Source organism: Strix uralensis, chromosome 3, assembly GCF_047716275.1.
Source record: "Strix uralensis isolate ZFMK-TIS-50842 chromosome 3, bStrUra1, whole genome shotgun sequence".
NCBI lineage: Eukaryota > Metazoa > Chordata > Aves > Strigiformes > Strigidae > Strix > Strix uralensis.
The window spans coordinates 130,485,705-130,557,793 of record NC_133974.1 but is presented as its reverse complement, the minus strand read 5'-3'; the positions used below and the strand labels follow the sequence as shown (position 1 = coordinate 130,557,793).

Here is a 72,089-nt window from a genome sequence, read left to right as displayed (position 1 = left end):
GAAAATGATTCATCCTCCCCACAGGGTTTTGACTTGCCTCCGCACGTTTCGCAACGCTGCCTGGCTTTATAACGGCGTGGTTGCACGCGGTGACTCCTAGCAGATTTCTCAGCTCGCTTGCGAGCGAGGAGGCGGCGGCGGTATATCCTTCTAACGATGATTTTCCTCTTGCAGCACTTCTTCTTGCTGGCCATAGACTTATTACTCGCGATGACCCTTTCCTGCCTCTTTTACGCCTTTATATGCCTTTCCATCGCATTTTTGACCTGCTTCATTATCATCTTCTCCTTTGGCATTGTGGAGAGGAACGTTGATGTGAAAGGGAGAGCAATTGTAATTCTCGTGTCCAACAGCTCCATTGGGAGGATGTTTGCAAGGAACCTGGATAAAGCAGGTTTTAGGGTGTCTGCTGCACACTGGCCTCCTCGAGAGGAGGGGACAGCTACGGAAGAAGAGTGCTCTTCAAGCATGGAGGTAGCCCAGCTCCACATGACTGAAGATGAGTATCAGAAGACAATGAAAACCTTCATAGAAAGCCACTTATCCCTGAAAGGTAATTTTTAGGGTAAACTTGTGGATTGTGCCTACAGTAGAAATCAAAATGCACAAGACTGTGAGATTGTTGTAGTTCATCAGCAAGTGATGGTGGAGTCACCATCCCTGGATGTGTTTAAGGGTCATTTGGATGAGATGTTGGGGGATATGGTGTAGGGGACAACTTTGTAGAGTAGGGCTGATGGTTGGACTCAATGATCCCAAGGGTCTTTTCCAACCTGAATGATTCTGTAATTCTGTGAGGGAGGCAAGAATGCTTTAGGAAATGGGTTATAACACTCTAACCGCATTTTGTTGTGCAAAACAAAAATTTTGCTTTTTCCAGGGGAAAGAGCCCGCTCTGGTGGCTGTGAAAGGCCCCAGTAGACCCCAATCCCTGGAGGAAGGCAAGGTAGGCCAAGGAATGAGGGGGAGAAGGTCCCACCAAGGCAGAGGGCTGGACTCACCCCGGGCAGAAAACACAAGGATGAACAAGGGGGAGCAGAGACTCAGACAGCGACCTGAGATGAAGGAATGTATCTGATTTTTAACCTCTTCTGGATTAAAAAACCTGAGGTCCTTCTTGGCTTCTTGCCTGCTGTGGGATTCATAAGAAACAGTCAGGTCAGAGCTTTGGCTGGCAGGTTGGGACTGTCTCTCTGAACCACGCTGCCATCATTTCTGCAGGATTCAGGACTGAGAGGAACCTGCAGAGCTCACCTGGGACAGCATGAGCAAGTGTCCTACCGAGGGGATGGCTGTAAGCGCTCCTGCTGGGGAATCTCCCCGGTTCTTTCTAGGTGCGAGATGAAGGGTGCCGGTGGGCAGGCTGGCTTACGCCCTAGCTGAATTAGCTTTGTTATCCAGGGGTCTCTGTCCTCGCAGCCATAGTTTTACACCTCTTGGGAGGGACAGAAAATTGGGCCTCAGCCATCAGGGCTGCAGCCTCACTGCCCACAGGGCTATGGGGTTACAAGAGAAGAGGCCAACCCTCTCCTCCACTGTGAACCTAAGGCATGTATGAGCAGCGAAGCTCTCTCACTGCTTCCCCCTACTGCCTCCTCCCTTCTCCAGCTTCCCCATCCCTCTCCTCCTTGCTTTTCTCTCGTGGTTTCTCTGAGGCTCCCTTTGAGGTCTCCCCAGGGCAGCCTCTCTGCTTGCTCACACTGAGCTGAGATCTCCGAGAGCATCCACATCCCACCATGACTAATAGAGACCCTTCACGTTGCTGCCCAGCACTGAAAGTTTTCTTTGTGCTCCCAGGCTCTGCAGAGGAAGGACATTTTGGAAGTCAGAGCATGCACCACGAAGCCTCCCCTACTGCAGACACTCTTCAGGGAGAGGGTAGGGAACCCTAGCCAATACCTGCTCCTAGCTGCAGCTATTCAGGACCCAATGGCACAGGTTATCTCACACTGAATTCCTCCTCAGAAGCATCCAGCAGTCCAGAAGTGCCTGCGGCCAGATCCTGTGGGACTCTGCGTGGCCCAGGATGCATCCACCCATTCATTAACAGCCTGCAGGCTCCAGGATTGGATGCCCTGCACACCAACAGAGGGTTTCAGACCAAGCGCTCAGCTGCCTGCGTAAGCATTTAGGCTAATTTACACCAGTAAAATTATTCTGGCAAAATCTGCCTGCATGGACAGGGTCTAAAAGCTCACAAAGCTGAGTATCAGCATACTCCTGCTCTGGAAATGAACAATGGAGACTTTATTAACCAGTAATACTCCATGGGAGCTAGTGATTTCCATGGGCCTGTGCCGTTCTAATAAAATGAGGATCTGGCCCAGTGGTATCTGTCTTTTTTGCTTTTGAATACTTTGATCACTGTGATAGTTAAGGGCTTTTGCAGGTCTTTTTTTTTTTTTTTTTTTTTTTTTCTGACAGTGTACTCTACTGTAGGATCTGTGAGGTTTAACATTTAGGATCTCCTGCATAGTATTCACATCCCAGATGGGGATGTCAAAATGTATTTCCCAAGCGCTGACCCAGTTGCATGACAGATCAAAGCACTGTCTCGGCCCGGGGGGAGGGGGGAGAAAAAGAAAAAGAAAAAAAAGAAACCTCACAGTTTTCTCAGATTTCTTTGTTAACAATTTCAAGTGAGTTCTGGTATTTATTCTGCAAGATTTGCTGTAATATTTTTGGCATGGGTTGGGTGAACATGAACACCCGCCACCAGCTGACTGATAATAAAACAATTTAAACCAAATCAAAAGATGACATTGGTAGATGCCCACATGCAACATGCAGTTTAGTCAGCAGGATCTGGATAAGGAGAGGAGAAGAGAGTTTGTGCTGTAGGGACACGACATGGCAGAACCATTAGACAACTTTCTCCATTTAAAAATTTCTCTTACGTGCTTATGTGTATGGAGTTTTTGGTTTCTAAAGAAAGGAACTTCTGCGTAAGTTTTTATGAATTTTTTTTAAATAACTTGTCCCCACAGGAAATTTTTACCATTATATCTTTGCTAGTGTAAATAAAAAGACACTTGTCTGATACAAATACAGCTTTTGAAATGCATCCTAAATGCCTTTCAAAGTAACACAGTGGAGAACCACCTAGCCACAGTTCCTTCTAGAATTAAAAGACTGGTGACAACTAAAATAGTAATTTTTTATTCTAGTAGAGGCCCAGAGACCCAAATTTTCAGGTAAGCTAACACCTTTATTTTGTGGTGGCAGTACCAATGAATAAGGTGCTATTAGGTCTAAAAGATTGTAACACGAAGATAAAGAGAAATGCAAGTCAGCCCCTTCCAAATTCATAATATGTTTTGCGATAGCTTAACTTGGTTCATAAAAAGTCTTGGGTTCTCCTGGCTTTTAGATTTTGGTGCCTTTAGATCAAATGTTTAAGAGGTCAAAGAGATGGGGTGGGGGGAGGGGGGAAGAGGAGAGAAGGGGTCATAGTTGCTCACCTCCATTAGCTGAGCTTCTACTATCAAATACTGCAGGAGCTCTTGGCATTGTGTCCAAGTGCTCTGGGATCGAGCTGATTAAGAAATTGCTGCGCTGTGTTGCTCTTTGGGCACATTGCCTGGAAATGCTGGCAATGGCTCCATGATTTTCAGGATTGACTGCAGGGAGGGTGGGGCAGGGCAAAGAGGAAAAATTGTGGAGATGGGCAAGACCTGACAGACAGCAACCTGACCTGACTCAGGAAGAGTTCAGACAACCAGAGTGGTGGTCTCATTAATTGCTGTAGCCTCCGCTGCCACAGTACCTTATGCTTCCCCTAATGACACACATGAGCACAGCAGACATGGGGCTAAGTAAAATCAGCATTTACTGCGCCATGCCCCAAGACTGGCTGCCTCTGGCTTTGACAAGAAGAGCAAGCCCCAAAAAGCTGTCAAGTGACCCTGCCCTTCCAGCCTGCAGAGCGCAGCTCCCCAGATTAAACTGCCAGGACAAGACAAGATGGAGAAACCACTGCTTCACATTTAGTCTCAGCCTTCCTTATGGTTTAGAGATTATTCAATCTGTGTTTTTTTCTTTAGCTGCACCCAAAACACTTCCAGTGTCTTCAGAGATCCTGCCTTCTCCTTTTGATGTCTTTAATATCCCTCAGGTCTTTCTGCACTACAGGCTGAGCTCTGCCAACCTTCCTAACATCTGTGGGTCTGTAGATCACCACTGAAGTGCACAAAGCAGCCACGATGGCAGAACACTTGGGGGACCTGCCACCCTTCCTTCCTACCCTTACTACAAGGACCAAAGTTGGTTTCCCATTACCCTGTCATGCTTCTCCACTCTTTCTCTTCCACTCTTTGCAGTATTTGCCGCACCTTGATTACTGGGTTCAGTTTTGGGCCCCTCACTACAAAAAGGTCATTGAATAACTCAAGCGTGTCCAGAGAAGGGCAACGAAGCTGGTGCAGGGTCTGGAGCACAGGTCTGATGGGGAGCGGCTGAGGGAACTGGGGGGGTTTAGTCTGGAGAAGAGGAGGCTGAGGGGAGACCTCATCGCCCTCTACAACTACCTGAAAGGAGGGTGCAGAGAGGGGGGATGAGTCTCTTGAACCAAGGAACAAGCGATAGGACAAGAGGGAATGGCCTCAAGTTGCACCAGGGAAGGTTTAGACTGGCTCTTAGGAAGTATTTCTTTCCAGAGGGGGTTGTTGGACGTTGGAATGGGCTGCCCAGGGCAGTGGTGGAATCCCCATCCCTGGAGGGGTTGAAGAGTCGGGTTGACGCAGCACTGAGGGATCTGGTGGAGTTGAGAACAGTCAGTGTGAGGTTAATGGTTGAACTGGATGATCTTCAAGGTCTCTTCCAACCTAGATGATTCAGTGATTCTGTGATATTTCATACTGTGCTACCAACCATCACTCATTCCAGTTGTTTCTGCCTACCTTCTCTTTCCTTGTTTTATTTCCGTTCCTCTGTAATGCCTCAGGTTTCTGCAGGGGAGATGATGCTCGACGTGAGCAATGCCTGTGGCTGCAGAGCACAGCCCCCCTCTGTTCATTCAGATCTCTGCTATGACAAAGTTGCTTGCAAGAGTTCTGCTGATTTTCATAGGGTCAAGATTTCATTTCTTGTACCTGAAATGTACCAGCAGTGGCAAGTACAGCTAATCCTGGGCAAGGAAGGGTGTCCACAGCTGAAGCTGCTTGCTCAAGGCTGTGTCCCGAGATGCTGGCAGAACTATACAGGGTGCTGAAGTATCAAGGCTTCCAGCAGCCCCATGGCTTCTTGGACAGTCTCCACCTCTTCTAAAGGTCAAGCTAGTTTTGCAGTTCTGTTCTGCAGTAGGTAGCAGGGGTAGATGCTCTCCTGATACTTTCACTTGCCTGTCCTTCAGCACCCACCTACTTTGGTTAGTCTTACAGTTTAGTCCATGGAGGCACTCTCATGACAGATCCGGAAAGCAAGACCCTATGGCGGGCCTGAACAGGAGACAGAGAGACATTTGAACCATTCCCTCATGCTGTGGACACACTGTGGAAATTCTTTTGCTTCCTAAGGATGTCAGTGTGGTTGATCAAATTATTTTATTAGCAGGCAACCCTTCCTCACTTTTCTATGCTGCACTTCCCTGAAGATAAAAGGCTAGGCCATACAGTCATTCCTAAATTCAAGACAGAGGGAAAGTTCAGTTTTCTTTTGCAACAGTACAGCTTAGTGCATGGCACAAGCAAGGAAAAGTCACAACAACTTGCCATGACCACTCACTTCAGAGATGGATTGAGCAGATATGATCATCACTGACTGAAGTAAGCTACCAGGGAGTAGGAATTATGAATGAATAAAGCAAACGAAATCATACTCATGCAATTTTAAAGAATACTGCATTATTTAACTTCACTCAGCTACAACAACTGCAGGCCACCTTGGATAAATCAGGCCATTTTCCAGGCTGCAAATGGCCATGCTTGGAGTTATGAGTCAAATGATTAATTTCTGTAGCTATGCTTTTGTGCCTTTAATATGGGCTTACCCAGGAGTCTTTGAAAACAGGTTTGCAACTATATTGCCTTCCTATCTCTTAGGGATTTATCAAAGCTAGAGAAGCACTCTGACACAGCAGCCATCAGGGCTATGAAACCACCCAGACAAAGAAAACTGATCTTGTTCTGAAACTATAGGTTGAGAGGAGTTATTTATTTTAGGATGAAGGGAAGCTTCCCATTCAAAACTTCTTTTTAAAATAAGAATCTATGCATCATCTACAGTCAATGTGCTTTTTTCTTTTCCCAAAAGAAGCTATGCATCAACACCTCTGGACATTTTATGGGAGGCCAGTTTTCACTTCCCTGAAGCGCTTTTGTAATTCTCTTGTTTCAACAGACAACTTCTCTGCCAGGAGCCAAGCCCCCTGGACATACACATAGCAACACATGATTAAAGAGTTACACAACCCAGAAAAGCTGCAGCGACACTTCTCCTCCTCTGTCCCCATCCCTCACTTGTCACCAGTGGGCAGAGCCCGGTCGGGTTCAAAGCCTCCATTCCCCACATCACATTGCTGCTGCCAACACTCTTGCCTGCTGCTGCCGGTCCGAGGGGGAAGGCTGCATGCTGGAAGGGGCTGGCACTTCAGATCCTGTGCAGAGTCCTCAGGACTCCGTGGGATCGTGGTTTTTAATCCTGGCAGGGATCAGTCCTGTCAGCACATGTCTTATGAGGAGCAGCTGAGGGAACTGGGGGGGTTTAGTCTGGAGAAGAGGAGGCTGAGGGGAGACCTCATCGCCCTCTACAACTACCTGAAAGGAGGGTGCAGAGAACTGGGGATGAGTCTCTTGAACCAAGGAACAAGCGATAGGACAAGAGGGAATGGCCTCAAGCTGCACCAGGGCAGGGTTAGACTGGGTCTTAGGAAGCATTTCTTTCCAGAAGGGGTTGTTGGGCGTTGGAATGGGCTGCCCAGGGCAGGGGGGGAGTCCCCATCCCTGGAGGGGTTGAAGAGTCGGGTTGACCCAGCGCTGAGGGATCTGGTGGAGTTGAGAACGGTCAGTGTGAGGTTAATGGTTGGGCTGGAGGATATTCAAGGTCTTTTTCCAACCGAGATGGTTCTGTGATTCTGTCAGACAGCCTGACCTGTATTTTATAGGCCAGAGAACTTCATCAAGATTTCAAAAGAACAAACCAGGCAGCCAGCCGTGTGGAAATACGTGGGCAGGGAAAGTGGGAGCTGAGCTGTGAACAGCGAGTTCGGTTTGTTGTAAAATGCAGCAGGCACCCGTGAGCCCGGCCATGCACATCAGCGCTTTGTTTATCTGTTTGTTGCTGGCTGGAGGATTTCTGTTTGTAAACCAAGATCTTTAAGCAATAATTAAAAATGCACGTTGGTCTGCTGTATATTAAAATGCGGGTTATTTTATTTGCATGCATTCAGAACATGTTGTCATGCTCCCCACTAATACCAGCCATGCGTATAATATTATGAAAAGAGAAGGAGGTGAAAGAGCCATATGCTGCCATGATCTTTCTTCCAAATCTTATGTTTGCAGACAACATCAACAGAAATGGATCATTCCTCAAAAAGAAACCAAACAAAGCCCAGGTAGTTGGATAGTTATGTTATACTGGCTCCTAAATTCTGCCAGAAGCCTTCTTTAGCATCCTAAAGATACACACTCCTCAAACTGCCCTTGCTTAGCTCATATGAATTTTACTCACATAGTGTAAGTTTATCTTACAACAAATCCCAGACAAGAGTTTCATTTCCAAGCTTCATCAATCATTAAACCACACAAGACTGAAAAGTATTTTTAGAGATCACCAGAAAGATATTTATATTTATGACGTGCCATTCTTCAAACAAACGATCAACTCATTTTCATGCAATTGCACTGGTAGGATTAGAGATGCAAGGTAAAATAAAAACAAAAGTATCTGGGAAACTATTTGTCACTCATGCATGATGATAAACTAATCTCTGATTCTCTAAGTCATTGGAAATATTCACAGGCGTAACATAACCTTTACACTAATTTAAAAATGTCCCAAACAAGAACTTAACTTTGTACCAATTTAGAAACACTGTCTTTCATTAACCGGAGTTGGACAGCTTCCGACCAGACAAATATTTTTGAAAAATACTAGGATTAGAGCTCCAAGAGTTTATCCCTTCAAAATAATGCAGTTTGTCAGAAAGAGTGTTTGGAGCATGCATATACCTGTATTTTCTTCCTCCATCCCTCACCTAAAGCCTTCAGGAAAATTTTCCAGAGGTCAGCTTTGACAGGGAAAGGGAACCAAGTGAAAGAAAAGGATTCTGCAACTCTGGCTTCCCATATTACAGTGTTTGGAGACAGAAACCTTCTGAGCAGTTCTAAGGCATATGCTTAGAGACTTATTTTAAATTATGTAGTAAGACTGAACATGCACAAAAACTGAATACTTCTGTATATGATAATTGCTTCCTTGATACATACAAATAAATTACCTATTTTATTACAGAACCTCTGAGTAGATTTAAAATAATCTACTCTCTTGAAATTTCCCATCCCACTGACAGTTTCCCCAACACGTATTATGCTGCAAACTCTCAGGTAACACAGAACAATTGCTGTGGCCTTTTCAGTAGGAAAAGGTGGCCAGGAACAAACTCTTCTACAAAGTTCTCCTTGCTGCAGGACAGAGGACTTGGCCAGGCCCGTGGTCAGCTCAGCCCCAGGAGCTTCACTTCGGCACTAAATTGTTCCTGTGCTTCCCTGGGGAGGCTCTGGGGGGAAATAACCAGCTGGTACAGCCTGTGGTATCAAAGGTCTTAAAAAAAAAAAAAATCCCAGCACAGAGACAAATTTCACCCCATAGTAAATCTACTTAGTAATATTGTCTTCCAAAAAATTGCACCAGTTTAGACCAGGCAACAGTCTGCCACCAGAGGTTTAAAAATCAACCTGTTTTTCATGTGTATTGAATGATAAATGCGTGTGATGAAAACCTCTTAGACCTGATGCTTTGTTATAGTTAGTCAAATGATTTGTTATGAAGATATTGTCCAAAAAACAGAGGCTACCTTCTGTTCTTGGGTGGTTGTCCCTAGTTTCTGGGACTATATTTATTATTCTTAAATATTCACTGCTCTGGTTTGGTCAAATAGTTTGAAACCTGTCTGGTATGAAATTATCCTGCCAAACAGGTGTGCCAGGTAGCATTCATTTCTAACCCCAGGCTAGATGGAGTTAACTTTTTAAAACAACAGACTGATAAATAACAAATACTTATTTTCAATAATGAATAGTAATTGTATTTCCTCTTGCAAAATGTTTGTCATCAGGGAACCATTCCCAGTAGTTAAAACAGACATTGATGCCTGCATGTCTAACTGGCACTACACCTAACTGCTTTCCCCATTTCCCCATAGGCTTTTCCCTATAGGTCTCAGCACTGTTATTTAAGTTCCATTCTGCCTTGTCCAAAGGTGGAAACACAGCATCCACCGCACAAGCCCATTTAAGCCTTAGAGCTGTGCCAAAATACAACAGCCCAGAAAGTTTTGATTTTTCTGGCCCATGCAAATCTGTTTTGTATTTGAACTGCTGTTTTACTGTAAAAGCCCAAGTGCCTGTCCTCCATTAGAGCCTTTCCCCACTCGCATTTTAAGTGGTCATCATTAAATTAATTGAGATGTCATCAATATAAAGCTAAAACTCCTTTCAGGTTACTTGCCTTCCACTCCTTCCCTCTGGCCACCTTTGCAGTTTCATATTTACATGTATTAAAAATAGATTTTCTCTCTTTTCTTTCTACCCGAGACTTGCACAGAATCAGGAAAGCTTTTAGTCCTCATCAGAGATTCGAATTTCCATTGTGCTTTCAATTTATGGAACTTGATTTTCCAATGATTAAACAGACTGATGGAAAATTCCCAAGCAGTCCCAATAACCACACATACAGCGTTCACTAATTTATCAGGTAGCAAACTGTAAAGGGAGGGACTGTGCCCTTCTTAGCCATCCATTCAAGAACAGCAGACTTCAGTGTTATTTATAAGGTCTAGAAAATAAAGATACAGGCAGAAATATGAGAATAAGTTACAGCCTTTAAAAAAAAAGTCTGGAAGACAACAGAAGCGAAGTCCCCAAATGTTTGGATGCCAGAAAGAGAACTGGCAAGAGGAATGCTACTGCCATCCATTTGCTCTCTGCATCTCTCCTTAGACGTCTCTAGCAGATATTTTTTATTCATGCCAGCAGCACCAGGGCACAGGTCATGCCTGTCTGTGTCAATCCTGTGGATTCACGCTGTCTGATGCAAACCAGGGCAATGCATTGACTCTGCAACTAAAACATGGGAGCAGGTAAAAGACGACTTTACGTCTCATCGCCGTTTTCCTGAGAAGCAGAGAGGATGGGGGACAAGGCAAGTCTTTCTGCCCACTCCCAGAGGGACGTGCCACAGACCATGATTAGCCTGAGTGTAGTTACAATGCATGTATTGGCACTGCACTTTATTAATCAGATACGACAAATGAGAAATACGATAAATATCTGATATACGAGAATGACATAAGGAGTTAAACCGTGTGACAGACAGTTGGGTCCAGGATTGCTGTGAATCAGAGGTTCAGTCCAAGTCACTTTTCTCTGGGCCACCATTACAGGTATGCACAGACAGATAACAGGAGCTGAGCATCACCCATGGTGCCTTTTGTTACAGCTTTCAGATCTCTTTGCAGCTTTCAGCAAACGTGGCACAGAGAAGGACAATTCTTGGCCACAAAAATTCACACAGAGCTTTCCTTGGACTCTCACTATGACACAAAGGAGATACTTTCCTTAATACCTTATTCTGTTTCTTTCCCTAAAGCAAAGCAGGTCTCTTCTTTCCTTGAGTCACTGTCTCCTCAACCAGCAGCCACCCTTTCCCCTCTCCCTCACATGCACTGTCTGGAGGCAACTTGGAGCAGCCACCAGGTTTAAAGGAAATATGGTCCCTTAAATAGACACCTCATTTTAATGGGTCAGACCCCTCTGGCACCCTGTTTTGGAGCTAGGTAGGCAATCATATAAAAACCCCCTCTCAAGGATTATTCACTGCACCACAGACAAACAGGCCCCAGTTCCAGTTCATTTGCCCTACAGAGCAGAAAACTTTTAAACCAGAATTTGTCCCTGTATGGCATTTGGATGCAATGGCTTACCATTACGAAAGGAGTAAGTGCCTTAAAGAGAACAAGTCCCAGCCAGTGATGGTTTCTAATAAATGCCATTTGATTTTTCCTCAAGAGTATTTCTTGGAAAATACTTTGCTTGCTTTGCTTCTAAGAAAAGTAATTTGCTAATGTTTGCCTGATCATAAAATTGATTTGACCTTCTGCAGATAGTCTGACATCATGGCATGTTGCTGAGCCTTTTGAAGTGCATTAGGTTGTTCGTAGAGCAGGGCTTTCTCCTGTTTATTCTATATGGCCTCTGACAGAAACATTTCCACAGGTTTTGTAAAAATAACCTCAAGCAATTGATTAAAAAAAAAAAGATTTAAAATTCTAATGGTCTATGTAATAAATTTCAACGGGCACAGGGAGGAACGAGCCTTTCGACCAGCTCTTCTTCTAATGCTCTTAAGTCTTGCAAACTATGGCCTCCCTCCTCCCCAGTGTGGATGGCTGCTATAGAGCTCATTACATTCAGGTTTTTAATTAGAATTAGTTGCAGGTGGCAATACTTCATCTGTACCTGTTATGCCTTTGGAGAAACATCATGCTGTAATTCAAGAATGAGCTGTACCAGTTAACTCGTACCCTGTTAATTTGGCAGGCATGTACGGGCTGATGAAGAAGCCATCAATCCTGATATGGGAAGAAGAGGAACCACACACACAGAGGTTACCTGAGAGAAAAACCTCTTATAAATGGAAGAACGTTTTCAAGGCTCCAGGTAGGAACTACTTGTAGCAGTCAAGTACTATTGAATATATAGCATTTCTCTGACAACATCTAGATGAGGGGGGAAATGTCTTTAAAATGTTTAGCAAGTAAGGTTTTTTTTTCCTTAACATGGTTTTTAAAAGTTCAAAAACAAAGTCCTTGTTCATGGCCACTCCTCACCAGGGTTGGTCATCAACAGCTTAAAATACGTGTTCAAAGGTGTTAGCTAATATTCTGGAAAACTCTTGCTCTCCCAGGCTGGACTTGTAATTAAGACTACCTGGGTAGTACAGAGCCAACATGTGCAGAATCAGCTCTGCAAAGCCCCCACCGTCCCAGGGACCACCTGAGCTCCCTCCTCCTGGCATGGCTCTCATCAACAAAATACGATTCAGTAGCTGGCAGCGCTGAGCCTTTGTCAGATGGCAGAAATTCTCTTCCTGGTTAGCTCTTCACACAGAAGCTACTGCTGCCTTAGAATTCACTGAAAGAGGTTTGTTGTCAGGCCTAGCTGTTGATAGGAAGGAAGACTGGCTGATCAAGAATAACCTGATAATTAAAGCGTGACTTTATTTATTTACATGTCATGTTCATTTATAGTCACTTATTTACATTATAAATTTGTTTGCCTTGCAAACAATATGATTTAGTTGCATGCTAAGTCTTCTCTGCAAGACTTGTCACCATTTGAAGGTGCTCCTCAGGCTTGTAAGAGCCTCGACAGAGACAGCAGGCTCTGGCCTCGGGGAGGTAACGACTGGCTGAAGAGTCCCAATACACTTTCTTTTCTTAGTAGAGAGAAGAATGACAAAAAAAAAAAAAAGCTGTAAGAGCAGGCAGCTAAGCTCCCCTTCATGAAATAGCAGAAAAAGGAGGTATTTCTGCTTCTTTCCTGGGTAATATGTATTAGATGTGGAGTGTATCACAAAAGTAGATGGGTAAATAACCAATAAACTTGCCACCTAACTCCCTGAATCACCAGTTTTACTATTACTCTCCAGAAGCCCCTGCTCCAGATCCCAGCCAGCCAGCACTGGGGGGATCCAGCGCTCATGGCCACCCTGCTAACCACCCGCTGGCTGCTGGTTACCATTATTTAGTTCGCGTTTGAGGGGTGCAGTCCTCACTGGCACAGTGTGGGGGGAGCTCAGCTTGTGAGCAGGTCCCTTCCCCACCCAAGCCCTCCTCCTGCTGTCCCCACAGCCCCTCGGCAAAGGGCACTGGGGCTGGAGAGGGACAGGGGAGCAGTGTCTCTGGGTTGTTTGCTCTGAGAAGCCAAAGCCCATAAAAGCTCTGCTGAAGATTGGTTTTGTGTTTTTTTGGACAGATTAATGTTCTCTTTTGCTATTGAATTAGAGGTTGAAACAGAGGCACTTTTCTGTTTGCAGCCCTCTGCGTTGCAGTCCTCTTTTGCCCACTGAACTGTGTCCTGACTTCCCTGAAGAAGAGAAGCCTGCAGCTCCTTGTGCCTCTGCTGAAGTCCAAAAACTGAGAGGGGGGACAGCATGCTCACAGCTGAGTTACATGCACATGACAGAGCTAACCAGCATCTCCTGCAACATCAGCTCTTAGCTCTGCTGAGACAAGGAAAGGTGACCCAGAGGGCAGGAAGATGCCTGGAGAGGCCTGGGAAAGCAGCCTGGGAGCAGCCTCCCGCCCCCTCCAGCACTCTGACACCTGAAGGACAGTGCTTTTTTCACACCAGTGTGGCCCTGAGGAGGCCAGCCCAGGGCACAGCCACATGTAACCAGCTGCCTGAGGGGTGAAAACAAACCAAATTTGGCTTGTGTTCCCTTAACTGGTAAATGCTGTCCTGTTCTATTCTAAACAGCTGTAATACCACAGCTGTCAGCACTGGTGGATCACTGAATCACAGAATCATCTAGGTTGGAAAAGACCTTGAAGATCACCTAGTCCAACCATTAACCTAACATTGACCATTCTCAACTCCACCAGATCCCTGATGTTCACATATATAGCGATCTCACATCATATCAAGTGATGTGACCCAAATGTGCATTAAATAACTAACATAAATACTGACACAAAACCTTTTGTGGTGTCTGTCATTGGCTTCCAGAGGTGGGTGTTTACCCAGAGCTCAGTTGTGCCCTGCAAGCCACCAAAACCACTGGAAGAACAAAGGGACAGGCTCTCCCAGCAAGAGGGCACATGTGGTGCTTTAGAGCCTGCTGCTATACGAGCAATTTTTCCTTTGAGCTCTGCAGCCAGAGGTGCAGCCAATTTAGATGAGTAGCAAACACAAAACCAGTCAGCTCAGTCTCCAACACTGAGGCAGAGCGTTCGCTGCTCTCCAGCATCTTGCTGGAATTTAAGAAGCACTGTAGTTGCTTTTAAAGGGCAAAACCAAAAATATCCTGTAGCTTGTTCATTGCTGGATCATCTCTCCCCCATTCCTGTATTCTCACTGTTGCAGTCTGTGATTGCTCTTGAATTAAGTTTACTCCAGCACGTGGCTAGCAGAACAACTGAAAAGGCATATTCCCCAACGTCCCTGCTTGAGACAAAGTACTCAGAGCCTGCTGTGATTCACTGATCCAGACTTTAGGACTGGGGAGGGGGCGAAAGGAGTAGGACAGCAAATGAGATGGATCTCCAGGGATCCACACTGGTTGGTCTAATGTTTTATTGCTAAAGGGGAGAGGGTCCCTGGCTCTCCATCGAACACTACCTTCAGGTGTCTAGTTCTCAGGAGCATCTTTGCTTTGACCTTTCTGATGTTCGGATCAGGGCCATAAAGCATGCTGCAGATGCTGTCTTGAACATATAGGTGGATATAGTCTGTTCCCCCCACTGCAATGCGTTCACCAGTGGCTGCTGTAGCAGCAGAATCACAGCATCATCCAGGTTGGAAAAGACCTTGAAGATCATCCAGTCCATTAACCTCACACTGACCGTTCTCAACTCCACCAGATCCCTCAGCGCTGGGTCAACCCGACTCTTCAACCCCTCCAGGGATGGGGACTCCACCCCCGCCCTGGGTAGCCCATTCCAACGCCCAACAACCCCTTCTGGAAAGAAATACTTCCTAAGAGCCAGTCTAAACCTTCCCTGGTGCAGCTTGAGGCCATTCCCTCTTGTCCTATTGCTTGTTACTTGGTTCAAGAGGCTCATCCCCAGCTCTCTGCACCCTCCTTTCAGGGAGTTGTAGAGGGCGATGAGGTCTCCCCTCAGCCTCCTCTTCTCCAGACTAAACCCCCCAGTTCCCTCAGCCGCTCCCCATCAGACCTGTGCTCCAGACCCTGTACCAGCTTCGTTGCCCTTCTCTGGACACGCTCGAGTCATTCAATGGCCTTTTTGTAGTGAGGGGCCCAAAACTGAACCCAGTCATCGAGGTGCGGCCTCACCAGTGCCGAGTACAGGGGTAAGATCCCTTCCCTGTCCCTGCTGGCCACGCTATTGCTGATACAAGCCAGGATGCCATTGGCCTTCTTGGCCACCTGGGCACACTGCTGGCTCCTGTTCAGCCGGCTGTCAATCAACCCCCCCAGGTCCCTCTCTGACTGGCAGCTCTCCAGCCACTCCTCCCCAAGCCTGTAGCGCTGCTGGGGGTTGTTGTGGCCCAAGTGCAGAACCCGGCATTTGGCCTTACTGAAACTCCTCCAGCAGTGATACAGTGCAGGTGTGATGAGGGAGGGAATGCAGTAAAATGACAGTATGAATGAAGTCAGCTGAAACAATTGAACAGCACTGAAAAGCTAAAAGTCTCCCGATGTCTTTCAGTTGGGAAGGAAACCCACCGAGCGCTGCACGTTAATACTGTCATGCCACAATGAAAAGATGCTACAGGAGGAGCATAGCTGGGTTCGGAAGTGACAACCTCCTGGCAGGGTAGGATTATAGTGGTGACTCAATCACAGGACAATGAAAGACTGCGGATGAAGACAGAAAGCACCTCCTGAACCATGAGACAGGTCTCCAGCTCCCTTGCAAGTCCAATCTGTAAGGAAGAGAACACTGAGACACTGAAATTTTGGGTTGTACAGTACAATGCTGTACTGTACACACTCAGATATGCACAGAGGAAAAAAAAAACATCCGAGGTGAAATGAAATAGAGGAAGAACTCTGCTGGGAAGAAAAATGCTAGGGCTTGCTTTTCATTATCTAAAACCACAACTCAGAACTGTCCGACTGACGATAAGAGATGTCACCCAACCAGGGAGCTGGACCCAGAGAGGAGAAGGAAAGCTTTCAAAACAGCTTCTGTAAGACATTAAACCAGCTTAATATCAAGCCAGACTGAAAACAAACATTTTAAATCCAGAACATCAAAGCACTGGGAGAGAACATGCTAAAGCAGAAAATCCCTGAATGAAAAGCTTGGGGTTTTAGTCCTTACATATTTGGCGAGTAACCAGTTATATGAATAATGCCAAATCCATATATTCTGCAGAATGTCCCAGGAAAGGTTTTCTATAGCCAGAACTCCATTCTGAGCAAGATTGTCAACTCCCTCAGTGCATAATCCCATTCTGTGCACATAACCTTGTGCAATTTCAGCTAATAACCATTATTTTCTCCTCCGGACTATTGCAGGAGACTTGTGTGGGCTGCCACACGACTATTGCTTTTTGCCCAAAGTGACCTTCACTCAAAGGATGATGCCTGCTTGTATACACAGCAGTATTCATGGTCTGAAATGAGAGACATTATGTGGGCAAAGCTCCTGAAGACTTCAGTGGAAGTTTTGCTTGCCTGAGGACTTGGGGATGGCCTACATGTGTTTATAAAGCTTTCCTGTTCATTGGGATACAGAGAAATACTGCATACAGGCATAAAATGATAACTGTGAGGCAATACCACCACGAGATAAATTATAATATAGCTGCACTTAAAAGGGTGTTTAACACAAATTAGCTATATCAAACTAACACTGAAGTTATAGACTGCTGAAGCTGACTAAGGGATCTGAATGCCCAGTTGCTTTTAATCTGAGTGGGAACAAGGGAATTGAATTCCTTAAATAGTCTTGAATGTTTCATCACTAATGCATAATGAATAAAGTTAAAGTAACTTGCTCTTAAAACCTAAAAACCTAGCCAAAAGATTTTGCCAACATCTTCTGGGACATATTCCCCCAACCATACTGCCATTAAAATTAGAGATTCTCAGAGATCCCTGAAAATATTCCAAGTTTTGATGAAAATTTTCAGAAAAAACAGTTCCAACAAATGTTTTTCAATAGATTGATTTGATCCATTTAATAAAAATGTAAGTAGGCTATAAGTCTAATTAAAGAAAACAAATTTTAGCACCAAACCCTCTGTCCTACAACTCAGAACAGAAAAAACTGATCATACAAGATCTGTTCTTTCTCCCCGACCCCAACTGCATACTTCCATTTTTTTAACCTTTTTAAGAAGGTACAGAATTGGACTTCAAATATAACAGTTTTGCATGGGCAGCACTGTAAAATTATTTCCTGAAAGAACCAAAATGTTGGTGGTGATGGAGAAACAGAGGGAAGCTAGTTACGTGAACACATCTTTTCACCATTTGAAAATGTGTTAATAACGAATCGACGAGCCAATACTCTTCCTTCCTGGATGTCTGTATGCCTGCCAGAAGATACTAAGACAGCATCCCCTGGGTTAAATATTCTTCAGCATTGTTATTCTCTTACTAGCAGTCTCTCTCCATTTTATGGGGCACTTTTCTCCAGATTTTCTCTCCTAAGTGGAGGTTAGCCACACACACAACTCTGCTGAAGTCAGGGCCCAGTGTGCAGGTACTGTTCACCTCCACAGTGAATGCTGGGAGCTGTTTCAGACAGCTAAGGCCCCGAGGTGAGAAATTTCCCCATATATATATTCTAGGAAAAACATTCAGGGGAGGAGGAAGAGGGAGGAGGGGGCAGGAAAGCAATATAATAATGGTTACTGTAATGGGATTTGCTATTCTTGTTAATAGTTTAATCTATATAAACATTTACTGAGCCCTCTTATGTGCTTTTCACAATCAAGTCACTTTATATTTAGCTTAACACTCATAAGCCACAGTTAGCATCATCTGCATCTCCGCCAGCCACTTCTGCAACAACAGCAGCCAGGACTGGGATTTCCCACACCTAAAAACCCAGCCATGCACAAGTGACCTCCTCAGCCACACACCATAGTGCTGGACACACCAAACACACGCTATGGACATGACGGGTCTCAGGATCTGTGGGACTTGCTCTATATGAGGAAGTTCATCACGTAGAAGGCACCGCTTGCATCAGACTCATAAATGGAGCCACGTGTTCTTCTCACCTGCACCAGAGATGACCCAACACTTCTAAAGCTTTGCAGATCACACACAGTTGAATCCTGTGCTTCTCATACAGTTTTTCCATGAAGGAATGACCAATTAGCAGTCCCTGTTTTGAGAGTTCATCGATGAGATACTGAAGATATGAAAAAAAGATACAAAAGCACACATGTACAGAGGGACAAGACACGACTGGTGGCAGGGTGTGACAGCACCAGTCCCACAGGGGCCACCGTGATGAGGTGGGTGGTGCCACAGTGGCTTTGCTGGTTTTGCCCTAGAGCAGTTGAATTTGCTATTTCATACCATGGCATTTATGATATATTATTGGTATCATACCACAGAACATACCATATGTTCTAAGGAGCCACAGGCCTTGCTTACAATCCTTATTCTTTAGCTTGATTTTAGGCAGAGAGAGAGAAAGATTGCCTTAAGTTTTGCTTTCATCTCTCTAAATAGATAGTGCTAAAAGCATGTAAAAACATCCTATTGGTGTATCAGTATAAAGCTAATTTAAAAGGCTTATAACTGGCTTTGAAATAAGCTGAGAGAATCTCCAAATTGACAAGTGCAAGGAGGGGGAGAAAAAAAAGAAAATCTACTAAAGGCAGCTTTCCCTGCGAAATGGCCCTCCCCATTGCGGATCTCGAGGGGAAGGGGGGCACTTTCGCCATCCAAAAGCCTGTCCCCACGACCTCGTGACAGAGGAAGTTGTGCCATTCATAGATGCTGGTTCGTGTCGCTGTAGCAGGGAATGCCACAGGCAGCATCTGTCCAAGGAGCCCAGATATCATGTTCCAGAACACAGGAACTCTGAAATGTGTGGTCTCAAGATTAGTTTGCTATAATGCATCTAATTTATTTTGGCATTTCCTAGGGACAAAAAAAAAAACCAAAACATCTACAGGCAATGCTGTTGCATTAGCTCTGAGAAACGTGAAAAAATACAACTGAAAGAAACATGTCTTTTGGGTAGGTGGGTTTTGGGGGGGCTTTTTTTTTTTTTTTTTTTTAATAAGAAACAACCCACAATTTTCCATTGTGCCACTTGGATGCACTTTGGACTGTAGAGTATCACAGGTCAATTCACGCCCAAGGCAAAGCCTGAAATACCGTTTCCCGTTGGAGCTTCAAGCTCACCACCACACAAACACATTCAAACAGACCCAAATACTGATAACACAGCAATACAGAAAAAGTGATATTCTTCTAACTGGAATTTGAATAAGAACAATCCTATCCTGCCTAGGGCCACACCAGAGCAACAAACCTCAAACGCTGATCAAAACCTTAAATATCCCACCGCTGTGGCTGAATCTTTGTGTTCGGAGTAGGGCTGTCCAACTCCTTTGCCTCTTGCCAGTTGATGCAAGAACCTACCCCCTTTATAGAGGGCACAGTTAAACTGATAGGAGCCCCACAGTGTGCCACAGGGAAAAGAGACATCTCCAGTGTCCTTGGGACCCATTTATGTGCCAGACAAGCTTTGGGTAATTCTGGTGACTTATCTCACATTATTTAACTCTAACATCTCCATCAAGGCTTACATACAGACCTCAACCTTTTCAAGAGTCTGGCTGAGTTTGGATTTTGGAAACTGAGGTCAAGCCCGTCAGGTGTGGGTTATTCCATCAATTAGTTAGTTCTCCTAATAAGGAGAATTCAAGGGAACTGATCTCTCTGGAATTTGTCCATAAAGTGAGTCCAGAAGCTGAGCAAAAGTCAGTTACTCTCGTTCTTCCGTATATGTAGTACTCCTCTTTTTGAATGCAAGGACGCATTTTCTTAGTTAAAAGACTAATAAGGGCTCTATGATAAATAAATAAAGGAATGAAGCAAGAAGAAGCTGACTTAAAATGTCCTGGTAGATTTTAATATCTCTTTTCTTAAAAATAAACAAGTGACTAGCTGAGGAGAAGTCTCGATTCCTGCAGGCAACAGTAACAGAGCTTTCAAAGAAAAGACAATCACAATGATTACAGTATCACCTGTGAAATGAAACACCACGTGCCGGTTTCCTACTTGCACATTTAATGGAGCTGTTATGTGCAGACAGCTGTAAGGAAGAAATTACCTTCGAGTAAAAATAAAAGGGGAGCTTGAGGATCCAGAAATTAACTACAGGAAAAAAAAAAAAAAAAAAAAGATGCAAAACATTAAGCAGACACTGTGAAGAAGTGTGGATGAAAGGAAGAAAAGCCCAAATGCTAGCAAAAATAATAGCATTCCGTGGACCATTAAATGCTGAAAATATCTGTATAGTCATCTTGTCTGCAGTATATAGTATATAAGGTTGACATCTGCTGTTTGGAGAGCTGTAAGAAGCCTGCTCCTCATGACTTCCCTCTACCTGCCTCTGAAACCACCAACATTTAGGGGCTGAGGCAAAGTGGGATGAAATCAACACCTTTTAGCTAGCATACTAATTAACAAGTGAGTTTCAATTTAGATATTGTGATTTATTAGTTGCTTTGCACACTCTCCTACCCTGCTCCTCTCTGTGCTTACACATTTAATACTTCTCAGTGAGGAAGTGGAAAACCTTTGGACATCTATAGCTGTGATGCTGAGAGGACAAGATTCCCTTTCCATCAATATCAGATTATTTCACTGATTTAAATTAATCTGGATTTATGCTGGTAGATTAGTATAAATTAACCCTAGCAGAACCAGATGTCTAGAAGGGATTTCCAGAGGTCATTTAGTCTGTCCATCCACCCGTGCAAGGAAGACTTGCAGAGGTCTAGCTTATTTCCAAAGTGTCAGAGACTCGCTTGTCCCAGGGAATCTGCTCCAGTCCTTCACACTCCCTTAGTATCAGATTAATTACTAAAAATAAAGTGCCCTAATTGTTCCTTGAAGTAGTTTAGCCCACAGCTTCTTAACTGCCAGGGTAAGGAAGACTAAATCATTCCCCTTTTCCTTCGCAGCTGCTGACAATGTTTTGGAAGAAATTTAGTCTCCCCCTCAGTCTCCCTCTCCTGAGGATGAAACCCCCTCAATCTTTCCTGGCAGATCAAGTCTTCTAGACCTTTGATCAGTCTTACTGCTTTCCTTTTCATACTCAGCCATTGTCCAGCTCAGTCTTGAAGTACACTGGCCAAAAGTGAGTGCTGTGCTCCTGCTTGCTGGCACAGAGCTGACTGCAAGGATTATGGCACTTGCCATAGTGGCAACGGTCCTGCTCATACAGCTGATGTGCCTTTTCTGCAACAGCGTGGCATTGTTTATTCACGATCCACTTGTGAGCCATCAAAATCTTTCATCCTTATTGATAAATCAACTACACACGTAGTGGTTGTTCCCCAGCATGTTGTAACTATATAATAACCTAGATTAAGAGTTTATTGCAGCACATAACTCTATATTCAGCAGAGGCACAATGCACCGTCCCAGCTGAATCTCAAGCTGGTTTTGTGTTTTTACCACAACTGTAGCTTGCAAAGATCATACTGAAATCTAACCCTGCCCAGCGTGCTCACAGCCTCTTCCAACACGGTGTCAGCGGCAAATTTAAATTGCATCCCCTCTCTTCCATCAGCCAGATCACATATGGAAATGAAAGACATGCACATGGAACAGCCCCCTCAAGAACCTCCCTCAAAAACGTCCTTCTATCTGTTTTCCAACCAGTTTTGCACCCAGGTATTTTTCAACCATGCCATCCTTATAAAAGTGCATGTGAAGCAGCTCCAAAATTCAAACCAATCTCAGGGTGTTGCCCTATTATAGTGGGAAATTAGACTGGTTTAAATCTCTTGCATCTCAAAAAAGTCTACGCTGCCTGATATTCATCCCCTCATTTTCTTCTAGGTGCTCACAGATATTTTGTTTGGTTATTTGTTCCAGTGCTTTTCCAGGAACTGAAGCTAAGCTGACAGGTCTATAATTCTAGACCTGCTTGTTAGCACCACTTTTATACCCATGAGCTGAAACCTGCACACAGTACTCCTGGGCTCTGCTCCAACAGACCACTTTAGCACATATTTAATTGCAAGAGTGAGAGACGTCTGTGGCTGTAGAGGGGATGAGTCACATGCTTAATGTTACTCATGTGTTTGGATGTTCTTCTAGTTCCTAAGAATGGATACATGAAGAAAAAAACCCACCAAACTCAAGCAAAACAAAGATGTGTTTTTATACAATGCTTATGACTTTAAGAATGCAAATACCAAAAAATATTAAACATTGATCTCCATGGATGAGTGAGAAGCAGGAATCATTCTGTTACCCTGTGATCATCTCCACTGTGATGACTTTTTTTGCAATTGTGCTGCTTTATTACCTAGTTTTGTTACATCTTTCTCAACTTTCCCTTGTCTTAATACCTGTTACATTATGCTTCCAGCAAGTTTTCCAGCCTTATTAGTCCTTTCTTCTAGAGAATAAATGAATTGATTAGATGTCACGTAGCCTTTCATGAACTCTTATTGACACCTCTCATAGCAGCATTCTGTGCATTTCAAGTGTACCTTTATGCTTCTGAAAGACAGAGTACTGACCACTCTGGAGAGCTAGACTAATCTCACTCCTAGGTCAGCTCTGCCCTGATCAGTTCAAGCCAACAAAGCTATTAAACCCCACACTCCATCTCCCAACTTTAGGATTACCTGTAGCAATATCTCAGGAGCAAGCAGCATATTGAAAATGGTCAAACACATGATGGGATCAGCACACAATGGTGGGGCTCAACAGGAGTCCTCTGCTGCTCTCCATCCTCTCCTTCAACTTCAGAAAGCCTTTGCTGATCTCCAAATCAGGCATTTAGCTTCAACACAGCCCTGGATCTGACTGATGCTGCTTTATCAAATGAACTGTTTACACCTGTTGAGTTGCCTGTGGGCTTGAGTCTCCACAGGGATAGTCACTCAACTCTACTCCATGGCAATGCCAGTCCAGTGGCTAATTGCCATGTGGACAGAGCCACCTGGATAACCAGGTGCTGAGGCCCTGCCCCTAACTCCCCTCTATGCTTCATTCCGCTCAGTTTCCTGTTTCTACCACTGCTTGTTGCTTGCGTCTGAGCCCAGGATGTACGTGGCCATCCAGGCTTTCTTCCATACCTCTTCTAGCTAATTCACAGAATCCCAGAATCATCTCGGTTGGAAAAGACCTTGAAGATCATCCAGTCCAACCATTAACCTCACACTGACCGTTCTCAACTCCACCAGATCCCTCAGCGCTGGGTCAACCCGACTCTTCAACCCCTCCAGGGATGGGGACTCCCCCCCTGCCCTGGGCAGCCCATTCCAACGCCCAACAACTCCTTCTGGAAAGAAATACTTCCTAAGAGCCAGTCTAACTCTGCCCTGGCGCAGCTTGAGGCCATTCCCTCTTGTCCTGTCACTTGTTCCTTGGCTCAAGAGACTCATCCCCAGCTCTCTGCACCCACCTTTCAGGTAGTTGTAGAGGGCGATGAGGTCTCCCCTCAGCCTCCTCTTCTCCAGACTAAACCCCCCCAGTTCCCTCAGCCGCTCCCCATCAGACCTGTGCTCCAGACCCTGCACCAGCTTCGTTGCCCTTCTCTGGACACACTCGAGTTATTCAATGACCTTTTTGTAGTGAGGGGCCCAAAACTGAACCCAGTAATTGAGGTGCGGCCTATTCCTTCATTCCCTCCACACAAATCATTTCCCCAGATCAGCAGAGACCTCAGAGAACACTGCTTATCCCAGACTAAATTTATCTTATGCATACAGAACTGGGGAGGAATTCCAGCTAGCAGAGCTCTCTTGCAAGCTAATTATTCTTCAAAGAAGTTTTAGGCAGTCCCAGGGAGCATCTAACTATTGATTTTCTACTCTGTATAATTTCCCTGTAAAATGTAATCATTCTCTTCCTGTCTCGCTCTGTCACTTGTCTCTCAGAACAACCTGGGAACAATAAAAGAATGGAATAGAGGGCACCAAGAGGGGCACTGTCAAAAAAAAAAAAAAAAAAAAAAAAGTCTGTGTACAAGCAGAGTTTGTAAAAGTAAAACCAAGAAATGTATATAGACCTTGTTTAATATTCATCAGCCAGTGTACTGCATAACTGAAACCCAAATGTAACTGTTACGAAAATTCAAGCTAGAAGGAAATCAAATGGAGACAGCATTCTAAGGACTCTGGTATTTCAGAGTTTCTCATTTCTGGGTTTCTAGCATAAATGTACCACAGAGGGAAACGTTACTGAATATATTGGTTGCTTACAAATGGCTACATTTGTATATAAATTCACCTCTTAAAAAAAAAAAAAGAGAAAATAAGTTGGCAATAAGAGACTCCAAGGAACTCCTAGTATAAATCTTATTGCTAACACATTATTTTATGGAACAACAAAATAAAATTGGAATTGAGACCAGCAAATTTAAAAACCCCATTGTGCAATATGAAGCTGGTTTTTTTTTTTTCTTTGGCTTCCGGCACAGCAAAGCGCTCGATGCATGATTAACTTCCTGAACATTAGGAATGCCTTTTGACTTCAAAAAGTTAGCACCTTTAAATTTACTTGCATTCTGAATACTGAGTATTTAAGATGCTGACTTCTATGCTGGTGCTTGATTTCTCTGTTTGCTATAAAATCCAGCCTACTTAAGGACACCGTCGAATAATTCTTTGACTCTGCCTAGTTAAACTGCCCTGTGAGGGATGGGAAGTCTCTAGAGGGGCAAGAACCACTTTTATTATAGCAAGGAAGATAAGGGCTTGTTAGAAGAGAACAGGGAGAGCAGGTTGGGCATAGAGCGGTACCACTTCGCCCATATCCGTGCTGACAAAACTCTGTGATGTAACTTAAAGCCACACCCTGAGTGCTTTTAATCAGGAGAGGGCTCCACAAAGCCAGTTAGTTCAAGAAGCTGCATCTGGGTCTCTGTTGACCTCTGCCAAGTCTCTGCTCTTCCCTTGTAGTACAGGCACTACAGCGTAAAGAACTGATTTTGACTTCTTCCATGCCTAAGATTAAAACCCTGCGGGACTAGGGACAAATGTTGGTTCTGAGGCTGTACTGCCCAAACTTGAGCCTATTTTAATCAGGTTTTGCCAGCCCCTTTCCCTTGGATGTCAAATGACAGTTCAGAAGGGGAAGAGAAATGCTTTGGAAAGTAGAATACACAATTACAGTCCATAGTGGGTTTTTTTCCTAATTTTCTTCAAAGACTTTCAAGTCCTTCCTATATCCCTTAGGAAAATAAATTCTTTTCAGAAGCTATTTAATGAAAGGAAAGAAAAAAACCCAAACTATTATTGACTCAAAGAAAAAAGTAGCTGAGCAAATTTAGGTAAAGTGTGTCCTGCTGCTGCTGCTGCCAGGCAAAGTTGGTGCTCAGCAGACAGCTTCTTTTGTGTGTCAACACTTAGCTATGCATCCTGGCATTCATTATTTAACAGCCTCCATGTGACATATAGCTTTCAGAAACACGATATTCTTTAACAACCCAGATAAGAACTCAGCTTTGAAATGGCTTAGATTCTTACTGATCTGAAAGGACGACTGTGTGGAGATCCCCATGCACTGTCAGAGCAATGCCCTGGACTCTGCTAGAAAAGAAGCTGGTTTCGGAGGTTTCATCACAGAATTGAGCCATTCTGTGGCATGTTGTCTGAACTGGAGTCAAATTCCTGTTCCCTATCCTTCTGGCACCCTTGGAAATCTGCCAAAAATAAAAAACAAATGCCAAAGGAAGGGAGTGGCCGAAATCCACATGCAAAGTTTATCATTAAAACCTTAAATCGGAACTTCCAAATCCAAGTGCTTCAAGTTATGCTCTGAGCTCCCCATGAGGAGCATTAAAAATGACCCAGTTTAGAGTGGCTCTGAGCAGCTGGAGTCCTGTCAGGAGGCCTTGAACATTCACTGCGCTGAGCCAAAGCATCTCCCTTTCATTCAGGGGCCCATTCAGAAAGTGGGCATTTGCACGATGGTAAGAAAAAAGCAGAAGGACCTAAGTCCTTTAGGATTTAAAATACATCTATTTTCACTTTCCCAGCATGAAGAGCACTTTCTTCTACACCTTCGGGCACCTGCATGCCAAGAGATGAGGGCAAGATGCACAGATGCTGCAAGCCAAAGGAGAAGATAAGCTGGGAAGGATCCAAGCTTCACCCAGGAGCAGAATGACATTTCAGAACATTATGCTTGGGAGGGTGCCAGTCCAAATGATCTCCTACGCGCTGCCTAGGCTGGAAAACTGAGCCCCCATATTTCTGTAATAGAGCAGTTACAATTTCTTACCAGTGATGCAACCATTAGAGGAGGCAAAGATCCTGAGTCAAAGAAACTGCTCAGCTGAGGGGTATGGGTAAACGCACAGCTTCTGAAAAATGGGTCCTGCATTTTCTCATAAAAGTAGGACTATATGAGAAGGCAGGGGAAAGGGGTTTGAAACTGCCCTGAAGAATAACATTTACATCCTGTTATCTACAAAGACCTGGTCCTGCCAACCATGTACTCCCCCGCTGAGCCCAGAAACAGGCCTTACAGGCTGTCTCACTTACTGAAGGGCCAAGAAGGTAACCCCGTGCAGTTGCTCAGAGACGGCATGCTTGACAGCATTTCTGGCATTCAGCTGGGGACTGAACTACATCAGAGAAGCCAAGTCATTTTTTCTGAGGGCTTTTACATTCCAGACCTATCGATTAATTCCTTCTGCATAATGGAAGTGAGGTTTGGGACCAGGTGCAGGTGGGTGAGTAGTAGCTGCTCTCTCTTGAATCCTTCTCTGTGGGGCTCAAATTGCATCAGTGGGCTTAGCAGCAAATTTCAGTATCTCCGTTTCTTCTATTAAAAGCCTCTCCACTGTCTACAATACCTCTTCTTCTCTTGCACCCCTCCAGCTCTACCATGGAGTTGACTTTTGACTTCTTTTTAAAAAAAATGCAAACCTTCCCGTATTTCCATCCTCTGGGCTTTTCGTTTTTTTGGGAGGGGAAGGTATTAAGCTTGTCCTGCACATGGGGCAACTCAGAATTGTAAGGAAGGAAATCAGGCTTCTCTGTCACACTTGGTCTCTGATTTGCCCTGTGCCCTTAGGCCACTTCTCCTCTACTTCCTTACCCATCCTTGTGCCCTCATTACCAGCTGGCACACTGCTAAGGAGAGGCAAATGATACTCAATATAAAACTGTAAAGTTTAATTTCCATAGAGTTATTTGTAGTAGGAATTGGTGTCGAAACTCCTCCAGTTCAGACAAACTGGCAAATTATGTGTCACATTCTGGGCTGTCCTTGAAGAAACGAGCACAAGGGCAAAAGGACCTTAAACCACCAGCCCTCTGATTTATGCCCTTAGGTAGTGAGGGATGACAGTAAAATTATCCACACCTTCACCTGTAGCAGCATTAATTCCTTAGGACAGCATTTTGCAGTCTGGCAGACCTGGGTGCTTATCCAGCAGACTGATGGCTGTGGCTGGTCATCACCTAAAAACACAATCTGTCCTTCATGTGAATGTTACTTCAGAAAGATGGAGCCATCTGGGGTTATTGAGTTGCCAGCCTCACCCAGGTCTTTGTCCAGGATGAATGAACACATGTCCTTCTGAAGTCTGTAAGTTGATGGCACCAAGGAGCAGAGAAGAGAGATGCTGCTTTATGCTAAATCAGAGAAAGAGCAGCACCCTCCTGTGCTCCTGTACATTTATTGCACTGCAAACTCAGAGCTCTTTTACTGCTAATCAGCACAAAGTATTTTTTGGCCATCTGCCTCCTAGGTCTCTTTCACTGCACCCCCCTCCACACTCAGTGTTTTCAGGGATGTAACTTTCCCGTCACCCCTCTAAAACATCCCAGCTTGTCTGATTTCTCTGTGGCATTTCCGTGCTTGTCAGCGTGTCCCGCCCGCTTCCCACCCCTCAGACCCCGTGGGGCAGGTGAGAGCTGGCACATCTGCACGGCATTATCCGAACATTAAATCTTGTGCAGCGTGTGCTGACCTGGGGCTGCAGAGCAGAGGCCGCTTTTGGCTGCAGAGGGAAGGTGGCACATGTACGGGATAATCCTCTTTCCCTCAAGTCTCATTTTTCTACTGCACAGGCTGCCATCTCGTGGGCATTGTCTGGCACATGCATTTTCCTGGAAATAACTCCCAAGTGCAAATAACACGGTGCTGTCAATATTCTGCTCTGCTGATCTAAGCAAACCGCAAAGCTTCAGGTCCCTCGCTTTGGAAGATTATAGAGGGGCAGAGATGATGTTCAGCTAGTAACACGGTTGGTGGGATCGATTTTCCATAAAAATAACAGCTTCAACAGGCAAATCTATAGGTGCCGGTGTGGAACGCTAAAGTCAGAAACAGCAAGCTCAGTGTACTTCTTATACAAAAGCTAAAAACCCGCTATGTCACCATATAAGCTCCAGGCTACTGCTGTTCTGTCATTGCGTTGACACAGTATAATCGGGCATCCAAAAGTAACGGAAATCTTTGCATTGACTTCAGAAAGTTTTGGCTCCAGTTCAGATGTGAGACAATCAGAGCCAGCTTAAAAACTGCTAATGGACCTTGGTGCTTTTCATGAGAGCACCCTGTCCTCACAGGGGTAAGCTACTCTCTCAGAAAGGAGGGAAGGTCCTGGTATTTTCTTACTGATCTTTTAGGATAGAGCAACTTAAGTCAGATTTCACATTTCTACCTCTTGCATTGTGAGAATTTGCAGTCAAATCAATGTAAATGTGTCCTCTGCTTTTTCAGGCACTTATTATACGATATTAATCAAAATTCTGAGTGGGATATTTAGGGCTTGGGTAAAATTCTTTTATAATTTTGCTAACGCTTATGCTGGATCAATTTATCACCATTGAACTGATTCTTTATCTACTCTGACACCACTGGAACTTCCCAACAGTCCAGCAGTGTTAGGGCTTTGCATCACATGGAGATGCTCGGAAAGAGACGCTGTGTTCAGATACATGCTCTTTCTCAAACTGAATTAACTTTTAATCAGAGAGAAATCCTAATCTCATAATGTTGTGCCTCTTTTTCAGTAACCCTCAGGTTCAAAACAGTTTATTTGATGAATCTTATTATGTCCGCACTGCGTGACTAAGGTGAAAATATGTGCTAGAGGAAACCACTTTGATTTTAGCACTTTCTAGCTCTGGTCACCAGGAAGAAAAGGAAACTTGATCTCCCCTCATCCTTATCCTCCACCTCCACTTGAAACTCTCAATTTGCTATGCTGCAGTAACCTTTCCATGATAGAAATGGGTATTAGTCTGTGTGGAGAAGCAGTCTAAGCATTTTTACTCCTTTTGGGTCATTTTGCAGTAGCATTTCCAGGTCAAAGTCATCCAAATTTGTCTTGCAAGTTAGAAATGGAACAAACCAGTGTTTAATGTTTTGTTTGTTTCTGGAATGTAATAACTGGAAGGTATAGGGTGTCTTTCCACTTTCCATACTGTCCATGCACAAGGATACACCAGCTGAACCATGACATATCTGTCGCTGAGTCAGAGATGTTCCAGTTTAAAGAGGATCAGTCACTTCAGGTTAGAGGAAAAGGCAGATTTTCCTGCTTCTAAGAGAATTTCCCTCCCATCTCCCTTTGTTTGTTTGCTACTACTCCAATACTATCAGAAAGCACTTAATCCTAGGGACTCAATGAAATAACTTCTGACAAATGGAAGACATCATCTCTGGAATAGACTGGGCACTGTACGCAGGACAAATGATTGAAAATATTTCACGGTAGAGATATTCCTGCCTTGCCCTTTAAAAGGAAGCCATCTCCCTTTTATGACACACTGAGCGATACACGTGGCATCCTAAATCTGTTTTGTCAACTGAGTTCAGGGTTTTTAAAAATATGCAATAAGATTTTAATACAGCTCATCACATTATACAGAACCAGACATCCTGCTTAGTCTTCAAAGACTTGATATTCCCCATGCACAGCCCACATGCAACTGCTCCTGTCTAATTACATGCAACAACAGCCTTCAGTTGGCTCCTTTCCTTTGATACCACAGCAGAGCTTTCACTGGCTGAGTCCTGAACTAGGACGCACAGCTTGCCAGCTCTAAAAACTGCAAGCATTTCTGTTCAGAATGTCTCTGGCCGTCTAACTGCACCAAAAATACACTATTTTAATTTTCTTCCTGGAAAGCTAGTTTTCCCAGTTGTGAAATGCTTGCCTGCAAGAAGCAGATCCCATTTCAGCTTTTTGGATAGTTGCAGTAAGCAGTGTCTAATGTTCTAATGCATGTTACCATCAGAAGGCAGGAATGTATTTTGCTAAGCTTCTATCCAGATGGGCTGGTCAAAGTGAGTTTCGTGTTTCTTTCTGTTAGATAAGCATCATTTTCACTGTACCAGTATCAAAAAGTCACAGCTAAGGTCAGCAGCATGCTATGGTATTCACTGTACAATAGCAAGAGGCAAGCTCAATGGTCTGGGGTCTGAGCCGACAAGACACAATGGATGGCAAAGAGTCATGTTCATGGTGAGTTGTGGGCAACACAGCCAGCTCCTGTGGGTCAGAAATCCTGATCCTGCACCCTGGAAACCATGAAGCTGGCTTCAAAAGTGTAAGAATGTTAAACAAAATAGGGCTCCTAGGTTTGCTTGGTTATTAGGAGCTTTTAGGAGGCACTCTGTCACATTCTCAGCATTTTTCTGAAGCTTTGGAAAAGAGACACCTCGCACCAAAAGTGACTCCTGTAAAACCAAGGATGGCTCTGCAGTTACCTGAAAAGACATCCGTTTCATCTTTCCTTCAGAAAATAAAAATAATAATGACTTCCACATGATGCTGGAGAGTTGCAGCTGTAAGAAAGACATCAAATATCATTACTCTTCCTACCCACCACTGAGAGTGGGTACCACTGAGCATGACAGATGGTAAATCTTTAGACAGCTCCAGTTTGCAATAAGACTGCTAAGAGGGGTGCAGGGATGCGGGGCTGAGAGAACAGGAACAAGAGAGTGGGTAAAATAAACAGAGGTGAGTAGACATAAGAAGAGGCAAAAAGATAAGAAGGAGATCAAGGGCAGAGAAAAGTTACACTGTCTCCTCCCCTCCCTTGTATCTTGATTTCTACCAGAGTTATGCTGGACAAAGATCTGTGCTTAAATGTCCTGTAGCAAGCTCTGCTCCTCACAGCCACTGACCCTCTCCTCAGGAACTAGGTAAAAAGCAGATATTCCTCCCCTGAAGTCAAGCTGGAAGTCCTGAGTGCACCGGAGGAGGACAGTCCATCCCAGTTCTCCTTTATCATGGTCTTTTCTGGCCATTGCCTGAGAACAAACCGGCAGTCCTTTAGAAATGCACTCTGTTTTGAGGGTAGGGACAACGTGGCAACACTTCCCTGCTCAACAAAAAGGTTACAGCACCATTTTTTCCAATTTGCTTTGGAGCAATAACTAATAGAGTTAGTAAGATCTGAGCAGTACTTTTTTCTAAGAGGACCCTAATCTTAAATACCTTAAATCCGTAGTTTGGCACTTCTGGAAATGACCTGATTTTCCAAAGTGTGGAAGAACTGCAGCCACTGTGGTCCTCAGGAATGCAGCATATCTGCTTATCTAATCACCTAAGAAGAGATTGTGATGCCTCTGAAAATCCTGTTCTTCAGTTTTTAACCGTAGCAACTTGTTATTTCACACTGAGAAACTTATTGGGTGACCTAGAGGAAAACCTTAAGCGTAAGCTTCACAGGTTGCCGTTCCCAGAAAGGCTCTCAGGAGGAGTGGAAGATGCCTGAGAATGTTCTAGGTGCAGACTTGTCCAGAGCCTCATCGGTACCAACCTCTAAGCATCTTACATTTCCTCATCTACTTCCTCAAAATCCAGACCTTCGCTTAAATTTGCTACAGGTAAACCACAACTGTCTTGAATTACGTAAGAGGTAGAACACATTAAGATAGAGATAAAAATGTGGTGAGTTTTTAATTAAAATGAGTTCTAAAGATGAAAAGGGGATTTCAGAAACTAGACAAAACAGTCATAAATTCAATATGAATATTAACACGTATGCATGTGTATGGGTGTGTGTATAGACATATGTATATATTTGAGTTAGGAACAGAATAATATAAATCAGATGAAGGTCATTCCAACAAATAGAGAAATTCTACTGGAAATACTCTGCACTGTAGACCTAAGTGGCCTCATTTACTGGACTAGGTGGTCATGAAGTTGTTTCTAACTGTGAAGGATACAGTTCTAATCCATAACTTTCAGCCTAAATTATTCTGTTGCTCTGACAACATACTGCTCCTGTTCTCAGATGGGAGCATGCCACATTTGTGTGCCACATTTTTAATATCTTTTGAAGTTTATTTGGAACAGAGACAGAGGTTAGTTGGGTCACCTTTTATTCTACGGGAGAATGGTTTTGTCACTGCCTGTGATCTTTGTGCTGTTAACGGGACACGAAAGCTGAGAGAGTAGAGACTGGCAGACGTGGAGGAGAGGTGGGTAGGAGGCATGGAGGAGGTGAATCTGGAATCCCTCCCTATCTTTTTATGCTGGAGGGAACCAGACAGGGAAGCTGGCTGGAGGACAGGCTGTTATCAACTCTTATGATTTTGAGGGTTGCATAATATTTTTTAAATGCAAAGACAAAGCTTTGTGACTCATGTAGTTGCAGGAGATGGAGTGATCTTTTGAAGGCTATAAAAGGGCAGCATCTCCCAGTGCGATGGAGCGTGCTCAAACAAATCTTACTGAGGATGAGTGTCTGGATATCCTCTTTTGGGTTTAACCATTCCACTTCCTACTGTGTCTCCCAGCAGCAAAGCATAACCTCCTTTTCCAAGACACCTGATGCTTTAAATCCTATTACACAATGCCTACAGGAGACCTGAGTAGTGCAGAAGAGAGAGCACTGACCAACTGAAAGCTAAAGTAAATCTAGACAGATGGGCAGATGACAAAAGGCACGAGTGCCTGGGCCTATGGAAAAGAGATTTAAACAATAACTATTCCCTTTCTCCTTAGAATGTCATTCAGAACACTCTGTGGGTGCAAAGGGATCCCCACGCAAACACGAAACACAGCTGACTGCAGGGACCAGGGCCATTTCTGGAGACGCATGGACATCAGGGCGCCATCAGTTCTGAAACCCCTCTCCCACAACCAGGTACAGGGCCTGTTTAAGACAAACTACTACATGTGAACAAGGCTGACTGTGGAGCTACAGTGATGCAAATTCAGCAAATATTTATGACTGTGCATGTTAAGTCCTGCTGCTTCCTCCGCTGCTGTGTATGTCAGTGAATGACTCCAGCCCCTTTGTATTTTTCACAAGCCAATTTTAAATCGCAATTAATAAAGGCATCTGGTTCTTTCAACCATTTCATTTTACTCAGAGGAGACAGACATGACATACTATCCCTTCCAGCAGCTGCTTGGAGAGTTTCTCGGACGAAAGAATGAGCAGAGAAAACACTGCCTAATCAAATTTCTCCCACAATCTTAGCTCGCAGGGATCTTTGTTCAGCAGTGTAAAACTGTCCTTTTAGCCTACAAGAAACAGACCTTTTTCTCCACCAAGGAGTGTTTATAGGCACCCTTGATATAACATAGCAGATGCAGACCGGGGCCATAAGGAACCCACATCAATTCGATGCTGTAACCTTACATACAACAACTATAACATAATAACGTGGCTGTGTTAGAAAGCGCAATTTCACGGCTCTGGAAACACTCATGATGCTTTCATTTCATACCCTGTGGCCAGTCTGTAGTGATGGGGTGTGTGAAACCCAGGTGAGCGGAGAGCTTAAACTCTCCATACTACCTTCAGCACTGGGTTTTGGCACAACCCAGCTCCCTTTTGACCTCCCAGATCCAGCCGATGGGCCACCGCATGATGCTTTACAGCCTGCGCTGACCTTTTCCAAACAAGCCACGAGAAGCACGGTGGGGAAGAGGTCCCCCCTCCCTGGTGGGGAGAGACCCGTACCAAGCCCCGGGCTTCACCGGGATGCCAGCACTCCTTCCCACTGCTGCTCGGAGGGGCCGGGGACCAGTCAAAGCTGGGCCCCAGACCCCCGTCAGCCTGCGGTGTTATCTGAAAGGCAGATGCGTGCCCGGCGTGCAATAAACCAATTTTAGCACGCTCAGGAGAGATTGTATTTATTCAGGCCTGGGCGCTTGGTGGACTTCTCCACAAATCAAGCACACCATCAGCAGGTCTGCGTGCTCCTTTTATACACAAAAATCAGACGTTAGTGCTTTTCCAAACATGCCTGTCAGATCCTGATCGGTTAGTGATTAACATACAACACAGCTTACATAATGCTTCTACTACTGCACATGCTCAGGGGAAGGGGCTTAACCTGGGCAGGGGTCTTTTTGACCTGGGGGGATGTTTTTTAGTATTATAATGAAGGCAGTTCACTTTCAGTTAGTTTAATTGCCAAGAAAAGGAATCCAACAGCCACTTTGCCAGGTTGTCAGATAACTCATCCTCAACACAATCCCCAACATTCTCTTTACGGTCCAGGGCGTTCTCCTTATTTCTAGGGCTTGGAGAGCAAAGCTTGTTCTTGATGAACTTAGCGCTCACAGTCTTGCTCGACCAAGCCTCAAAACCCCGTAATTGTCCCCATAATTGTCCCCAGAGGTGCGGTACCTATAGGTACTAGCACAATTTCTAGCCATGGCTACTAGCCCATGTGAGCTATACCCTATCCGCGGGGCCAGGGCGGTGCCTGCGGCTGCCGCTACCGGGGCGGGGATGGCGGGCAGGGCGCTGCCTGCCCGCCTGCCTGCCCGCCTGCCCGCCCGCCTGCCTGCCTGCGGCCCACAGGGCGCGGCGGCGGCGCGGGCAGCATGTGGCCCGCGGCCCCTCTCCTCCTCCTCCTCCTCCGCCTCTTGCTGCTGCTGCTGCTGCGGCCGTGGCGGCGCGGGGCGGTGCCGCTGGAGCCGGCCGCCCGGGCCGTGCTCATCACCGGCTGCGACAGCGGCTTCGGGCAGCTGCTGGCGCTCCGCCTCCACCGCCTCGGCTTCACCGTGTTTGCCGGCTGCCTCTGCCCCGGCGGTGAGGGGGCGCGGCGGCTGCAGCGGGAGGCCGCGGCCGGCCCCGGCCCCGGCCCCGGCCCAGGCCCAAGCCCCGGCCCCGGCCCCGGCCCCGGCCGCCTGCGCGTCCTGCGGCTCGATGTCACCCGCGCCCGCGACGTGCTGGCCGCCAAGGAGCTGGTGCTCAGCCACCTGCCCGACCGAGGTGAGCTGAGCTGAGGCGAGCGCGGCGCGGCGGGGCGGCCCGTGGGACCGGCGGCGGCCGCGGGGGTGCGAGCCCCGCGCTGGGCTACCGGCCGTTCGCGGCCCCCGCCGGCCGGAGCGCCGGGGGCACCCGCTTGCCTCTCCCCCGCGCCGGCGGGGCTGGGCCGGCAGGACCGGCGGACACGGAGCCCCGAAAACGGTCCCTCGGCTCGGCGGGGAGCTGCCCGAGAGGCTGTCACGGCGATAGAGTGCACTTCGCGTTTGCTAGTAGCCATGGCTAGTAATTGTGCTAGTACCTATAGGTACCGCACCTCTGGGGACAATTATGGGGACCGTTACGGGGTTTTGAGGCTTGGTCAGCAAAACTGTGAGCGCTAAGAAGTTCATCAAGAACAAGCTTTGCTCTCCAAGCCCTAGAAATAAGGAGAACGCCCTGGACCGTAAAGAGAATGTTGGGGATTGTGTTGAGGATGAGTTATCCGACAACCTGGCAAAGTGACTGTTGGATTCCTTTTCTTGGCAATTAAACTAATTGAAAGTGAACTGCCTTCATTATAATACTAAAAAACACCCCCCCAGGTCAAAAAGACCCCTGCCCAGGTTAAGCCCCTTCCCCTGAGCATGTGCAGTAGTAGAAGCATTATGTAAGCTGTGTTGTATGTTAATCACTAACCGATCAGGATCTGACAGGCATGTTTGGAAAAGCACTAACGTCTGATTTTTGTGTATAAAAGGAGCACGCAAACCTGCTGATGGTGTGCTTGATTTGTGGAGAAGTCCACCGAGCACCCAGGCCTGAATAAATACCTCTCCTGAGCGTGTTACGATTGGTTTATTGCACGCCGGGCACGCATCTGCTTTTCGGGTAACAACAGCATGTGGCTAGGGAGCACTGTCACTCATGGTGCCAATCGCAATTTCTGCTGGCAGTAATAACAATATTTTCTATTAAGAAATGCATTGGCACTTGGCTAAGCAGTACACAAACTGGGGCCTACCCGGAGATGCCAACGGGGAAAAGTGGGTGCTCCCATCAGTGCTCCACGGGTGAGTGTCACCCTTCTGCCAGGAGAGGAGATCCCGCAGCACAGGGGTCCCTGGGATCCCTCCCCAGATATCCAACAGCAGAAAACCGCAGGGAAAGTGGAGGAGAACAATCATGCACGTGTCAGAGGCGGTGGGAAGGTGATGAATTTCTGGGCATGATTTGTGAAAGGGGGAATAAAGAAAGGCAACGTAGCGAGGGCAGCTGCCGCGCCGTACCAAACCAGCCGCTTCTTGGTACAACTGGAGATTTGTCAAGCTAGTCCCTGGAAGGGTTACTTAAAAGGAAACCCGTCAATCATCCGTTCCCCTGGGTGTATAGATTTTTAGCTTGCAGAATAATTGCAGACAACCTAAATCCTGGGTTATCCCCTCAGAACACTTGACACAGCGCAGGTAATGGGGCCACAGTTACCTCCTTTCCCACTTGGGCTGCAGGGTAAGAGTCACCCAGTGCAACACTGGGGAATACACTTGGCTCAGAGCAGGCTTACTCAGGCTCAGAAGTAAGGTTCCCTCAGAATTACAGACAAACAATGCCTGCTCACTGAGGGAAAACAAGCGGAGAACAAAGCATGCGGAATGATAATGAAATGCAAGGCCTCTGCCTGCCTCCATCATTAGCATGTTGAGAAGGGGATGAAACGGGAACTGAAGTAAGAAAAATGTAGATGCTGCTCATTAAGTACGTGTATTTATGGTTGATCTTGACCTTATCTGATTAAGAGACAGAGCCTTCCCCTCTCAGCCTCTCTCCCAAGCTGCAGAGACAACACAGATGACTCACAAAAGCCCTTATGGGCTAGCTGGGGACCGGGTCCCCTGAAAATCTGGATTACAGATAATTTACGCTGTAATTCTGGCAGTTTATGAAACGGTTGCGTTCATGCTGTCGTGTAGACTCTGGAGTCCACAGTTCAGCACTAACTTGCTGGCTGTCCTTGCTGCTCATTGGCATGTGGACCCACGCCTTCAGATCAAGGCAAATCACACTCGAGACATGGGGGCTTGCTGGAGGGGCCAAGGAAAGACACGTGAGCACCACTGGTGTTGAAATGCAGCGCACACGCAACGTCTGCGCGGTGGTTTTCCTGTGTCAGTCGGGCCTTTACACCCGTAACATGGGGCTGGGCACACGCATAGGCAGAGCACACGTTTTATGAAAGCCTTTTTCCATTGTTGGTCAGCTCTTCTGCTGCAGCATTTTGAGGGTACTCAGCAAAGGCAGAGAAGAAAAAGTAATTTTATAGACCCAAGTAACACATACGCCATTTGGGGAAACTCCCAGTTATCAAGTAATCTTCCTCCTAAGTTTATTAAATAAAAAGGAACAAAGGAGTTATTTTAATGTCTGATGTTAGTGGAGTAAATACCACAAGTCTTCTTCATAGTTTATGAAATATAGGGGAGTAAGTATTTTTAGCTCAAATGTAAAGAAACTGTGAGGATACTCTACTTTAGTAGAGTCTTTAAGCAAAAGACTTAAGTAGGAGTGTTCCTTCTTGGCACCTCTGAAAACAGACGTGTTGTTTTCTTTGGTATTTTAACTTACAAAACCAGTTTCAATTTAACAATTCCACTGAAGGTTAGCTCTCATATTAATGAGAACAAAGAGCAGGTGGTGAGTCCAGAAGGCTGTTTTAAATAAGCATTGGACAGATTAAAACATCGGCTTTTGGTTTTTGCACAAACAATTCAAACTGATGTAGTAATCCAGTGGATTGTGCTGAAAGGTCATAGTAGAACATAGATTATTTTACTTCAAAGCTGTGAAAACATCCACCTTTAAAATAGTTACTGGCAGTGTTTAGTATGTAATTTTTAGCTTGTAAGTACTGTTGGACAGCTCTGTCTCTGCCTCTCCCTCCCTCAGAACTGGGTAATTCTACTCAGCAACTGCCCGTAGAAACTGAGAAGAGGCATCTATCTCTGGGGATCTTTAGGCATTTGTTGGGGATTGTTCCCTCTCTGCGCTTTGTGCCATTTTTACTACCATCACTTTCACTCAGGTACCAAAGATTTTAAGTATGTCACAGCAGCGTGCTGGACTTAGAAATTCAGATCACTAAAACGCTCCCGTATCATTCCAAAAATGGTCAAAAAGAAACCGCTTCAGCAATCTCCAGGTTTAATGGTAGGTATGCAAAGGCTATGCATTCCAAACTAAAACCTCAGAAGATGTACCAAAACAGTGAGAGAGCGGCTAAACAACGATTGCTTTTTGCATGCTGTGTTTAAATAGTTCAGAGTAAAGCCTCGTAAATATTAAATATTTATTCTTTATTATTATAGTATCATCCTTTCCATGGACTGTACATCTTGGACAAGTATGACTTTTTTGAATGTCAGACATTGGCAGGTAAGTTGTCTTCCAGATCTGACTGATAAACCAAAAGTTTGTCTTTATCTTAAATCTTTCATTGTAGTTGATGAAAATACATGTTTTCGTGTGTTTATTATGTCTTTATACACTATTTTCATCCTCTCAAACTTGCAGAATGCTTGTTTCTGCTTGTATTTGCATAAAACCTGTTGATCCCTCTCAGGATCACATACTTTTGTTCTAGACCCGATATACAGACAAAGTAAGAGAGTCTCTCTCCTGAAGAGTGCACCATCTACAATGGAGGACTCTCCAGACAAGAAGCTGGCAATGAACAGGGGCTCAGAGAGTTCAAGTGCCTCCCGAATCTTGTTCTTTGGCAGATTTAAGTCACTTCAAACCTAGGCCCAAGTTGAAGAGGCTGCAGTTCTACACTGTAAAGCCTGTATATTCTGCCTAGAGTCCCAATGAAAAACCTAACCACCTAGTTGTGGGCTGCACTGGACGTGAGAGTCACACTCTCCCACCGACTCGGTTCACTGCGTGGAAAGGCATGAGAAGTTCCTGCTTCTGGGAGAATGAGTCCAAGAAGCCTCACTCAGCAGTTGCTGGTGGCAAGGGAAGTCATGGAGGAATACTGTACTCTGGCATTTTCCTGGGCCCGGGATAGTAGACTTCTAAAAGACTAAAAGATAAAAGACTTTCTGCTTTAAGTAGACTATTCAGTACAGAATGTACAAAAAATGTGTGAAATTGCAGGAATAAAACACAGTACTCCCTACACCTTCTAGTTATGCTGTAACCATGAGATAACTAACCCAAGCTCCACCTTGTCTTCTCTCTCTGTTATGCAAGAGTAGAAATCCAAACTACTGGTAACAGACCTAGCTGGACATTCTGCCACTTCATAGTTTGTTTCCTTGTAAACATTTGTTCTATTCTAGACTGTGAAATTACGTCAGTCTGAAAAGGATGGCAAATCGGTTTCCATGGTATGTAGCTCATTCTCTAGAGCTAACTAACTGTCCCTCCATAAAAATCTGCTGGCTTTGATGCCTTCCTTTTTCTTTATCTGTTTTTATGGCTTGTGCACCTATTACGATGTCTTTCTAAAATATTTAGAGTCCTTTCTTGCTTAGAAAGAAGAAACTTCTTGCTCTTGCACATTAAAGCCAATAAGAAGTAGACCAGGACTTTGATTTGCTACTCTCTTAGGCTCTACAGCAAACCTCAGTATTTTTCTGATTTTATTCTGTTTGAAACAGGAATTTCTTTTCCTTTCCTTGCCTATTGTGAGTGGGTGACATGTCGCTAGCTGGGAGGGAGGGATATTAGTTTAGTCCTACCTCCTAATCCAAGGTTATTGAGTACTCTCCTCCACTTAATTAAGGTTTTCTCTTCATGGAATCTACCCAGCAGGCCCATGATATCATATTTTAGCCCAGACTTCCTATACTCATCCTTGCAATGAAGACAACCACGGCGTAATATTCCGAGCAAAAGATGGTGCCTCATGAATGTACGTGTGTAAAACTCAGGAGTCTCAGCTGCCCTGCTACCACAGACACCCTGCATTGCCACAGACACATTGGTTTGGTCCTTCTCTTCGTTTTTCAGTAGGAATATGGCAGATCACACTCTCCTGCCTTTGGCTAGTTTCCTTTAGTATTGGACTGGAATCTTTCAGGAAAGAGCCTGTCAGGTTTAGATGAGAAACTCCAAAGATCAGTGATACCAAGAATACATGTTTGAGTTTAGAAAATCTGGCTGAATTCAGGTATTATCTGTGTGTAGGCACCTACATAGAAATGGCCTGATTTTCAAAAGGTTTTGCAAGCACACAGCTTGATTGACTTGAATAGGAAGAGGAGTTTTAAGAGTTTCTGGAAAAAGGTCAGGCATCTTTTGGGCCTAAATAATGACTTTGGATACGTGCCTTTTGGTCAACATGTCTTGAAGTAGAAATTATCTGGGAGGTTATGTGAGTGTTCTTCTCCTGAAAGCCTCACTAATCTTAAATTAGGTTTCCTGAAGTGATTCTTTAGATCCTCCGCTGTATCTTTTAATTTTTGTCCTCAGCATCCATTTTCCCAATACAGAGATCAGTGAAAATCTCTTTGATGGCCAGTTATGCTTTCCAGCTTATTTATTCCCTGCCTGCTATAGCATAGTCTAACACCCCTCTTCCTAAACTGTGCTGGGACTGAGTTCCGTTTTGACAGTCCGAGTAATTTTTCCCTTCCAGATCAAACATCAGCTGCTTTTTCCTAATGTGTCTGTGCATAGACACTGAGGAAATGCAATGTCTTTCTCCTTCAGCTGTTCGATTCTTACTTGTGCCTTGTCGTTCTAAAGACTAAATTTCTCAGGTTACCTGAGCTGCGTTTGTGTAAGTAAATACACAATATATTTTGTGTGCACATTTATAGCATTAGTTTTTACCACAAAGATATCAGGAAAGGAAAACCAAAGCCGATTCAGGTACCCTGAGTAGGTAGCTGGGCAAGTTGTTTCTCAGGAGGTAGGAAATTCTCTGAAAAAATGGCATAAGGGAATATCACAGTAATGAATAATGAACTGTTTGTTATTTGATTCAACTAAGCAAAGTGGCAGGAAAAATTGTGGAAAATATCAGAACATTTCCTCTTCAGAAATACCAAAATGTTCTAAGAAACAGTATGTTTCACTTGAGGGCAAACAAAATGTTTTGACCTGGCCCTAAGCAAAATCTCTTTTTATGTTTTACTTAATCTTCTCTTCAGAAAAGTCAGTTTCATTTTAACTCAAGCCAGTTTTTCTTCTCTTGACTTTGGATATGGCCACTGCACAGAAAGAAGGGGCCATTATTCTGTGAACTCTGCCTGTTTATACACACAGGCTGGCCTCACCACTAACCACCTGGAGTCTTTGAGGCCCATGAGGCAAATGGCTGGAGAGAAAACTTAAGCCTTGCAAACTAAATTCTGTGTTTCACAGTTTAGAGGAAGAGGAAGAAAATTAATTGTCTGAAGTTTAATGGCTGTATTTCTGAAGCCCTAAGGAATTCAGAGGTGTGTGAAGCAAGTGTTTTTGCTGTGCTGTGCAGGATGCAGTGGCAGAAGCAAAATGATGTTGATTTTTTTTTAATTAGAAAAGGTAAAGCTGTGAAGTTCAGGGAACAGCTTTTACAGTGATGCCAGGCTTTAGTCTGTGTTGTGTTAGAGCTAGGTTATGTAAAAATAAACCTGAGTACAGAGACCTCCAGCCTTAAGTAGAAACAGATGGGATCTGCAGCTACTCAGTCCATCTGTAGGCCAGATCATATGCAAGTACAAAAATATTGATAATTAGCTTTTACAGAGGACTCTAATCCATTGATCCGGAAGCATTTTACAAGGAGGTGAGTCCCACAGGGCTAGTTCCATTTTAAGAAGGAAAAATAAAGACACAGAATGATGGAAAGGCCTGGAACAACAGGGCAGAAGGAAGAAGGAAGTCTAGGATGACCAATTCCAGCAGCCAATTTTTTGGTCCATTTCCTCTCCTCTGTCCACTAGCATTTGGGGCAGTGGAAAAAAGGTGAATACACAGGAAACTGCTGCATTACTAGGACAGCAGTCAGTCTGCATCTAAAGTTAGAAGAGAGGTCCAGTGTCAAGGATTGCTGTGTGACAGACTGCTGAATAAGGATTTATTCTCTTTGGAGGACAGAGTTATCTAAGCTCTGTGTGGTAAATTCCTGGATTTGAGTGTTTTGTTCTGTAGATGAGACATTCACTGAAAGAACTTTGTTTCTGTTTAAACACCAATTTAATTATATAATGCAAGTAGTGTGTATATGTTAGGAAAGCTTACAGAGTTCTGCTTTGCAAATGAATTCCAAAAATTGTCTGTTTCAGCTTTAACTATTGTTGTGAATGAAATCCTGTATTAATAGTTCTTGGCAAGGCTCTGGAAGGACCAAGACACCATGAAATCATCGCAGTAGCTTTGTCAGAGAAGATCAGAAAGAAGAGAGTTTAGCCCAAGGGTTTCTACAGCACCTTCACCAGGGTAACCAAAGGTTCCCCGAGAGTATCTTTGCCACCATGGGTACAGGAGGCTACAGCTGGGTTGGCATCACACACATGCCCCAGACCCTGTGTCCAGAAGAAGGAAGAGAGGCATTGTTACCCACTCTGCCTCACCAGAAACCCAGGTCTGGAGATCCTGCAGAAGGCATGACAAAACAATCATTTGCCTCAGACATGTATAAGAACTCTTAAAAAAAGTGCATAATAAAAAATCAGGCTACTCTATGTACTTCTTAGTTACACCGCTGGTCACCCTAGAAATACCCTCAGTCAGGATTTGAGGACAGAAACAGGAATGTTTTCAAACACACCATATCACTCACTGCTTTTCCATACATCTACAGATACGTGCTCTGAGGGCAAGAACAAGTGAGCATGGCTTAATCGGCGTTTAGTCAGCATGTCAGCTCTAAACTGTGAGCGCTCTACACTTCAGCGGAAAAGCATTTCCAACAACTGAGGTTATTAGCGCTGCACAGTGCTCACACAAAGTGTTCTGTGGCTCTGGGCTAAAGGGCTTCCACTTTCTGGCAGAGGGTTGTGTCAGAACAAGCTTTGCTGCTGATAAATTTCTGCTTGTAAACACTGGAATATTCCTGCATTTCAGTGGGCTGGGCTTTTTAGCACCAAAACCAGTTGTTATTTGGAGAATAGAGTTGTTCAAGAGTACAAAATCAAAAAAATACTGCAGCCACAGACCTTACTTGGCTACTTTACCCAGTGCTGCACCCATGTACCTGATTCCGGCTGATTTCAGGAGGAATCGAAGCTCAAAATCCTGTCAAAGGAGCCAAGACTTAGGCTCCTAAATTAGTCAGGAACTTTGAAAATATTACCCTTTATCCTTTAGACTGCTTAATACAATTTTCACAAAGCTGCTCATAGCACATAGTGGGATTAAAGGAATTAAAATATCATGGTACACCACATTGGCAGTAAGATGTAGTCTCCCAGATCATGTTATTCATAAATAACTTAAGACGACTATAAAGTGAGTGATTATTAAATAGCACTGAGACTTAGATAGCCCAGATAATGGCCACAATTCTGTTTCTTCATTAAACAAAACATGCCTGCACTTACAAGTAGAAAGGACAAAAAGATAACACAACTGAAAAGTTGTTTCCAAGGGTTCAAATCACTGGTGTTGTTTCGTTGTCTAATGGTGGTGGTTTTGCAGTGAAAAATGCTTGTTGAGACATTGCTCTTCCGTAGGTTTCTGGGGGCTTGTCAACAATGCAGGAATATCAACATTTGGCAAGACTGGGTGGCTGTCTATGGAGAAATGAAAAATTTGCAGATGTGAATCTCCTTGGGAGCATCAGGACAACCCTGGCATTTCTTCCACTTCTAAGGAAATACAAGGGTAATGCTAATCCACTGTTATTTAGAGTTGTAGAATAATTAGCTTACTATAATCAGTGTAATGTAGCATCTATAAAAGAAGCCTTAATTGTCTCTCATTGAACTGAAATGACAGCCACCTCCTGTGTGGCCTGAAAGAGCAACTTGATCCTGAAAAGAGGGTAAAGTTTTAAGGGGAAAAAATACTCTTAAAGATTCTGTCTTTACAATAGATAGAAAAAGTCATAACAAATAATGAATTATCTCATTGTTTGACTCAAAAAAGAGAGAAAAAATGCTTACAATAGATCATTAAGCCCAGGCAAGACTTTGTGAGCACTGACAATCAGAAAACACAGAGATCCAATAAACTCTTGCTTAACTTCATTATTTAGGCTTTACTATTTTACTGTTTGGCAATTAGGAGAGGAAGGATGACCGTACAGAGGTGAACTAGAGACATCCACCTTCCAGTTCCAGGCGTAGCAAGATCCTCTCTATGACCTTGGGCAGGAAACTTCCAAGTATGTGAAACAGTTTGCATGGACCTCCGTACGCGTGGGCTTTATTCTTTCTCCTGAGAAGAAATAGTTCAAGTAGCCCTCTGCAGCATTGCAGCATGTCTCAGTTGCTTTGCCGTTTGTTCCCTACCTGTCCCCGTTTATATCTCAGAAACAAAGATACCCTTTTCCTTTCTCTCCCTTTTGCTTAGCTTGTCTATTGAAGTTGTAAGCTCTTTAAGGTGAGGATTTGTTCTGTGTGTATACAGCATCAAGCACAGTAAGGGCTAGGTTTCATCTGGAAGCCCCAGATGTCACTGTTACACAAAATGTTGGTAAGATAAAAGCATCTGCTTTTTGGATACCCTGCTTCCTTCTGCCTGGTTGCTTTTGGTTGATGATATTCTGATGCAAGAAAAAACAAACCTTTAAATACTGCAAGCTGGATGTGTTTTTGTAAAAGAATGTGCTATTGCATATACCCAGTGGGTGTGTTATGTGGCCATTACACAGCGAGACATTACTTTTTTCCTGTGATGTTCTACTTACTGCTAAAACTCTGATGCTGATCCACCAGAAGCATTTGTTTGACTTCGTGAATTGCACAGGGTTATTTTGAAGCGAAACAGACTAATTGTGTGTATGATATTAAGCACATGGATAAACTTTTAGAAGGTTTGGGTCTGGATGGCTGCACATACATAGTACCTTCGCTCAAAGGAACGTTCTGTATCTCACTCCTGGCTGTCAGTGCTGCCTTTATTAAATGCCTGCATTCCCATTTTCAAGTCCCATCTATGTAGGAGAGGAGACCACGGCACTTCTAGGAAGAATCCTAGGTTTCCTGTCTCCTTCCTTGCAGGAACAGCCAGGATAGCTAGAGCTCATGTTTTTGGGGGCAGCAAGTGACCTCTCCAAATGAAAAGCTTGAATTATGGATGTTAGAGCATTCTCCTGGGAAAGCTGGGTTTCAGTTACGTTAGGCAAAGAGAGAAGTTAAATGATGTGTCCCAAATCCTGGGTGTGTGCCCCAAATCACCCACTGGCTAAAGGAGGCAGAGCTCATCCTACCATCACTTACCCAGTAGCTGTGTTCTGAAGGAAGGGGCTTACTGCCATTTTAGGATGAGCACCTGTTCCAAGAAAAACTTCAAGATTATTAATACTTAGAAAGGGAGGTATTTCCCTCCAGCCTAGAATTTAAGCATCCTACTCTGAGAGGAACAACATTTCCCCATAACTTTTCCAGCTGGCTAGGCCAGCCGATGTAGCATCTTGATCAGCAAGCTGGTAGTTGTTCTCCTGTTACTGTATACAAGATTTATTCCAGACGCTGTGTAGGAAGGCAGGGGGCCTAATTCAAAATGACAGATTTCACTGTGTTCCCGTGATACCCTTTTGATATCCCACAAGCCTATACCATTTGGTCTGATCTGGGCCCCAGACGTTACCTGCATCTGTGGCAGCAATAGGGGTGCAACTATGTTCTCTGTATTGTTAGCGACGAGGCCGTCTTCTCTTTCGCCTCTGGTATTTATATATCCACATTCACACATTTCTTACTATGTGATAGAAGTTTACAAGTAAACAATGGAAACGAACCACAGCCCAGTGCCTCAAGTCAGAAATCTCTGCTATTTAAGACATGCCTGCACTTGGCAAGAGTTACAAAGGGGAAAAAAGCAGCACGGATGACGGAAATTACAAGCAAGGCGGTGTAGGGCTGCACACATTTTGTCAAGTCACCTTTCTCTGGTGAAGCTTGTCATGGAACAGTCTGATTTTGACTTTACCTGCACAGCTGTAAGCCAGGTCTTAGTGCAGAGACATCATCAGCGCAGTAAAAATGGTATTAGTAGTCACACAGCCACCGCAGGGAAAATCACCTCCTCTTCTCTTCTGCAGTCCTTCTCCCATGACTAGCATCGTCTTTTATTACTATTTGTCAGTCTGAAGTTTTAAGGGGACTGCTTTGTTTCCATCTCTTTCATCCTGCCTCAGACTCAGAAGGAATAAGCAGCACGTCGGGAACGTGTTACACTTTGTCTAGTCTAGCATCTGTCGCTGGATGGAAGGAAGATTTTTGTGTGAAGTTCTCTGCTTAACAGAGCCGAGTGCACTTCTGTGCTGGGACTGCACTCACACAGCCCAGCTTTGGCATACTGTGTGTTAAAACAGCATCATGCTGAATACCACGTTATTAGCAGTTCAGAAGATTCAGGTAAATCAATTCTATGTTAAAGACTGAGAGTGAAGTTACATTATTTGCACTCTTTTCTCTGCAGGACGTATTGTTTTCATGTCCAGCATTATTGCCTATTTTTCTCTGGGAAATGGCATTTATTCTATGACAAAGGCAGCTATTGAAAAATTTTGTGATGCTCTAAGACTGGAAATGAAGAAGTTTGGTGTCCGGGTAAGTGATGTAACAAGTAGCTGTTGTGTGAAACTCCCTGCTATTTCTAACATTGATTTCTTTATGAGAAAGAGAGACGTTTCACTCCTGAAACTTCCTACAGAGCTGAAATGCATCTTTGAGTGGGGAAAGAAGCAAGCGACTTGCACAAAGAATACCAAACAACGGTGTGGGGGTGGAAATTTTGGCCAAGGAAACAAGAACAAGCGCATGCAAAATAGTATCTAATCTTGTGCAAAGTCAGCTCCACGCATCCAAATGACAAAGATAAAGATCAGAGCTGAATCCATGGGTGCAGCTTCCCCTTGGAAAGAGGTGGTTTCTTTGTGGCTGATCAGTCAGCTGGAAATCACTGACAACAGCAGACCTGGGTGATACTTGGCGTTTCTGAGAAGCTGTGGGATAGCATGTCTTCTCTTTGTGCCAACACTGCAACTTCCACCCTTTCTCCACATCCTCTAGAGTGGAGAAACTTTCAGAGACAGGCCTGCCTGAGCAGTGCCACGCTCTGTGAAGAGCTCGTAACGGTACCAAGTAACTGAAACTTTCTCTGGGGTGGCTGTGGGAGCAAAGAGCCCAGATGTTGAGTGCTGTGCAGAGAGAAGGAAGGCTTGTCACCTACCTGAGGGGTTCTTTCTTCTCTCACAACATCAGCGCTTAAAAGCTCCTTCCTTTTTGTGGGAACAGCTACACTGCAAGAGGCAGTATCATGCAGAGTAATCATGTTTTTATTCCCTTAACCTAAGAGGCTCTAAGAATGCTCTTAGTGCCTTGTCTAAGCAACACTGATAGTCAAACCTGAAGCTTAGATTTCTAAGTAGCTTCACTAGGCTTTTTCCTTGGAGTCACTCCACTGCTTAAACACTCTTCTCAAACACTAAAAGTCTTCCCTAGAGGATTTACATTGGTGTACTCTACGTACACAGATTTACAGCATTGTTCATAAGTTTTGTGTTGGAAGAAATTACAGCTACATGTCTATTAACTACCCCTCTCAGATAAATATAAAATGCTATAAAATGCAAGTGATTTTACACATCCTGATCCCACACAGCATGATGAGGATTTCAACCAATTAGCTGAGGATAATCTCAAAGGCATGGAAGAGCTTAGTTTAACAGGTTAGCTCCTCTGGTCGTTTTGGGATTTTTAAAGTTCCCCCACCCCCAGAATAGCCCCAGCACACAATACAGTGAGCCAGGCCGACAAACATTTCTGGAATATCTATGAGAGTTATTTTTCTGTTTCTCACTGTATGCAAGACACTGGCTGGCATGTGCCTGAGAACCTACCCTGCAGAGAGCCTGAAGAATACACAGTCCCTCTTCCCTGTGCTCCCCTCCCCTGCTCTGTCATTCCCTTGGTCCTTTCAGGAGAAAGTCGCCCAGAGATGGCAAGGAACAGAGGGAGCTATGGCTCTGTCCCACTGAATTCTGGCCAGGCAAGCTGGCTGCCTACAGGAAACAAAGTATGTGTCTTCCATTAGAAAGACTATGGAAAATCAAGGAAGGGAGGAAAAAAAAAAGTATGCTGTCTCCTAGCCAAGTCCAAAAAACTGCAAAACATGAAGTTTTCAAAGCCCCTTTGTTTAAAAGAAATATGGGAAGCTTACTATTGGCATTAGTTTGGCTAATAGTGAACACTTTTGAAAATAGCGCTGTTTTGCTGATCGAGGATGCCAATTAAACTCAGACACCAGAGTGAAAAGAGTAGGCTTATTTTACTGTTAATAATTAAAGGATATAACCAAGTAATACAGAAAATAAGCAATAAGAAAAATACAGACTAGTACACTTAATTATTACCACATACCATTAGTTATAGAAAATAAGAATAAGCAAGGCAATGCACCTAATCATTACTACATGATGTGGAGAATAAGTGGTTAAGAAAGATCCATCACCACTTGCACACGTTACAAACATCCAGACCCTCAGTCGCTGGGGAGCCCCGGTTACAGCGAGGATTTGGAGAGTCTTTCCTGGCAAGTGGGAAGTCCTACGCAGTGCGTCCACCCGTAGGTGAGGCATCCAGAGTCGCAGCAAGCGGGTCCAGCCTTGTGTACCAAAAATCAGCAAGTCAAAATGACTTGCACCTTTTTTTTTGAGTGGAAACAGCAGGTTTCATCCTCCTGTTGGATTCCACCCAAAGCCTGACCAGGGCTTGGGGGGGAAAACCAAGGTAGTTTCTAACAAGGCCACTTGGGTTCTCAGCCTTGAACAAGGCTAAACGGAACCAAGGGAGTCTCTTTGTCTACTTGCTTCTGTTCCCACAAAGTTTCCAACAAGACCAGACACCTGGTTTCTCAGCCTTGAACAAGGCCATACAAGGAAAGTTGGATACATTCTCAGGACATTTCATCCTCACTACTGACTATATTTTGTCTAAGCTACATCTTTCACTAATGAGCATACATATTTTGTTAATGATCAGATACTAATAATAAATGCTAATGGTAATACAGATTTTACTAATTAGCAGATACTAATAATGGATAACGTTTGGTTGTGAGGTTCATCTGAGGTCAACTTTGTTTCAGGGCCTATTATTCAGGCCCTAGCACTACAAGCACCCAAGGGGAGGGCTCTTGAAGATGCCCGGTGACAAACCTACCCGAGGCAGCATAAGATGCCCCTGGCGATGCATGCTGTCTCTCTGCCGGAGCTCACCCACATCCCTTCCAGCTCCCCACGTACAGCACTCGCATCTCAACCCCTCTGGTATGCAGTGCGCCGCTGGCCGCTGGCCGAGCGCAGGCACGTGCCCGCACCGGCACGCGGGTGGAAGCTGCTGGTAGATGGGCTGGGTGGCAGATTGGAGACATTAAAGCTTTATGTTACCACAGATTTTCCAGAGAACGCCTGCCAGATCCCCAAGTCTCTTACAGAGCTCAGCGCCGTTTTGCCTCCCCTTGTGTTCTAGTCTTTAGAAATCAGGTCAGTTAAATGCCACGGAGCTTTTAATGTTGCATATCTACAAATAGTTTTAACGAGGCTTCTGATAACTGAGGAAAAGCGTGCATACTGTGAGTACTCAGCCTGCTCTGAAATTCCCCAGAAGCCTCAGAACAACAACACACGCAAAGAAAACAGGCAGAGCAGCAAAGGATTTCCGTGCTTTCAATTTAAATCCACATGCCCAGAAATCTATGGAAATTTGCTAATGACTCAGTGAGAGCTAGGCCAGGACCTTTGGTCCCCCTCTGTACTTGGCTGACAACACCTGTTTTCCTTTTAATTACACCTACTTGGGGAAAACAGCACTTCTTTCCCCAAGACCTTCTAATTTTCTTTGACGTCCTCCTTTTCTCCCAAATTGGGGCAAAAAATTACCAATTGTAAGATTCGCCACTGAGTGAAAAATCCAAAGCATTCCACTTTGGAGACATCAAAGTCATACTGAAGCACTTTGTCTCAGTACTGTCAAAACATTTATACCATTAAGCATTCTATAAAAATCAAAGATGCACTATTGCATTCTGTGAAGGTATGCTGAGTAGTCAAAACAAGAATATTATCATCAGAGTGAAATGAGGAAGTCAGAATAAAGCACCTCTGCAATCTTAAACGTTTCATGGGAATATATTTGATTTCAGTCAAGTTTTCAAGGTTAAAATTTCAACAAAGCAGCATTTTCTGGAAGAAATCTGTTTGCAGAAAGCTTTTGATCTGTTTTACTGACTATAGTATTTAATTGAATTCGGAATGACTGATTGCATCTTGATAAGTTTTACGTCTTGCTTTTAGGCCTGTATTATTCAGCCAGGAAATTATGCACGCTCTACAAAAATTCAGCCACCAGTCAGTGCCGAAGAGATTTGGAACGAACTCAGTGAAGAGGAAAAGGCAGATTACAAGAAGGAGTATGTTCAAGAGCGGGCAAACTTTTTCAACAGCATACTCGGCGAAGGAAGCACTAACGGCAATGAGGTTGTAGATGCTATGGTAGATGCTTTAATGTCTCCTGCACCCAAGGCACGTTACATGGTAGCAAAGCTGAAGGAGAAAGCACTGGTGTTTGTGTGTGCTTTATTCCCAACTGTTGTGATGGATTCCATTTTGTCTTATGCTCTGAGCAAAGTAAAACGTGCGTAGCCAAGTTGGTGCTGTTCAGTGACTCAAGCCGGGTGGTTTTTTAAGCTGTGAAAGCCAGGGCTCAATTTAATGCCCCCAGAAATACCAAGTTACTGTGTTAGAGACATGATGGAGACAAAACGGCGCATATCCCACAGGGCAACTGCACACCTGAAATCATTACAGCAGAGATGAAAATACCTTATTTGTAGGAACCTGAGTAGTAATTTATTAGGGATGATGGGAAGAGGCTAATGGAAAAGTTAGGAATGAGCACTAGACCTTGAAATACTTTGAATAGAGTTAGGTGGCTGTAGAAAGTTAGGAAGAGTTGAGTAACAAAGTTGTAATATGGAAACAGTGTCTTGTCTAACTACAGTTCAGCACTTTTTCAGGTGTTGATAAATCTGTAACAAAACCAGTATGTCCTGGACTTTGGAAAGTAAGTAGCAAATGAGTATTCAATCCTAAATAAACTCTATCTTTTATCTAATGTCTGGATTAATCAATGTGCTAACCTATAGTCAGAGAGCTAAACACCAAGGTGACAGACACCAGTGTGCAGTAGCAACCTGTAGCTTAGAAAGAACATACGCAGCCTGGAGCTCTGTTTTTGCTACTATTACAGGGAATAAGGTCCAATGAAAAAAATATCTATTAACATCAACAGGAAAACTTTAGTAACACCTTCTAGTGGAAGGTGTCCCTACTCATGGCAGGGGGGTTGGAACTAGATGATCTTTAAGATCCCTTCCAACCCAAACCATTCTGTGATTCTACAAGATTAATTGAACACAGTGTCTTCATTAGCAGTCTCCTACTAACCGTTGTGGAAAAGATTGCTGGTTTACACATACACAGTTTTAAATTTGGCTTGGTTGTGGCATGGCACAAAATCCAAGAACTCTGGGACCAAAAGATCCCAGAAACCTGGGATTGACTGTGGTGACGCTGGTAGATACAGGACAGCAGCATGGAGCATCAGCCTCCCCCATGCCAGGTCTCCCATATCAAACCGAAGACTCTGCTATAAATTGACCTAGTTAACTTCTTGGTCTGAACCAGAAATTGCATCCTATACCTGGGAAGTCTTTCCTAATCTATTTAATTAGAAAGTTTACTTTCTCTTTTGGTGTGTAATTGGGCAGCCTGAATCAGAAACATAAGTGAGATGAGCAAACAGACTGACTATTCCAGGTCCTCTCCTGATACACCCAGCAGGGGAACAGCCATCTTACTGCACCCTTTTTAGATTGTGGAACATCTTACTTCTCTTCCCAAAAGCTGGACCCGTCCCTGGAGCTGGCATTGGTAAGAGGACAAGCCAGGGCTCCCATCTGTTCCCCTGCCCATCAACAGCAAGATTATCGGATGATTATCATCCACTCTCCTCATTTAACCACAACTGAGGAAGGCCAAGCAAGGGAATAGGAACAAGGCTTATTCCAGCTGAACAAATTGATTTCTTATATAGGAATTCCCCGTGCTTGACCTCAGGGATTTCAGCAGCCTTACATTGCTTTGGAAGAGTTGCATTCATGCTCCTAGCCATTCTTTGTGCAGATTACACTTCCTTACAGTAAGTAGGGACTGAGCAGCTTTGAAACCCAGATGTTTCTTCATCAGGCCCAGGATACACACTCTTCTCTCTGCCTCAGAGACAATGCTGATTTCCATCGCATGGTCTCCCTTCTGTTTGCATTTCTAAAAGCTACAGCAGTTAAGTTGTTGCCGAGAGCCAGGACCACCAGAAGAGCTGCCTCTCAGATACTGACAACGTGAAATACTTTCAACTGAAAATTCCTCCTTAACTGGCTGTGTGTGTGGTGAAGCATGTGATCAATATTTCAGTTGCCTCATGTAACATCAGATGAGCAACACTCCAGAACATTTATTCCTTGTCCTTGAAAACTAAGAACTTGCAGTGTGTAGTATCTCACATGGGATGCAGTGACAGGCCGGATGAGAGCAGATGGGACAAATGAAGGCAGTTTGTATTTTCAATTGCTGTCTAACATGTCAGCATGGAAGCTAACTGAAAAATAGCTACAAAATTATTATCTTTCATCTTCCTCCTCAGCTTTTTAATATTATGATCTGCATATAAAGAATTAATCAAGAGCAAGTCAGAGCTTCAGTTATTAACAGGCCTGATGCACTCCCACTGAAAGTCATCTGGAATCCTCCCACTGAGTTATATGGGCTCCAAGGCACAGTGTTAGACAAGTAAACCTTAAAAAAAAAATAGCAGGAATGATTTCAAAGTCCCTGGGTTTAATAGCAAAGAGGCCTTCATAAGAAATGATGATGAAAGAGGTGCAGCACTGCCTCCTGCACAGGTTTTGTAGGGTACAGAAGTTGTGGGATTGGTAAGAGAAGCTTTTAGTGAACAAATACTGCTAACCAAGTCAGAGATGAATTCTGAGGACCCCCAGAGCTGTTGGCTCTTCAGCCGAACTCCTGCCCACCTATGTGTCACTGGAAAGCTCCCCCAACTCTAGGGATCCCAGCCCTCATCCTGGCCCATGTGGTACCGGGGGAGCAGATGCTGGGAAGTGCACAACTGCTGGACTGCCCCACCATCCCTTTTGTTACTTTGCCACATCGTTGGGTGAGGAGCACCTCCCTCTTACCCAGCAACCCTGAAATCACCTTTACCTCCAGTCAGGTTAAAGGGCTGAGGCGTACAAGAAGCCTGTACTTACAACATCTAAAATAAGCAACAGTTACAGTGTTTTAGGTGACAAATAAATAAAAGAGAAAAAACCCAAAACTCTATTGACACTACTCTTAAATCTAAAATACTCCTCTCCCAATACCCAGCTAACCTGCTGCAGACACTTTCCTGGGATTGTTTTACTATACAGCATTCATCTCAGATTGCATTCGACAGAGAACTTGTTGGCAGAACTCATTAGCTTTTATCACTACTCGTCATTTATAAGCCCTGCTGACAGTTTAGGAAAAATTTAATTTTTCCCTTGAAAACAGTCACCACATAAGAGATGCAGCTTTCCTCCCAAGTCTATTCTCCAGGGACACAGTATCAGGGACCTAACAAAGTACGTAAGCAGACATGATACTACCATGGGTTATGGAGGACTCTGCTAGCTGTATGAACATGCACATGGATTTTACAGAGGTTTGGCCAGGAGGTGAATTCCAGCCATTGTGGGGCTTTCTTACTAAGCACTTACATCAGTTATTTCATGAATCTTCTCTTCTATGCAAGGGCTTACTCCTAAGAGTGCATGTTAATTGGCAGAAAGAATGAGCATTGGTTTTGACGTAAGCAATTACAGAAAGAGTATAAAAGAACAAAAAAGTTAAGCTAAATCAATTTAGTAAGTTGTGCATTGATCTGAGTGATATTAACAGCTTCATACGGTGTCATCAAAAAAGAAAGCAGAGCCCAGGAAATACACATGTAACACAAGGAGTAGCAGGGTATCACCTACCAACACAGTTTTGAGGTGGTTGCGCTGCTGTGGGAAACAAAAATCATCTCCAGAAGTTCATTGTTCCTTCCAGGAGACTACTCCCCTAACTTGAGAGGGCACAGCTTGAGAAATGGCCCCACGGCAGCTCCCCAGCCTGGGCCGCAGGCTGTTCTGGCAGGTAAAAGAGCTGTACCTCCGCACTCACAGTCGGTGACGCTGTGGGCATCGCCACCAGTTACACACCCCCCCGCCCCGAGCAGCTGCAGCAGCACTTCACTCCCACTGCAGCGTTACGGATGGGCTAGGCAGAGGGTTTTAGACACTTAGCATTATTAACACCCTGATTTGATCTCATGCTTCTGCAGTGTAACTCACAGCTAGCTGCAACAATCCGAACAATTTGCAGAATAAGCCAAATGTGTAAATTTGTGTCATTCTCCCAAACTGGCAAATCTGAACGAGGAGATTTGGGTGTAATGCACCGTGCAGCAGATTTTTAGCATCAGAATCTGGACAGATAAGTAACAGCAATAATTACTTGGGCAGTAAAAGGCTTAAGTGAAAACCATGCAATCCCCAAGCACACCTTCCAGCTGAAGTCAGCACAAGAGTCCTTCCAGAGGTCGGCTGTGGGATGTTTGTAGCATCCTCGTGCTTTTACAACGACAGATAAAACCCAGCACAATACAAAGACAACAAGTGATACTGAGGATGACAGCTATTATTCCACTTGTTCCATACAGGGACTGTGCAGTGCTGTCAGTCTGGCACCTTCTGCTAACACCAAACAAAACTTCACAGCCTTTATATTTCAAACACTTTGAAGCAGCTGTTTGGCGGTGAAATCTTTTCATGTGTAATTAGACCATTTTGGAGCTATCAAGTGAGCATATCGGTAATGGGGGCTTTACCCATCATGATGAAGCACGTATGTTGTAGGAGCAATTAAGGTGAATGTTTAAGAGTCTGTAAAACAAGGGGAAAACATATATGCACCTCAGTAATATATGCTCTTTGGAATAATTCTGCTTAGGAAATAATTTACTACTGATTACCTCATTATCAGATGCTGACACAGTAGGCAAAACCTATCTGCTATGGGCTCCACAAACCTCTGGATAGCATTGCCCTCAGATGAAGACTCAGGTGGTCTGGACCAAACCATGTGAGAAACAGTGTCTCTGTGCTGTGACGTGTTTCCCAGGTTCGGCTCTGGAAGCTCTAATCTCCAGCTACAAGGCTCCACGGAATGTTCAAAGCTCTGGGCAGTTTACACCTTTCCTTCCTTAATGCAGTCAGTTACATTTTTAACACCACCATCCCACTTGTATTCCTGCATTCGCTTGGCACTGCTCCAAAACTGAGCTGTCAGCCAAAAAGAGCCCAACAGCTTGAGGCTGCAGACGAGCTTCTTCTCTGGCAAGCTTTATTTGTCTCTAAAGGCAGGGAATACTGTGAGTTTCTTTAATAGGATTTTGATCCTATTTATTTTGGAGATGTTGCAGTACCCTAATACCAGAGCAGCAGTCAAGCAAGGCAGAGATGCTCTGCTCTTGAAGCTACGTTGCTCTGAAATATCCAGTATGATGTTCAGCTGTTGAAAAAAGGATGTTTTGCTTCTTGAATCATGGTCCTCGTTATCACTCTCAAAGAGCTCACGGAAAGATGATCACCGTGAGAAAATATATCAAGCATAAAAAGCTAAATATCCCCCCCAAACACACACACACTTATGCACACATCCACACATGGGGTGAAATACCAAGTACCCACACTTGTCATGGCCTGGTTCCAGAGTTTCCAGAGTTTCCATAGTCAAGTCACACAGGTGTTTCAGACAGGAACTTCAGTTATGTTTGTGCTGGACTAAATTTCAAAATACATGTGCTAGCTTTTCTAATGTGCATTTAATGTGTGCTACACTACAAAATGAAAAGGGAGAATTCACCTGGGCCTTAGGCCAAGACACATGTATTTCCTTGTATGTGGCAACAGCAAAAAGCAAAAAAATCTTAAATATTACACAAAACAGGCAGGGAAACGTCTTCTGCTGTGCCATGTCTGCAGCATCTATTTAGTGTGACCAGGGAGAAGGAGAAGGGCACGCACAATATATTTTCTAAAGAGGAAAGCAATCAGCCAAAGCATAACACAGTGCAAAACTAATAATCCAGCCAAGTCACATTTCAGAGTGCTAGCATGAAATAGCTACTGTACAAATGACACTCCTCGCAGCGAAAATAATGAAATGCTTTATGCTAAAATGGTGCTACCTGTTGCCGTGACTCACCACACAGCCCCGTGCCTTGCATCACCCGCCTTTCCATGCTCTTGGACGTGAATCCAGGCGTGCATCACCACTTCCCCGGCAAAAGATATTTCATGTCAAAAAATGACTTTGCCCTTGAGCTTCCTAATGCTAGAGGTGTTTTGCAAATAATCCAACAGCCAGCCTTGGCTAGGTACAAGGGAAACAGCGTCGCTGCAGCAGCAGCCATCATCCCATACCCGGCTACCGAGCCCATCCGGAGCACTGGTGGCCAGTTGGTTTGCGGCACTCGGAGGCTGAAATTAGACTCTGAACAAGACAGAAAAGCAGCATGGAGAGCTTGGGAAGTCACCGTGTTAGTGGTGCTCACCTTCAAGAATGACACGCTTCAACTCGCTTAAACAGTTTTGAGTGTTTTCCCCCATTTGTTGGCACTAATGTGTTTTTTTTCTGTTGATAAATAGATTCCTCTTTCCAGTCAGGTCGTTGTGTTTCAAGTCTAACGTGCCTTATTTATATTATAGTGCCACACAAACCCTCAGGGGATGGCTATGAAGTTGGGTTATACGCAGATCTTGCAATTCCATTTTTGTGGCCAGTTTTTCTAGTAAAATTTAGAGGTGAAACAACTATACCGCGCTGCTTTCCGTGGGAGAGAAAGGAGGGTTGTCAGGAAAGTAAGTCAGCAGCAAGAAAAAGTCAGAGGCCACGACATCCAACTCCTTCCCCGCAGCACCACAGAAGGACACCGAGACCCTTTTCCCCCAGCCCGCGGGGCGCTGAGGGCAGCCGCCGCCTCACGGTTCCCGCCTCACGGTTCCCGCCCCCGCCGCCGTTGCCAAGGAAGCGGCCGGGCGGCCATGGCGGGCGCGGCGCGGGCCGGCGGGGCGACGCGGCGCTGAGGGGGGGCCGGGGCTCCTCAGGTGAGTGCCCGGTGAGGCCGCGGGCTGGCGGGGGGGGGCAGCCGCCGGGGTGTGGGGGCTGGATGCGGCCTCTCGGCAGGCCGGGGCGGGGAACGGGGGGTGCAGGGCACCGCGTGGGGCGCAGGCCCGCCTCAGGGCGGGGGGCTGCTGCGCTGCCGGTCTTTAAAGGCTCCTCTCCCAGAGGAGGGCGGACTGGAAGGTACCTCAGCCTGTCCCTCTGCACGGTCCGTGTGGGTCCAACGCCAGCTCTTCACCATATTCCCGTTCCCAGCAGTTTCTCTCCCGTTAAAGCCAGTCTCATTCTGGCCACCCATTCCTCTGAGTCACCACCCAAGAAAAATCAACTCACACCGGATTTATCCCTTACCCGGCTTCTCCAGGGCCCTCAGCACTTGAGGCTCCGCAGGGACGGTTGCTCCCCCAGTTCCTTGCTCCTGGGTGCAGCGGCACCTTGCCACCACCTCCCCAGTCGCCCAGGGGTTTTTGGGGAGCCCCAGCTCTGCTCCTGGCTGGGGAGCAGCCTCCCCTCAGCCCCTGCACCCGATGGCTGGCGGCCGGCTGGCCCCCAGGGCTCCGTTACCTTCCAATTGGGATGAACGCTGAAGGGGCTGGAAGTTGCAAGGCAAACCGAAGACAAAAGAGCACACGTCTTTTGATCGAAGCCGGCCATAACCTCAGGACCGGCTTTACAGTGCTCAGGATTGGGCCCGGGTTCCCGGAGGGTTGAGGTCTCAACACGAAATTGAAACCTGCTCAGTTCAGACAAAAAATGCCAAGGAAGCGATCATCACTCAGCGCTAAACTATGCCTCCACCCAAGGCAAAGCATTTCTTGAGAGTTAACACCAAGAAGGGCTCGAAGAGACGACCCAGCATTATAGGCTATTCATTATGCTGGAATTCAGTTTTAGGAGGGTATTGCTGTACCACTCCTATTAAACATTAGTCACAGCCAAAAATCCAGCGCAATTATTTGTATAAAGCTGTAAATATAGTGTGGCACTGTCACCATATTGGTTTCTTTTATACCGGCATATAGGGCTTACGCTTATCTCGATGGCCAGCATGCAAATGGATTAAATTTAGAAAGTGCTAAGCTATTTTCTCTCACTAAAGATAAAACACATGAAAATTTTGTTTACTGGTTTGTGAATAGTGATAATGAAAGGAATGTTTTCAGCTTGAAATGTTGAATCCGAAAAATGTTGAAAACTTTAAAAAAGGAGTCACAAGTGCTTCCAGCAGCAGGCAGGCACCAGGCTTCAACAGAGAGTCAGTGAGTGAGGGAAGGCACTGGCCACCAGACCTTCCCCCTCTATCAGTGTACCTCGATCAGAGCTTGGAAAGCTTTGTGAGAAAGCAAGAACCTGATTAAAATTATTTTCTTAATACTAGGTGTACTGGGAAAAGGATTAATCTGAATTTGAAATGAGTTCATGCCCTCAACCAAAACAATGATACAAGCTGGCAGAATGAAGGTAGCGATTCTGTTGATGTTTGCCAACAGATAAAATTGTTGCTAAGCAGATGTTACAAGCTTGGAATTCATGATTATAGCTTCATGAAGTCCTCCCCAGAGCACAGCTAAAGCCACATTACCAATCCCTCATTTTCCATTAAAAGATCTGTTCCAGGTTAAGTGATAAAAGCTCTGTAAAATACATACGGTTGGTAGTATTTACTTAATGAAAATTTGCAGGATGCTGTAGTTATATTTTCATTACAGAAGCCTGTTTCACTTGCTTAGAACTTGACGTGACTCTGGGTAGAGTTTTCCATCCCACCTGTCTTACTTTGATTCTGTTACTGTAGAAACTTCTAATAAAATTTGATCCAGTCACTTTCAAGAAATACTGCAAAGAAATATTAATTATCACATTTAAAATGTTATGGTTGTTTTAACGTAAATTGTTGGTTCTTAATGCTTTGAAGCAAAGACTTTAAACTTGGTAGGATCTCACTGGTGGTTGAATTGTGATAACAACATACTTCACCACTGTGATTAAAATAATTTCACTTATGTTTATGGAAATAATTTTGTTACCATGTGTGAAGTATTAAAAGAATACCATGATAAGCACCTCAAAAGCACCAGGAAAAACTGGTCAGGCTGAACTGGGGCTAAAATTGGAATGGAGTGTAATAAATTACCCCGTGAGCAAAAAGGAAAATGTGCAGTAAAGTGTAAGGCTTGTTGTCAATCTCATGTCCTGAATGGGGCAAAGGTTCTGGGAAGCGAGTAATCCCTAATCACGTACTTATTTCTCTTTAGTTTCAGACTTGTTTTGCGAGTGTGTCATCTTACCCACTGGAAAACACAATAGTCTGGGACATGCTTATTCTGGATGCTTGTACTTCAGAGACAGTGTTTGCTATCTGCTAAAGATCCCATCACTTTGGCAAGTTTTTCTCCTCTGAAGTTTCATATCACAGCTTCAGTATTCCTAGGACTGTGGACTTCTATATGAACTTCAAGAGGTAGCACTAGCACTGTTCTGAATCTCAAGGATAATCCATAAAATAAATCTAAATCCATATGCATTGAATATTATACCCATTTGTGCCTTCATCGAATGTTACTGACAGATTTTTTACCAACTGCAATGCTGCTCATGTTCTGTAGCATTACTAACCTGTTTCCGTGGAGAGTGTCATTTCTCCAGTATTTGCAGCTTCAGGGGGAGAAAGAAGGGAAGAAAAGGCAAGTTTTGATTCTAAATGAGTTCCTGAAAAAATGCCATGCAAGATCCAGGTGCAAATAATGAATAACAGTGGGAAGAAAGGGTCCAGTTTTTGGAAGTAAACCCAAGTTCCTTCCTGCTGCAGCGGGATGGGAAACGGAACAAGAGTATGAGAGAACATTTAAGCTTGTCAGCTCTGTCTAAGTATCTTTAAAAACATTTCTTTTGCTGTATTTCTGTGGTGTAAGTACTGTAAGAGCCTTCCCTGCAGTACCTTCTTGCCGCTCCTCACCACAGCCCCCACAGAGTTTACACCACTTCTTTCCCTGCGCTCAGAAGCCTGGAGAAACTTGTGTTGAGGATTTGCTCAGAAATTACTTCCTAAAGTTTCAGGCTCTAAAAGCTAGACTCCACAGGGGACTCTAGTTTTCGCTTCTGTCAGGGCATTACCCAGAAGTAGCCTTAATTCTCAGCTCTAAACTTTAGGACTAGACTGCTGCTGTAGTTGTAACTCCTGTCAGTAGAAAAAAAATCTCTGCATTTATTCCCTTTCACAGGACAATATGTCACAAGAAACACAACATGTTAGGGAAGAGAATAAACAAGCCACAGGTGACAGGTTTAAGTTATTGCTACTTAATGATTTAATCGTGCAATGTAGGAATATACTTTGTATATGATCAGAATGAGGTTTGTGTAAGACCTACACAGAAAAGAATTCAGCATTTAGGCAATGCCATATATAAATGGAGAAAGCCCCCAAACTCAGAGCAGCTGACCTATTCTGACCAGATTTCATTCTGAAGAGAAAGTCTTTGCATTTTAGTGCCCGCCTAAATGCTTCTGCAAGTGAGCAGCTTCTAATAATAATGCTGTTCAAATAAAACACGGTGTAGAGCTGGTCAAAACTGTTACAATGACAAACAGTTTTCCTAGCAAACCGTGAACATCTTACAATATTTTTGCGACGCTCCATAGACTAGAAAGGGCAACTTTTAAGTGGCTCCAGGCGTTGTATGGCCCTTCCCTACCTTTTCCTTGCTCCTCTCCTGAAACACCTCTGCTATTTTAACTCCTGTTACAGGGGAGGAGTGATCAGCTGCAGTCAGATGAGTCAGATGGTGTAATGAGGTGGTTTTACACCCAGTGCCTGACTTGGGGCTGCAGGTATCTTTAGGCAGCATGGCCAGATGCAGAGGGAGAGAGTGCCGAGTAGCTTGTTCAGTGGAGGAAAACAGTTCTCAGAAATCTGTCACAGTAAACTTGACCCCCTCTCTGTTGTTCCAAAACCAGGCTGGCCACAGAACTTCAAAAGAAATGAAAGATGGTAGTTACAGAAACGTCAATTAGCATGTTGTGCTTGTGGTACAAAAATTACTGCTCTCTCTCCATTCCCAACACAATTAGCCTTCATTCATTTTTTTACTACTTTTCCTGCAGTTTTCTCTCCATCTTCCTTTCCAGAATGGGAGGTGTTGCCTCAAAAAGTCTGTTGGAATTGTGCATTCTTCTGTATCTCTCTTAAAACTCACCTTTTCTTGGACATCCGCAAAGCACCCAGCAGTAGCCAGGCAGATTGCTGAGTGGTCCCCTTTACAGGCTATGTTGCTAATTAAAAAAAAACCAAACCCTGCAAAACCCTAAGAGGACGCTGTTCCTCCACATTTTTTTTTTTTGTTGTTGCATATCCTGTAAGCATACTATCGTTTTTGGAGGGCAGGCTGACCCAAGGCTTGCTGAAGCTGATAGGAAGCTTCCCATCCACTTAAGCAAGCTTCAGAAATGGTCCTTATAAAGTCTGACCCTTGCTTGGCCCTCTAGCCACAAGTGCTGAGACTAGCTAAAAGAGGGTTACAAAGCCTAACAAAAAAAAATCAGAATTGCAGCAAATGCAAAACTGGTTTCCTGCATGGCACTTTTCTCAGGAAGCACATGTTGCATCACCTGGAGGAACCTTTTTCCAGGCCAGTGCCCTGCTGTCTGCATCCTTTTCCCCCCAAGGGTTTTGCTGCAGAGAAATGCAGTTTACTCTTTTATGTACATAGCCCAGCAGGAAGTTCATGCATCAACTAGCAAAAAACCGAAGGTGCTCAGGTACTGGTGAGGTGATGCTAGTATCAATTTTATGTTTCAGCAAGTGCAGAGGACACTGTGACTTGTGATTTTTTTTTCACCTTTGAAGTACTAAAATGACAAATGATCAGCCTCCCCTTAGGCTTCCAAGTAATTGTAGATTATAACAGTACCTTGAATGGAAGGCAGTTGCCTTGCAGTTTCTTAATTTTCACCTTGAATGAGACTTCTTCAGAACAGTTTGAAGACTAGAAAGAACAATTTTACAGGGTGCTATATGTATTTATATAGTCCCTATATAGGCTGTATATACCAAATGAGATAAATTCATTCAAAGCTTAGGGCTCTATCAAGTTAAAGCAGATATTTTCATGCCTTGAACATAGTTTGATTCCTGTTCTTACTATTATGTAATTATAATCTCATCTCTGAATGTACACGTTTTCTTCTCTCCCCATGCAGAAATTACTTCCTTGAAAGAAGCCAATTTTTTCTTATGCCACGATGTTACCGGTAGATAACAGACTTCTAAACTTACAGATCTACAAACTTCTTCAGTGCGTTCACCAGAAAGACAAGAAACAAATAGAAAAGCTGGTCCAGAAGGGGTTCCCAAATCTCATTAATTTCACAGAGCCTGTGGAAGGATATAGTGCCCTTCATTTGGCCTGTGTTAAAAATGACACGGACATGTGCAGCTTCTTGCTGCAGCAAGGAGCTCATCCAGATGTCCAGGACAAAATGGGACGTACTCCAGCCATGAAGGCAGCTGAGCTAGGCCATGAGTTGGTTTTGGATTTATTAGCAAAAGCTAAAGCAGACATGACTGCTGTGGATAAGGAAGGGAAAGGTAAGTAAAAGGGAACCTTATCAGACCAGAAATACCATAAAACGGCCCCTTACCGTGTTACACACTTGCTCCGTATGTTGTGTCCAATCTGTAGAGAGGAACCGTGGTTGAAGGTAGTCCTTACAGCTCAACAGAAGCTACTGGCCGTAAGAGCTTTGATGAAAATAATTCTCCCTGAACAGTCTAGGCCTTTAAATCACAGGTCTCTCCAGTACGTAGCTGAAAGCTAACTGGCGATTGAGAATCATGTTCCTCCCATGACCTGTCACCTGTTAAATGCTGGTGTACTCCCCAAGTTCAAAGGCCCTAAACCAGAAGTCTTTTTTGCATGTATATACCCTAAGAGAAGTGAGTGGGTTTCTATTGAAGGAGTTCATCCTTTCAGCTGTGAAGCTTACAGCCTAAGTAACCTTTCTAATAATTCAGTATTGCACCATAATCCCTGCTGTTTTTCTTTACAGGTGTCTTGTTTTACTGCATTTTACCTACAAGACGGCACTACAACTGTATGCAAATTGCCTTGGATTATGGTGCAGATGTTAACAACTGTACTACTGATGAGAAGCCTGTATTTCTACAAGCCTGTGAGCAAGCTCATGATATTAAAGAAATATGTATGAGTTTCTTGGAAAGAGGCGCAAATCCCAATGCAAGAAACCCAGTATGAATATTTCTGTAACTAAGAACATATATACAGGAGTATAGAATAGTTACCAGATGACTAGAATATATGACCTTAAATCCTGACATTAAAATAATAAAGCAATGACAAGTGACTCTGTGGCCATGCCTATTCCCTTCTTCTGTACCGCCCTTTTTTTCAGGAGCAGGGAGTTAAATCTTCTGCTTGAACCACATGTCCTGATGTTGATTTTTATAGATTAGAGTACAAATATTATACAAATCCAAAATGTAACTGGGCCAGCTCTTAGGTGTTGCAGTTCACTGTACTTCAGTGGAGCAATGCTGATTTGTACTTTGCTTGGATGTGCCCTAAGGTTTTCAGGGTTAAAATAATGTACACTAAAACATTAATCCAACATAAAAACCTGGTGAAGAATCAAGGCAGGGATGAGACATAAGAAACTCTTTTCTCTCTTTTGTATGTCTTAAGTCATTTATTTGTTTACTTCCTTAATTTAACAAAGACCCGAAGGACTGAAGTTCTCTGGTGTTGATCAAGTCAAGGAGCTCAAGCTTTACCTTAAAGCTACCCATGGCTTTTGTTTTGGTCCTAGTTTTGCAGTATCCTTCCTAGCTTGTAGCTATAGCAGAACCGATGTTTGGACATCCTTATCCCATCCTCTCATGCGCTCAGTGTACCTACAATATGAGAAACCTGCAATTTTTTGGTAATATGATGGGCACGTAATGGGAACGGTTTGCTAGGCCCAGAGAAAGCCAGATGTCAGGGAAGAAAATGATTCAGCGGGGCAACATCCATGGCTCACTGCTTTCTTTGCCCCTCTGTAGAGTGGCAAGTCAGTCTAAGTGTTGCTGTGGGCCAATATTTTAATAGCAGGCGATCCCTGATGCAAGGTGTGCTCTGTTCTTGGGAAGCTCACCAGATCTACTAAGTCAGCCATTATAAATAAGTACTGCTAATCCTCAAAATACACTATTAACTAGAAAAAGGCACAGCACTAATGTTTGGAACGTGAACTTTTCCTCTCAGACAGAACAGCAGTGAAATTCCCCAGTTGTCCTGCCTTCCCGGTAGCACTTCTCCAGCTATAGCTCCTGATGCTCTTTCATGATAGAGGTGGGATTTTGTGTTAAATTTTGTAAATGTGCATGAGAGCATGCACACAGAATAAAGAATTCCTTAACTAAGGGATTGATTTTCATGGGCACGATTCAAGGGACTCAAGTTACTAATTCACTTGCATCGCTGGGATTTGACTACACATATTTTAGCAGCATTATGACTAGATTCTTAAAGTTTACCTACAAGTATCTTTGAAACTATTAGACTTGTCTCCTTTATTTTGGTAATACCTAAAAGGAGGCCTTCAGCTTTACACCACCTGGCACCAATCAGATTGTATTGTTCCACCATGAATCAGCATACAAAACAAATTCTGGATTGTTTTCTTGCTACCTCGCAGGCTACTGGTCGCACAGCCTTAATGGAAGCTGCAAGAGAAGGTGTCCTCGAGCTGGTGCGTGGTCTACTTGAGAGCGGAGTCGATGTTAACCTATTTGACCTTGAAAGACACAGCGCTGCACATTTTGCAGCCAAAGGAGGCTTTTTTGAGGTATCATCATTTGTGGCGTTAAAGCATTGCTGCAAAGCCAAACCTGGGGTGGTTTTTTGGTTGTTTTTTTGGAGGTTGGGTGTTTTTATTTGGGGTTTGGGGTTTTTTTGAGTCCAGAATCTCAGCTGATCAAAGCATAATAATCAGCAATCAAAAGCAGCTTCTTTTTAAGTATCAAAGGGAATTCAGCAGTGATAGAATCTCATAATTGCAGAGCCTTTTTTGCCAAGGTACCTCTGAGTGCATGTGCTAGTGTGGCTGTCTGGTGCGAACAGCTCCATTGGAGAGCTTGTTTCTCTCAACATGTAGCATGTCACGTAGCTCTGTAACGTGGATAAAACATTATCCTTATAAGAAGGGCAGATGCAAACAGCTGCAGGTAGGCACTTTTTTCTTTATCCCCCATATCATCTTCAAAGTATATAAAATTATGCAGTTTTGATTGTGCATGCAATGTCAGAGTTACTTTAAGACGGTGGCCTGCAGTAAGCTGGCAGCAGCAAAGATTGTCCTTGATGTCTACAACTGAACAAGGTTTCTATTTCCTCAGTTAAGTGAGCACAGTACTATGGAAAACTTGAACATTACATGCACATAGATCAGCTGGGCAAGGGAGAGGAGTTCACTGTATAAACTGGGAACATATGAACTGCATTTATTTGCAAATCAATCTCACACTTCCCCATCTTAAGAAACAAACAAGATTTTTGATGGTACTGTCTTTGTTTTTCTAGATTCTGAGGATTATTTCAGCTTATAATGGAGACTTGGGCCTGATTGCTATGAATGGTAACACACCACTTCATTACGCTGCGGAGGGAGGATTTGCAAATTGCTGCAAGTTCATAGGGCAAAGAGGTACATTAAAAATAAGTTACTTTGCAATTATCATTTATATTCTATTTCTGTGCTAAAGTAAAGGTTTCATTTGGGCATCTATGAAGGATTTGACTCTCAGGTATCATGTGGCAAATGTAGTTCTCATTAAGAAGTGCCTAACAGGCTATTATGACTTCTACTCTCATGTTTGGGAAAAAACATTTCTCAAAGAAAGCAGCAGAAACATCATCGATTTGTATAACTTAGAATTGGACTGTATTAAGTGCTTCCAGTTTTAGTTGGTTTTAGATCTATTGATTTGAAACTTCCAACAGAAAAATAATTTTTGGTTTGCGGATCATTTAAAAAATATCTCTGTATAGTCATGGGGAAAACTTCATGCCCATGGGTATCGAAACATACTCCAAAGCAGCTGTGATCATTTTCTAACTTAATCAGATGATCACAGCACTTGGATCCAAGAGGACCATACAAAATCCTGTGTTCTGTTTTGAGATTCAAACATTTTAGTGATCCATCACCAAATTGCAACGTTAGGGTACAGAACAGCGAGTGGTATTTTAATCTTAGTTTGTTTCTTCTTACATTTCTGCTTAAACGGGTGAGCGAAGTTAAAGTTTCCACTGAACATCTGCCTTTCTATACATATTCACGAGTGGACAGATAAATAGAGCATGGGTTGCCCAATGAATCTCCCTTTGGGAAACAAATACAGATATGTGGATAACCTTCCAGTCTGGGATCAATGATGTGGTTCTATCTACTATCACTGTTTATACTTAAGACAGTATAAAATTGTAGATCCGTGGCAATTAGTCGCATGCATATTACAAGTCTCTTATATTGTGTAATTAGGAATTCCACTGAATTATCAGTGAAATTATATCCCTATTTTTAGGCTGTGATCCTACATGGAAAAACTTGTTAAAGAAGACCCCGAGAGCTGTTGCCAAGGAAGGCGGTTTTAGAGCAGCAGTAGCAGAACTGCGTAAAATTGAAAATGCCTTTATAAAACAGTCCAAGCCTGGGGCTAAGGAGGACAACCCCCGCTGGGCACTGAGGCTGTACGACTGGTCCTTGGAGCACCAGGCTGCCCTCCGCAAGGCGTTTGAGGCCGTTGACCAAGGAGATGGGACGGTAGCTAAAGATGATTTTGTATCAGTTATTCAGAAGCAGGGTGCCTTTGTGGATGTTGAACAAATACAAACTATTGCTGAAATTCATGAAGGATCTCACCCTGGGGGAATCAACATAGAAGAGTTTTTTGAAGGCTCTAAATACTTGCAGAAAAGCTGCCTTATAAAGTCCTTTGGACCCAAAGGGAAGAAGAGGAAGAAAGGGAAAAAACGAAGAGGCAAAAGAGGCGTCGCCATCCCCGTGCCGATTTGTGTTATTCCGAAGAGCGCATGTCCGCGCAGGGAGGACGGCTTCCCTGTGTACATGATTGAGGCTGTTCAGAACATTGCTGGTAGCTGCCATTTCGACCGAGAGCACCCATCTGCCCATCCCGTGCACGATGACCGTGCCTGGTATATAGATGAGCCAAGGAAAACGTACATGAATATTAACTACCTTGTCAGAGCAGCAGACATTCTGTCTCTCCAGAAAGCATTTGAGGAGGGTGTGCCAGTAGACATAAAAGATAAATATTACAAAACACCTTTGATGACTGCATGTGCAAGTGGGAACATAGATGTTGTGCAGTATCTTCTGGAAAAGGGGTAAGATCATTTCAGAGATTTTTTTTTTTTTTTTTAAATTGTTATTTTGGAAGGGCTTTCAAAAGCATAAATTTCCAGTAAACATTTGGGTGCAACAGACTATGCTTTGTTTTTTATTTACATAATGTTTAGTTCCATAAGATCCTGAGCTACAGAGGGTTAGTTTATTATTTTTCACATTTTAGTAACAGAGAAATAGAAAGGAAGTAAGTTCCCCAGGTCTGAAATTTTTGGCGTCTGGGCTGTTGACATTGGGGTCAGTAGCAGAGTGCCTGCAAACCCAATCTGTTGGAACTGCAGTTAGTTCACACCCATGTCTCAAATAGTGCATCCTCAAAACTCAACTCTCAAAATCACAAAAATGATTTTGGGGAAATCTGGCTCAAGTGACTTGCCTGAAATCATCAAGGCAATCCCTGACTTCCCTGTCCTACATGCCAGGGCATTTGCATGCAAATGTTTTAAGGGGATAAGCCTTATAATCACTTTCCTCGGCAGCCTCAGCAGGCTGAGGCAGCAGGATTTACACCAGAAGCTCGTGCTGCTATTTACTCTGTTCCTTACTTTAGAAGTGCTTCAGCAATTTTGTACCCTACAGACACACTTGTGAAAAAATCTCAATGACAGCTTAAAAATGAAAGCAATTTAAGAAAGATTCAGTCCTACTTGTGTAATAACATAATCTCTTCTTTTTTGTTGTCAGACTGCTGTAGTCCTACAGTCATTCACATAAACGCTTAAATGAACATTTTTCAAAGATACTCACACATTAGCTTTGTTCTCTACATATAGTTAGAATTCATTTTAACATTAATTTTTAAGGATAAGTGGCTGTAGTCGTTGCTCCAATTCCTGCAAAGACTTAACAGCTCATGGGTCTTTACACATGCTGGTAATTACACTGACATTCCTGGAGCATATAGAAAGTTGTGTAAATGTGTATATTCAGGTCTTCCAAAGAAAAGGATGCAAGAGTTAGCAAATTAATCTCCACTGCTTTTGTCAAGCCTCACTAGACAGCATTGGAGTCACATCTCATCGTGTTTAACACTTAGATGTAGAAATGGAATAACTTAGTTTATAAAAACAGTACCAATTTTGAAATTTTAAAATTGACAGAAATCATAAAATGGAGAGGAAACTTGTTGGTACAGCGTTTGGCTTTGCATCTTTCAGCAGCATGAACTTTCAGATACTTTCAGTTTGGCACGGGAGTTCAAATACTTTTTGCAATATAACCTTTTCCATACAGTATCACAAATCCATATCGAATAGAAAACAAAACATTTATCCAGAGCTATAGAAAATGCTGAGGTTTAAACATAAATTGGTGGTATCTACTTTCTGTCTTGTTCCAGAAAGACTTAGAAGTAAATTAAATTTGGGCTAAAGGCAAATTCAATGCTTGATCAGGAGAAGAGGCTGAAGAATTTTTCAGTCAGTGCTGTGTTGTCCCTGTTCCCTTTGACCAGTTTGTTTCTGATAGAATGAAGTTAGCAAAAAGGATTCAGGGGCAGACAGAGTATCAGTACAGGCACGGAGGTTGGGTTGAAAGAAAGTGGAATAACTGCAACTGCTTATTTTAACAAGAAACATAAAGGAAATGAAAACTGCGTACAAGTAAACCAAAACAGCTAAACAACTGAAAGATAACAAAGGTAAAACTGGTAGGTCAGGGAATGTACCGTCATAAGATCTCACCAAAGGTAGAGTTCTGAAAAAGATTAAAAGTTTAAACAAGAAAGGAAGAACAGATGGATCTGTTCTTTTGATCTAGAGTTAAATATTAATCATCTGACCTGAAGAGCAAAAAGCTATCCCTGGAAGCAGCTTCCTTCATAATTTTTCTTCGTTCTCCCTCCCTCCATGTCTGTTGGGAAGACATCAGCTCTTTGTCCCTAGAGTAAATGGGACAGTAGTTCAGTTCAGGACTTCTAGGCTGTTTTAAATACCATGCAAAGTAATTCACCCTGCTTGAGTACCGGGGAATCCCCTCATGAAGTTTTGACCCCTTCTGAACCCATGCATGGCACATGTGGGAGATTGCAGATCTGGGCATGGTCATGGACTGCTCTTGCTTCAGAGGTATGGGGGAACCATATTTCTTCCCTTTTAACACCATTAAGGGGTTCCTGTGGCTCTTGTTCCCCAAGCCTTGCTTTTGCATGACCCCAGCCCAAAAGCTCCCGAGGCAGCCATTTGCTAAAGAGCTGATAATGCTTTTCCCCTCAGCTTCTTCTGAAGGCAGCATATTGCAAATATCTCCCCCAAACGAGCCCTCGCATCCTCCAGAACATGCCAGTTTTAACCTGGGAGCAGCAACAGATCTAGGCCAGCGACACAGCGGCTGAAGAAGTTTTAAATCCTCAGATTTTCTGAGAGAGACCTTCTCTAACTCATTTGAAAACTGAACAGTAGGCAATTTTGCCCCATGTTTTGGAGCACCTGTTCTTGGTCCAGAAGCGTTCTTTTTTCAATTGCTTAATCTGCTTTTTGCCATTCTCAGTGAAGCTGGAGCACAACTGCTAGCAGCATTTTACAGGACTAAGCTGTTTGAATGCCTGTTTTTCTCTGTACCTGTGAAAGCCTCCACATAGCAGATGCTGTGCTGGCTTGGAGTGGAATATAATCACCAGCCAGGCACACTCTTACAATTACTATTCTGTGACAAGCAATAGATCAGATACTAAAATGGTTTCAGAGTAGCAGTAGCAATATGAAAATATTTATTTACATTGAATATGCCATGGCAGTGGGCAGTTAACAGTGATTGTACTTGGAGCTGTGGATGTTACTGTCATCTGCCACAACCTCCCTTGCTTTTGTAGGGCCGACGTAAACGCAACAGACAATTTCATGTGGACTCCTCTCCATCATGCTTGCTATAACGGACACCTAGACGTTGCTGAACTGATAGTAAAGGCTGGAGCCGCCGTGGATGCACCTGCAATAGGCAACACAACCCCGCTGATGAGAGCCATCGAGATCTGCAGATTGGATATAGTCTATTTTTTAATCAGTGCGGGTGCTGACATCCAAACCACAAACAGCAATGGTAAATATCAATGTCCCCCCAGAAGGCCTGTTTTCCTTATTTGTATACATATTTTATTGAAAAACCCAAGTTCTTGGAACACTTTGAGAAGTGTTCTGAATTTATGATTGCTATCAGGATCAGGATGAAGGTAACAGTTAGGTTCAATTAGTTTTCTACAGTGTGAAATCAGTATTGTAAGTAGGCAGCTTTCATGGGTTTTATGCATCTAGAAAATAAAGTAACATGATTAATTATGTGATTGAGCAGACTGTTGCTCCTCACAAGATATATACAGTTATAAGTGGCTTTAATGGAAAAATTCTCTCTAGTTATTAATAATATTTGACAGAAAATTAGATTTTAGTTGTGGCCAGTGTGTATCCTGCCACCCATTTAAATCACTTATTTTTTTTATGCACAGGCAGCACTGGTGAAAGAAATTTCTCACTGCTCAACATGTAAATATTACTCAGAAAAAAACACTTAATACAAAACCAAATCTGAACTGATACTGAAGTGTTACCTCCTCACAGCAGATCCCTCATTCTGTATTATTTCCTCTATTTTTGGAGTACTTAAACAGTTAACATTTATCACATTTTAAGCCCTTGTTCTCACGTAGGAAGCAACATTGCTACAAAATGAAACTTTCCTTGCCAAAATGCCTAGTAGGTGAAACTCTGCTTGTAGAAGGGATGTGTATTCTCCCTTTCTGTTACCGTGTGAAGTTCCAATTCACACAGCAGTTTAGTCTCAGAACTGCTTTACGGCCACAGGGTCTCATCTCATAAGATCCAGGAGAGTTTTTCCTTTATTAAGCACTGAAGGTGTTCAGCCCCATTTAAAGCACAGGCCTTTCCCTTCACTCATTACCAACCACAGAGCAAGTACTGGAAGAGGTAGAGACCTACAATAACTTGTTCTACATTCCTAACCTTGTACTATGCTAGTTATCTCCT

At 43.9% G+C, this 72,089-nt stretch overlaps 1 protein-coding gene and 1 pseudogene across 2 annotated transcripts in view; both read left to right on the top strand.

Moving 5' to 3' along the window:
* Nucleotides 1-34,897: 34,897 nt before the first annotated feature.
* On the top strand, nucleotides 34,898-51,530 carry LOC141941936 (D-beta-hydroxybutyrate dehydrogenase, mitochondrial-like; annotated as a pseudogene).
* Nucleotides 51,531-62,902: 11,372 nt separating this feature from the next.
* The window catches only part of ANKEF1 (ankyrin repeat and EF-hand domain containing 1), a 13,439-nt gene continuing 4,252 nt past the window's right edge, over nucleotides 62,903-72,089 (top strand). Inside the window, exons 1-6 of one of the 2 annotated variants that reach the window (XM_074864914.1) lie at nucleotides 62,903-63,274; nucleotides 63,736-63,935; nucleotides 65,383-65,532; nucleotides 66,267-66,390; nucleotides 67,271-68,093; nucleotides 70,922-71,148. In XM_074864914.1, the coding sequence (XP_074721015.1) occupies nucleotides 62,929-63,274; nucleotides 63,736-63,935; nucleotides 65,383-65,532; nucleotides 66,267-66,390; nucleotides 67,271-68,093; nucleotides 70,922-71,148 (1,870 nt within the window). In that variant the 5' untranslated portion in view covers nucleotides 62,903-62,928. The remainder of the gene's footprint in view (nucleotides 63,275-63,735; nucleotides 63,936-65,382; nucleotides 65,533-66,266; nucleotides 66,391-67,270; nucleotides 68,094-70,921; nucleotides 71,149-72,089) is intronic. The other variant, XM_074864915.1, reaches the window with a different exon arrangement.